At 33.2% G+C, this 50,950-nt stretch overlaps 1 protein-coding gene across 1 annotated transcript; it reads right to left on the bottom strand.

Annotated features, from left to right (window-relative positions):
- Positions 1-13,106: 13,106 nt before the first annotated feature.
- Positions 13,107-46,342, bottom strand: LOC127840031 (transient receptor potential cation channel subfamily M member-like 2). The gene is made up of 17 exons (XM_052368419.1): positions 46,246-46,342; positions 45,037-45,256; positions 43,935-44,111; positions 43,533-43,661; positions 39,456-39,692; positions 36,809-36,983; positions 36,481-36,637; positions 36,090-36,268; positions 26,921-27,452; positions 25,830-25,842; positions 23,552-23,583; positions 22,871-22,916; positions 19,200-19,231; positions 18,518-18,563; positions 14,656-14,687; positions 14,468-14,489; positions 13,107-13,148 (listed from the first exon to the last, which is right to left on the bottom strand). Exons 1-17 carry the CDS (start codon positions 46,332-46,334, stop codon positions 13,107-13,109), a joined length of 2,160 nt encoding a protein of 719 aa, XP_052224379.1. The 5' UTR covers positions 46,335-46,342.
- Positions 46,343-50,950: the final 4,608 nt, after the last annotated feature.

Consider the following 50,950-nt stretch of genomic DNA (forward strand, 5'->3'; position numbering starts at 1 on the left):
GAGTTCATTAGTCCTCCATAAGCTTTGTTGCGCACTATTTTCTTAAATATCTTTTCACTCAATGAACGGAACGTTATTAGCTGTTCAGGCACAACAAGATTCGGTCCTGGACGGCGGATTTCGAAAGTGAACGAAAGACGGACATGACGTCACAAACAGAGGTGCCAGACGTTAAGTTAATGTAGAACAACGAATAAACAAGGTTTGTAGTATTGGGATAATATAACAAAAACATATTTCACCAGCGCCGTCATTTATTTGTGCGAAACTACTTATCAGACTTAATCATTATTTAATAATTTAAATTGCTTAAATTTTACGCACTTTGTTCATACGTTCGATGAATGTTTGCAGAAACGTTCATCACAAGTACTTACATAAGTAATCGAAGGAACCTTTCAGCGCTCTGATTTTGTTGCGAAACACAACAAGAACTACCTTCGCACATTCGATGACGTGTTGACGAGCCTGAAATCGCACCGAGAACAGATGGTTGTTTCCAGGGTGGTCAACCATCCGTCAATAATCGATGGTATTTACGGGTTGCTTCCCTTATAAGGCTGTTATGTTAATATAAATAATCTCTGCTTTACGTCTTCAGTAGTACAGCATCATTACACCACTTAATTAAGATGTCTGCGTATTGAATATAAATATTAGTAACTGCACACAAGCTGTTGCAAATACAGGCGTATAGAGCTTAATTAGAGCAGCTGCACCGTGCATATTTATATTGTCTCCCTTTTACTACTTAATGTCACCATGATTTACCTCCCTTATACTGCTGCAAGGAAGATTCAATTTCCTCCATTATTCACAAGCAATATAGGTATGAAATGTTTCCCTGATACGGCTGCAATTTAGATCCGAATTTCCTCGTTTATGTCTGCAACATAGTTGCGAATTACTTTCCTAATGTCCGAAATAAAAGAACGGATAACATCCTGTTGTCAATATGTAATGAATAACGTATGGTATAGTACATGTATCTAGACTTTCTCTCTGATAACTATTACGACATAGGAGCTAGATACAATTCCTTTTTTAATGTTTTAATTTATGCAGAATTGTTTTCGTTGTTAGGCTACAGTCATAACCCAACCGTCCCCTTTTGAAATTAAATACACATCTTAAAACATTTAATTGATTCACGTGTCTTCATTCAGAAAAAAAAAGCATTAACATATTTCAAACCGGTACCTGTTTCCGAGGTCCTAATGCGGCTCTTATGCTCTCTAACACATAGGGTACCTGGATTGAATACAGACGCAAAGCTCCAGAAATCTCAAGTGCAGACCAGTTCGGGAAAAGGAATGAGTCCCTGTCACATTTTCGCGTTATTTTACCTAGTCAGAACTGAACATTTTTCTGTTATTTATTATGTCTGAATCTAACTGTTTGTCAAAGAGGGATATATAACATTGAACACGTGTATGATCTTTTACACATTTGTGAAGAATGCTGTCTAATTTGTCCTGATGTTTAGTGTTTATGATGTGTTTGGACTATGACGGGGTATGGGCACCACAAGTGGTTTGCCTAGACTGAGACTGAGGCATACATTTTGAATCGTGACAAAAACTATGCAGGTATGATTGCTCTAATCAGCACAGCATAAACAAAAAGGGGATGCTACGTCGGTTTGTCTACAGGGATGTAGGACGTGATATTTTTTAAGCAACAGAGGAACGATCTCGTCATAGAACTACAACGTTGGTGGGCGATGATACAGATTTGCTCATCTGGCTCCTGCATTACTCCGAAACGGAAAAATACGACAATCTACTTCAGCTGTGATGTAAACAACAGTCAAACAAACACAAAGTATATACAAATATTCACCTTTTGACAGACATTTTTGTGCAATGAGTTTGCTCTTTGTTCATGCTTACTATGCTGTAAATCAAATTCCCTTTTTCGATATTTTCGGCATCGGAAAAGTCAGTTGTTCGGAAATTAGTAAACCTCTTCCTACCATGAAGTCACGTGCTAGTGCATTCCTGCTTACCAAACGAGTCTCAAAAAGACATATTAAATCTTGGCAAATGCTTGAGGGTTGATCTGTTTGGTGGCAAGTCCAATGATTCCTTATAATCACTGCGCCATAACATGTTAACAAGAAAGTGGCTACTGCCGAAACATTCGTCACTTCTGAGCGACTTCCCCAACACCAAATGCAACACTATTCCATAGCCAACGTGTATACATCAAATCATTGTATTGATGGGGATGGCAAATAATATAAAAATGGACTGAATTGGGATGGAAACAGGATAACGACAAAATTAACTTTTCTGTAGGATGTAAATCCTCTCGATGCAGCTGCAGACGCTATGGACTCCCCTGCACTCCCTGCACTGCTGTATGTAGCCCTTGCCAAACTGAAAACTCCAAACAATTCACAAAAAGTCGTTATTGAGGAGGAGGAGGACTACAATATGAGGCTCTGAGATAAATGTTATGGACACAGTTGATTGTGTATCAAGTGGTAGTTGGCAGCTGAATATCATCAATTGGATTTAATGTTTATTCAACTGCTTAGTGACACCAACAATTCAATTAAAGTCTTCTACATCAATGCGTCTGACAAAACAATCATTACGTCTGAGTGAAAAAGTTATGGACATGTGATCCTTCGTATTGTGTCAATGGGCTTTTTTCGCGCCATGTTGGATTTCTGTGTAACATAATACATTTATATTATGTGTGATGGTCTAAATGTGTTCTTTGCCTCCGAATCCTAAGTGCAGACACTGAACTTATCAAATTCGAGTGGATATTTGCATATGATCATTAATAGTTTTCGTTGGTCATTTTGGCGGCCATCTTGAAAAAAAAAACACAACCTTTCCGAAGGTCCGATTACGTAAGACTTTTGATATATTATAAAGGACCTTCTTACCCTACCTGGATCAGTTAAAATACCCTTTGTTTCAATTTGTTTGGGGTCAAAGTGTATATATATCTGCCTACTGAAGATTGGATTATACATTTGACTTTCAGAATTATACAAGTTGTTACTTTTTCCAAATAAGGAAAAGACCATCCCCTGGTTGCCATGTCTTTCCAAGTGACCGCAACAATTTTTTAAACTCATCTCAGATACCATTAGAACAAATGTGTCTGCACTGTTAAACAATCTTTGGAGAATCCAGGCAAGGACACTCTTAACCCAGCGAATATTATTGTGATAATTAACGATTACTCTTACATAATTAAAGCACGCTCAGCATATACAGTATACAGCATAAACGTTCGTTCTCTGTTGAGAACCAATGGGAATTTCTCAGAGATGGCAGGTTTCACACCCGTTGTATTGACCAGAAATTAATGAAAGACTGATAACTAGATAACGCAACAGACAGGCGATAGTGTACACAAAATGTAAGAGCCCGATGAACCTGAACATGAGCCCCCATCATCGTTTATTGCACGATAAAGCTGATTAGAGATACAATTCAGCTAAGTGGACAAATTAAATGTATATATATGCTCATTGTGAGGTTGTGTTGCTATGTATCAATGCATCGAATATATATACAACATTTTGACACTAAAATAACTACGGTACTTTTGAGACAGCCCACGAGGATTACCCTGTAGTCCAATTTGTATGACTTACAAACTTTTATTTCCAAAATGTGAATGCCCCCAGATTAAATGATTAGTGGGTATATTGTTTTTCGGCCTGTCTTTCTGTCTTCGTTATCCATTGTTGTCACGTTATTATTCTTCGCATAATAAGTCTGTCTGTCATTGTATGAGTGTGTCTGTCCCAAAACTTTAACCTTGCTCATTAAATGAAAACTCTTGGGTTTATGTTCTTTAGACTTCACATGTGCATGCATCTCATTGAGATCTACAATCAAACATGGTTTGAGGTCACTATGTCAAAGGTCAAGGTCACTGTCACCTTTACATTCAAAATATAATCTTGTTTCTAAAGTAGAAACGGCTTCAAAGCTCAGTAGAGGGCATTGTGTTTCACAAACACAGCTCTTGTTTTTTTCTGTTTCATAATAACGCCCAAATTAATATTTCAGTAGGTTATAACAATTATTTTTTTCATGCGATGCCTTTTCAACAGAAACGCTCAGTCGAGTCGGAGCATTCACTTGCTTCGTGATCCATTGTTGTCACGTTGTTATTCTTCTCGTTATAAACCGGTTATGCAAATTAGCATAGTAATGCGATCAACTTAACAACTGACCATGCATAAAATAGTATTATTGAGACTCATTAACGGAGAAATCCACAAACGATATTTTGGGGAAGAACTTAAATGCAAGTTTTTTTAAATAAAGTCGCTTAACATTGCTAGACATTTTGATTAAACAATTTTGCAAAGTTCTGATGGTTATTATAAGCTTAAGTTATGAAAGAAAAATGTACATTTTATAAAAACAAATACAATATTATTTATTGAATGCTTAAAGTAGGTGAAATAAACGTATTTTTGTATGTCCGTTTTGCTGTCGATACATTCTTTTTTTTTCGAAATAATTAGAATCTTTTGAAAATGTACCGAATTATTTATTTCTGAAACAATCCATTGATTCAGTTGATGTAGAACTTCATATCTAAATGATTACAATTGATACAACTTTTACAAAACTGTTACGAAAGATGTTATTTATATCTGTGTAGTATGACAGATATTCTTAACTTAAATCATGCTTTGCTGTAAAAATATTTCTCTTGTACACCGATTGTATACATTTTAATGCCTATGCATACCATTAGTGTACACTACCCGTTGGAACACAGACGCATGATGCATTCGTCTTTGAACTACGAACCGTATTTATACGAATTGCCCTTATAAAACATTGTTTTCTGAAATATATATAAAGCACTAAGTTCATAACTATCAGATGTTTAAACTTATGTTATATTCGTGCCTTTTCTGTCGACAAAAAGGAAACAATCGCTGTAAAGTCTTCTTTATTTGAACTGTGTCCTCGACCCCCAAATCTAATGTTATACACCCCTTTTAACATAACGACGCTCTTGTCACAATGGATATGCCGATAGCAGCCATTATCTCTATACAGATGGCAAATCGCACCGATGATCATTGATAAGCCAGGAGCTATCAACAGCAAGGTCAACAATGCCGACGACATGAATCATGTAGTACACTTAGAAATATCGGAGTGGCAAAGTTGATATGATGTCTCAAAATTTCCTCTTAAGACGCCAAGAACTGATTCTACACAGGCAACGGATTCGAGAGTATCTATATAAATGATTATCTTTCTGTGTAATAGAGCTTAAATAAATAGATTTGAACTTATCGAGTGTTTTACATATTTCAAGGTATTGCAAATTTCAGGTTTTTCATTTATATTTGCATCAATTACATTTCTCACTTGTTTAAACTACATATTTTTGCTAGTACGTGTTAAAGTTTTTAGTAATGCGTGCATTGTTTTCGTTCGGTCATAGAAAATTAACATCGACCTATTGTGTATATGCAAATGGGTCTTTATATTCAGTGTTCCATTCATGTTTCATGCTGTTAAATACATAACATACTTTAGATAAAATGAAAATTGTATTTGGTATGTTTTCCTCACACCTACACTTATTCATAAATACTTCATCTACACGAACGTTTTTCAAAGCGGTATTGCGTTCGTCTTATTTGATCGGCATTACAAATGTATAAGGGCTGTTAAAATTTAAAACACCTTTTCCATTGCAGTTCGTCAATGTTTTTTTGTTATATGTAAACATTCAAATACGTATTCATCTTAAGGTAAATTTAACCTGAAGGATCTTATCAAGAAGAAACACAAAACCGTTTGAATGAGACATATGCAAGAATCGAAATAAAACAAAACACACACACTTTCTTTTTTTATTGCTATTATGTCCAAGCTATTATACTACACATGCATATATATATGTAAATATATTATATATCATGGTATCTTGAGGCTTTCATTAAAAATAGTATTATTGCGGCAATGTCTTTTAGCTGTATGCGTTTTCAAACGATTTTAAGAGGCATTTAGACGGCTTTCTATTCTATAGATTGACATAATTAAAAATCTCGAAAAATGGCTATTCCCCTAATGATGCTTTTGTAGAAAACTAAGAAAGGTTATTACAAATACTTAAAAAGCTTTTTTTATACTCGGTTCTAGCAGCCAAAATTAAAATCCCGAATTCAATCCGCGACATTTAAAAAAAAACTTTTTTAACTATTGTGGCAAATGCGCTTATAGGTACTTTATGTACATGTCGTTCAAAGAAATTTAACGTTACTACGTTTTTGTCACCGAACCAAAAGTATTGACTGAAGGTAATGAATAATTATACATATATTTTTAATTTAATCTGGGTATTGCCGTTATGTTCTCGTATGACGAATCGAATTTTATGTATCATGATTCGATTAAGTTTTCTAAAGCCTCAAAACACCATTTGTAAAACATCTTATAGTAATATTGTATAACATATTTATGGGACATGCTCACAATTAATTTTATTTTCATCATTTATAGCCTTATCGTGGCAATTCAAAGGACTTTCATTAATTAATTAATACGCAATACGAGAAAAGCATAACGAGGGAGTTCAATAATGCTTCCTCTTTGAGATTACCTTTCGATTACTTTTCGGTTATACGTTCGTTGTTTACACTTTTCTTTATTTTGTAACTTACTCGCATGTTTTCAAAAACTTTAATTAAACAGCAGGAACAATAATAATCTCCATTGTGTCACGTTTGTTTTTTGCAAGTTTATCAAGTTCAACTATTGATAACTAATATGTATACGAAACCTTCTTTGCAGAAGTATAATTCCGTTTCTATTATATCTGTTCTTATATGTTATGAAATATATGAGAACAATTTGAATTGTGCCCTCGTGGAAATCTGTGAACATGTCCCTTAAAAAACTAACAGAAATACGCGACTAAAACTACAATACACTACTAGAAAACAGTTATGTGTTTTGAGTCTTTAGGTATCTATTCTTTAACCATCGGATTATAACACATACCATTTCACATTCAACATGTGGTTAAGCCTTCGTTTGCTCATTACACAAAACACACGCGTATGAGTAATTTGGCAAATTAATCTGGAATATACGCATACGAACATATCTGACGTTCATATCTGCAAATGATGAAGCTCGATTACCGGTCTGACGTTTATTTATACCTGAAGACTCACTTTGTTCCAATACAAAATACATTTAAACACATATTGATCAATTGAAATGCTCTATATATAATCATACAATTACAGCCAAACCAATGTCCATAGTTGTTTGCGTACACGTGAAACAGATTAAAACAAATTGGACGTAATTGTTGTTGAATTTTTGAATTAATAATGTTTTGTTATCATATTTAACATAAATAAGTATCACGTTTAACTGTTTTCCAAAACAGACCTCTTATGTTAATAAATAAAAAATAACTTGCACTATGGTTTGCTGATAAACACTTCAAAAGCAAATATTTTCCATAATAACTACTATACGACAAAAAACACAATATAAAGTATATAATACTACTATTAATAATAATAAGACGAAGAATACAAATCTTTACAGTGTCTGCGTATTTCATTGCAATCACACACGGGACGTTTTAAATCTATTAAGCTAGATGTTTTAAGAGTTTTTATACGGACAGATGGCCTTAAAGAACGTTCAAATGTGCATATGCAATATTTTCGTATGAACTTAATGACCCGCTTGCACATCTTGAACACAAAGAAGAGGTAAATGCTCAATACATATCCTCTGTTTGTAACACGAGAGTGATACGTTTCAAAATTATTAAGCAAACAGTATAATATACAACTTAAACAATACATTTTACAATTCCACTCGCATCAAGTCTGTAAAGCAAATGCCTGTATATAACAACGTCAATCAAATTCTCATTGTCCGTTCATATTTTTGGACGACTATGACAATACTGACATTTGATTTATCCACCTCTTATTACGATGTATAATAAACTACAATGTTATTGCATATAAAGATCTGACGTAAAACACGTGTCATATTATTTCAAGTACAATAAAGTAGGTCCACATATGTGATTGCTAAGTAAAGACACGACAAAAAATATAATATAGTATATCAATAAAATTGTATACATTAGTTATGAAATCAAAATTGCATCATTTTAAATACAATCACAATTCGTTCATTCAACTTACAAGAAGGAGTTATAAACACATAAACATACTACTACACTCAGGTATCTGTAGAATATATTTATACTAAGCTAAGAAAAGAAATACGATGACTCAGTATAATTATTAAATGCAAATATATCTCCTTCAGTAACATTCAGCATGTCCAGCAAAATTAGTAGACAGCAAAATAATCGATAACTTTTAAAGATAGTACAATTTAGATTGCATGAATTATATTTTGTATAATAGCAGTGTTTTCAAATTATACAAACTTTATGTACTTAATTAACGAGTTGATAGACAAGTGTTTGTTTTGTTGCAAGTCAAAGTCAAATAAATTACAAAATACTTACAATATATGTGTGGTGAAATAGCATAAACATATTGACCAATTCAATGTATTGGAAGAAAACATATTGGGTAATAGGGTATTTTGCATTTAGGTTAATGTTATGTGAGCCTTTATATTTGCTATTGTCCTACGTTTCTTATAGTCATTCAAATGATTCGTGAAAAAATCACAGAAGTGTCAAAGTCATATGTGTATAATTACTTATACAATCGTTTACTAGTTATTAGGTCTCTTCATTGTGTTCTTATGTTTGTTACTACTAACACACATACATTTTCAACTTATCTGGAGCATCTCTGTTCTATTGTTCATCAATGCATTATCGTGTACGTATACACATCTACATTGCTTATTGTTAACACAGTTGAATGATCATACAACAATAGTTTGCATATAAATGACACACGTTATCATACAATTGCTCATATCATTATATATTCATAATAATATTTACTACATGAATACATTGGCTTGATAATACAAAAAAACGACATGCAATAAAATACAAAAAAAACACTTAAGCGTGTATGAACTTGTTAATAATTTTGTCAAGTTGTAAGAACAAACTTTACACTTGCAAAATGGTAGTTTATTGTATTCATACCTAAATTACATCTGAAAAGATGCATGTTAAACATAAAACATACATTAGTAATCAATTAAAATATATTAATGTACATAATTAATAAAATCTTACACATTTAAAATACAAATTACGTATGTCGCGTGTGAGTTTGCGGAAATATACAAACGCAAAGAAATGGAGCATTTATCTGTTGATCTGTTTTATTAATGACGTAAGTATTTCACTGTATGTTGGTTGCAATGCGTTGATCAAGGAAAATGATAGACTTGGTCGTGACTGCTTTCGTAATCAGAATGTGTAAACAATCAAATACTACGTATATACTTAATTTTGTATGAACCTATCTAAAATAATACCTGGTTGTGCTTAATTAACTATTCATGTTACATAATATAGAAATAAAATATTATGCAAATGCATAATAATAACACACGTTATAAAAACAAACATTCTTTAAACTTTATTTTTTCATCGGATCTGGAGCATACAATCGAAAGAAAAGCGAAACTAAAAGTCAATGTCATATTGGCACAGTATGAATACAATTATATGAAAGTTAAACAGTCTGTTTTGTAGGTTTGTAGGAAAAACTATATACACTTTATAAATTTTATTCAACGAAACATTGATTCATGAACTGTTAAGTCACACAGAAACTTATTATAGACAACGGTACATACTTTTATTAATTGTTAGTTTCATTATGTGCAATTGTTTTCATTCAGTTGCTAACTAACTGCTTATCACATTACAATTTTTGAAAAAAAAACACCAACAAATAAGCTTCCAAACTAAACATCTTAACAAACAACAATAAGGCATTCAAAAGGATACCTTCTTTAAAAGTCATACAATATGAAAATACAGGTACAAGTTAAAAAAAACACAAAAAAACAATGATTTGCATAAAATATATCTGTTCATTAAAACTGTTATATGAATAACATTTACAGTGTATATGAAGAACATGCACTGCCATATGCAATTCAAGAATGCAAATTTTTAATATACTTTTATTTTCATCTGCTTCAAATGGATATTGTATGGTATAGTGAAAATAATGCTATATGCATTTCAAAGGGAGCACAACGACGGATTCGAGAATTTAAAGTAATGTCAAAATAGTATGGAGAAACACACTTACAGTTATGTGCATCAGGCGGACTTTGATTGTTACAATTTTTGTATGATCCAATCAAGCCCCAGTTTTTAAATGCCCCAAACAGGTTAAAATGTTTATTTTAGTGTTGGGATTATTCGGCCCCTGCTTCTTAATGCCCGAAACAGGTAACAAAGTAGATGTTAGTATTGGTATTATTAGAATAAGTATTTGGGGCATAATAAACGCTGTTGTGCTATTAAAATGATGATTGTGTTTTTAAAACCATCTAATTCTACAGGATGTTGAATAAATGCATATTACTGCAATAATATGTGTGCCTAGATACAACGATCAAAGGACAAATAAACATTTACATGCTTATGAAATATGGAAATTTGTGTAAATAAAGGACTCCTAAACATATCAAAAGACGCACACACGTTATGAAGTAACAATAACTGGCAAACAATATCGACAGCGTTTAAAAAGTGTCAAAAAGGTAGTAAAACAACTGATCACTATCATTGTATGCCATGAACATGAATATTTCTTTTAAGAAAATGTGCATTTGCAATGAAAAATCAGTTCACGTTTTAAATAATTATATTATCAGATAGAATGAATTAGTACCAAACACCTAACACTCACATTCTTCCACTACCAACACTATACAACTTCACTGTGAAATGTACAACAATAATAAGATATACAAAGCATGCGTTAAGTGTGGTCTTTCTTTACATACATAAATTTTATCACGTTATAGTACAAATAAGTACAACATACACCATAAACTAAGATTCAGACAATGATACATGTGCACAGCCAATATCATGTACAATATACGTATACATTGACAAATGTGCCAGTAATAACGTGATTCGTCATATTATCACACACTAGCTAACAATTGTAACGAAGCTGTTGTTGTTAGTTTTTACCATTCTCTCTTGTCATTTGCACTCACACCGAATATGAATGACATGTGCAAACATTGCCTACATTGAAAACAAAATGTATCAATACAACGAGAGGCAAAAGCAAATCCGTAAATACACTGCAAATACGCCACCGTATTATTGAATACATACTTGTTCACGATATGCTCCAGTAGATTCATATTAATTCACTTCAATATTTCGTAGTTGTAGGACGTAATACATAATTCGGCAAAAACACTCACAATGGAATTGTGAATATATTAAAGCTTTTCTATAGAACTAAAATAGACATCGTTCATACAGACCCCTAGTGCTAGAACTCTCTTTTTCCAACTGGTCTAGATACAGTATTGTCAATTATGTATCGTGTTCACATAACGGCTCCTTTCCTTAATTCGCTTTATGTTCGCTGTCAGCCTGAAGACAAACACAATATATTTAACAAATAACATAATAAATGTGTTATATGCGTACTCAATTAAACTTCTAATGCAGCGCTATCTAATATCAAGCTTTTTTCCAATGTATCAATTAATATATTTAAAAACAATCGATTTGTAGTACAAACACATGCAGCGAAACCATTAATCAATTATACTAAGACAGTTTTAATAAGCTTTGCTGCATGGGGAAAATTTTAGGAAACAAATACGCTTCATTTTTCAAATTGTTTGTCACTCTTAAACAATTCTGATCTTCGAGGCTGATCAATCGCAAATAATACAAAATACGAGGAAGATCGTGTACATTTGCAACACATTATTTGAAATCCAGGATTAGTTATTATCGATTGCGAACGTTTTATTTAAATAAAATGATACAAATGTCCACATATTTTTCTCGGATAAATCTAAACCCTTCCTGTTTGTTTTATTTATTATAAATACAGTTTAAGTATGTATGTATTGACACCTCTCTATTTTGCATGCATTTCGTGTGAGCATGAAAGTACAGTTAAAGCACATTATTCTGTCCTTATGTCGGATGGCTCCTAAACCGAAAGTTCAACTGACATGTTGTGTTAAAATTCGTTTTTACATTTCGCTTATATAGTAACTCGTTGTGTATTTTGAAATATGTTATATTCATTAAATACAGAGGTAATAGTATAGCGCTTTTCACAAAAATAATTAATATAACATTCTATACCGCATTTGGTAGCTATGCCTACGATGGCATCGCCAAGTGTATTTTTCGGAACATTTGTTTCGACTTATCGAACCACTTGGATACATTTTAGAAAACCCCAAGGTTTGTTTAAATGCGTCATAAATAGGAACGTATTACATGTCTTGTAGAATATACAACAATACCTTCTTCCTGTACAGGTCCTGCATTTCGTTAAGTTGAGCCAGACTGAAACGTGAAAGATTGTCACATAAGTAAGCGTCTATGACACCACATACAGAATAAATATTATGTCGTTTTTTATGTCCCTATATGTTAAGTCTTAAAAAAACATGTTTAAATACGATTTTCTTCTATGCCATGCCTTTGGACTATTCATTTTTTAAACGATTTTCGCCGTTAACGTTCTGTTCGAAAATAACGATTGTCGACCGCACATGTTACATACACATTCAAATTAATTCTGACAAATATGCAACTTTAAGAGTTTGACAATTGACAATATGCATGTAATATTTAATTAGATGGCATGTGTTAAACGAATATTTTATCATACCCAAACAATGTATACAATTGTAATACAGGTTTATGTTTATGTAGAACATAATTATGTTTTCAATTACTTTTGTAGAATTCTTAAATAAGTAGTAATATATGGCGTTGTATAAACGTTTTATTTTTCGGTAATTGATCTTAATAATGACATTATTGAAAAATGTATGATGTGTTAGAATACGGTGTTTAATGTTTCAATAGTGATGCAATATATAATGGTTAACTGATAGACACAACGAATATATATAACTGCACATAAAGTAACAGAAAATTCATACGTACACCTTGCGTCTAAACTCATCCTCCCTCTCAGCCTGCAATATCATATTACGGTTAAGAAACAAGTTTTCAAAATATAGTAACGTAGAAGTTAAGTCAAACATTCTTTGTGGAAATAGCCCGTTTTAAGATCCTTTTTAGGTTTAGAAAAATATACATTAAACACAAACATAATGCGAACAATTAATGACACTTTTGATGTATTTGTATTCATAAAACTATGACACCCCTTTAATAACGATTGACATTAAATAACACCACAAGCACCATCAGCGGCCTAAGTGCTTGTTTTTATGTTTAGTATTCACTAAAACTTCAATAGTATTGTCACCATACCTATATGAATGTGTAACTTAACAGTACTGATTAAATTGTAATTGCATATATACTGGCTTGTAAAGGGACTGCTATAGCGAACGAACGGTATACCAACAAACACACGAATCAAAACAAAGCCCGTCGGGAATTTTTGCTCAAACAACTAGGAAAAAGTAAAACACATGATGGAATTGACCATAAGGAGCAGGTGTATATTGCCCTTGCCAAGGTGAACATTCGATTTCAAATGACAAATATATTGTATTGACCTTAGCACTTTTTCTGGAGCAAAACGTTGTCCAGTTATGATAATTTTAAATTTCCTTGGAAGAGTAAGATGAAATTTCGAATAAAACAACCAAAACCATAGATTTATGTATAATGTATCAGGTAAAGGTCAAATGTAAAAATGTACGGGAATAAACCCTAGAAGGTTTTACTAAACGTAACTATTTTCAATTATGATGTGTTGACATTAGTTTTGTGATTGAGAATTTTGGACACGTGATATCACGGGCATTACCTCTGGTCCCTATTTTGATGTCATTAGTTCAGGTCAAATGATGAAAAATACTCTTAAAAAATAAGTATGATTTTCACGTGGTAGTCAAGCCTTCTTAGACAATGTTGCATACACAGAAACCAGTTTCCTTGTTCAAGGTCATTAACATATTAAAAGGTAAAAGGTCAATCTAAAAGTAATCAGTTGAGTCTTTTTTTTGCTTTCTTTACCTCATTTTGAATTTATCGACAGGCGTATTTTTTAGCCGATTGAACTCGTTTAGTCAATATATTTAATAACAATTTCTTTATTTATCAATTGTTCTACTTTTAAAGGTTTAAGCGCGTATAAAAATATTTTTATTTGAGTAAAAATCGACTATTTTGCACAATAAAATTAAGTTATGAAAGTTGAATTATGATATACGTTGGCGAATTGTTCTCTCTGCCCTGCTATAAAAGATAATTACCGTCTCGGATTTTCACCTGATTATGCTTTAAAATAATAATATAAGTTTCGAGGAATTCCACTTACCGCTTGTTCAATCTTACTCAGTCTGAAGGGAAAAAAGAAAAAGTAAAACTTTAACAGAAAACACGAAAACACTTCAACAATTATTCTGATGTTCATCTGTAGATATTATCAGTTATTGTAAGCACTCGAAATGACTACGAAGCATAATACATTCATATTGAATTATAGCAGTTAATAATTTTACTTACATCGTAATTTGGAACACCTCGTCTTGTTTTGACTGAAAATACGTACCGTACAAATATAAAATATTTTTCTACGCGTGCGTTTTGAATCGAAAAAAACGACACTTAATCTTGTTCATTATCAAAACTATCAGTTACAACAATTTCAAATAAATTCAGCGCGCAATGTCAATACATAGGGCAGCAATGCGAAATGCCATTTTATAGTTTCAATTAAACAGGCCTCTTCTAAAAGAGTCACTATATCCAATGCAAGATATAAGGAAAGCATATTTCAAATTGAAACGTAACAGGAAGTAATTTATTCAATTCATTTTTTTTCTATTTAGAATACTCATGCACACTAGTAGACAATGTACCATCAACTAAATGCCTAACACAACACAAGTATAATTCGTACACATGGTTAAGATATCAGTTTGTTACTTAATTCTTCGTTGTTGTTTTTCCTCAACCGGATTGAATATTGATAAACGACGATTTCCTTCTTACTAGCTAGTTTAACCTCTTATGTTTTTGTTTAATGTTGTCGTGTATTTTGTGTCCTTTATTCTACAGGCACTTGATCAGTTGCTCTTTATATAGGACTACAGGATGTTAACAATAATTTATCACATGTTTGTTTTTTCTAGAGTGACATTATTCATATGTGCATCATGAGCAAATATAACTCTATGAAGACAATCTAATCAAAACAGAAGAGTGACGTCAACTTTTGATTACGATTTTAATACAATGTTGCGTGCGTAATTAAATGAATGCGGGCCGGGCGGTCTTTGAGTCATCATTGTTTTTGCAGATCATACAACTTATGCTTCACATTGATTTCAGTGCCATACCAAATTAAGTAGACACAGTTATCTCTGTCACAAAAATTACTGGATCGCACGATAAACATTTCCTTTGAATTCGTCACAGACTGTGTGCTCTCGGGCATACGACACATATACTAAGTAGCCAGGATATAATGTGTACGTTGTTAAAGTTCGGCGTTCAATATCGTTTTAAACTGTTGAATGACGTTTTAATTTATTAATATTGTTTAGAGAAACGTCATGCTATTTTGTTATTTCAATATAGTTTAGCAAATTGTACTTCATCGTACAACGGGTACTTTTGAGACGTTTCGTTCACGTACTATGTTTTCATCGATGTGCAGAAATCGGGTAAAGCATTCAATAATCAAGCGGTATGTTAGATTTCAATAAACATTGCGTTGACTTCAAACGTATTTGTGTGCATGCTACTAGACCTGTCAATAGTTATAACAACTATAACAAAAAGTCACGGTCGCAAAATAAACATGCAGTTTTGTGTTTGTAAACATGATACATAAGTATATTTTGTGAATGCTACTAGTCCTTCCTAAAGTCATTACAACTATAACCGTTTTGCATTGGGCCGTCTTGACCCGGTACGAATTACCATAAGCTTTATAATGCGGTAAAGAATTAGCCAAAGTTAACAACAACATTCACACATAGTAACGGTCACAAAATGAAAATGCAGTTGTGCTTTTGTAAATGTAATAAATAAGTATATGTATGCTATCAAATGTATAAGGCTGTCGAAGATGTACAGTGCGGTAGAACAGTGTTCTGAAAAGCATTAATAATTGCAATAAATTGTTTTATCCCATCTTCACCGTGACATTGATGGTATAACACCCCATGGTTTAAACTTTTCTTTATCCCTACTTGTTGAATAAACCTGTCGCGTGCACGGACTACTTTTCAAATGACGCCATTCGATATGCGCTTAAATTAGGTCGATATTGTTTTGTTCATTGATCGAATTTTAAGGTCACACATGCAGCGTTTCTTTAAAATTCGTTTTGCTAAAGAAAAAAAAATGGATCCAACGAGGAATTGAACTAGGCTCTATCGCGTGCTATCCAGACACTCTAACCGCGAAGCTAAAGTGATCACCCGAGTGCGTAACTGTTTGAATTCGATAGACCATATTTTACGAAACAGCTGACGAAATCACTTGTTTGCGTCATTCAGGTCATTGGGTACGCAGTCATTAAAAGAGTTTACGCGTGTGTGTGTGTTTACGATGGTTTATTATAATGTGAATAACATGGTTGAGATATAAAACTGGATTGAAACTGGTGAGATTGCATTTTCGATTTCGTTAAAATGTCGAATGTACTCGAATAACGCGATGTTTTGTTGAACAATTGATGGATTAAATTTAAGAAACGCGTCAGTGAATTGTTATTTAACTTTTCGAAGGACATCGATGTTGAATTAAAATGGTAATTTCTTTGATGAATAGTCGTTCCTTTGTCAGTTGATCAAAGAATGTGTACCCACAAAGAAATGCCTGCTTACATCAAGTGCTTTAACATGGAAAAGATGGATGGCGATGAAGAAATGTGTCCAGAATTTTTACTCATCATGGAAGCAAATAAAACTTTTCGAAAATAAACATGGTTATTACACAACTTCGGTGAGGAGAACAAGAACTAGTTGATTTTTTTCTTTTTTATGTCAGTAAGTAAAATGTGTGTAGAAAGAAGAGTTGTTTATGGACTAAAATTTACAATATCGGCGGGGATAAATGCTGAATCATGCTTCACGTAGGTGTGTACATATTTTGTAAATTTCAAAATGGCAGCCTTTGTTGTTTTTGGTATTTTACAGTGGTGGAACAAGAATCAAAATTTAAACAAGAACGTCTGTGTTCTACTTGAGTGTGTAACATTTGGAACGCTGATTAAATTTAAATCGAGGCGTATAACGATATTTTGCCTCATTACTCTTCTTTTGCGTGGAATTGTTAAGGACTATTTCGAGTTCCGTAAACGGGAAAGATCACAATTAATATTACTACGCAATGTAAGATTCAGATTTGATTAAGATTTAACGTGTTTTTGCTTTTATTTTATCAATTAAAGACTAAATAATTGACGACTAAGAAAATTGATGGAAAAATGTTATACTAAGATTAGCGTTTAATAAAGAGAAGTTTATGTTGCTCGGCTCGAACACCGAAAGCGCTCGCATAGTCTCGCGCTCCCGTCGTTCTAAGCCTCGCAACATAATATTCTCTCTATTTAACGCTAACCTAGTATTATCAATATATTATCTCTTATATCGAAATATCTACGTAATTGATGTAGAAAGACGGCCTGGAAACATGATGGCTGATAATTGAACGCTCAACAAGATATCTGAATGAAAATGTTCTGAATTATAAGTTTACGATCGTACCAAAAGACCAGCTCAAATGTCTGCTGGGGTTGATTTATGAACGCCAGTCATTGTCTCGTAGTCACCTTTTCCAAAAACGACCGAATACAACCAAAATCAACTATATTTGAATATATTACATTAATATTTTTAAATTCAATATTAAGTGTTACTAAGTAGTTATGAATTAATTGTATTTATAGTATTTACTGATGTTTATCCCAAGTACTTTTTTCTGAATTCAAGATTTACTATGATACACAGTGACATGACATGCATTTAAATTATATTTGAATTTAAATTAAAAATAAAGAATTCCCTCCTCATGCTTCTAAAAAGATGCTTCTCAAAAGATCCTTTAAACTATTCACCCATTACTTTTGGATATTTCATCATAAAATCAGATTTAAATAATGATTTTTATTCAATGCATATTTTTTGCCTTTTTTTGCAATTTATATGTGTCATTTATTCATATTAAAATCACATCAAATGTCATAGGCTGTCATATATTCGTTTAAAGCGTCACTTTAACGTATACCGCACAGTTTATGGGAAAACATTGAAGGTCCGGAATTATGTTGGTTTCAGTATACCCTATGTTTCATTTCTTTTCTTCTTTAACTCCAACTTACAAGCCAAATATCTTGTTAAATTTAAAAACATACCTTTGACTCCATAATTTCTGCTTTCATGTCTTTTAACTGAGTCGAGCTGAAACGAGCCAAGAACGACATAACACAAGAGATACGATCCTTCATACCCACATACAAATATATGATTATATAAGTTTCTCATATCAAATATAATGATTTGGAAAAGTTAAAAAAACATATTAAATACGGTGTTGAACTGAAAATAAATATTGCTTCTTATGAAATAGTTTATGGTTATACATCAAAAAAACATATCATTATATTTGATATTGGGCGTTTATAGTCAGTTTTAAAATCAGATTTGTCGATTGTTATTGCTGTATATTTAGTTTTACAGGCCACATCAGTAACTGGTCGTTTTTCACTGATCATGTATATGCTTCATAGTGAACGGTGTAGAACGTGTATTGTGTTAAAGGAGCGTGTCATTTGAGAAGGATTAAGCAAGACCTTTGTCTAAATAAACACCAGCTATTGTATTATCGTTTACGAAAAAAGCACATTAGGCAATATGGGTGTAGTGGTTATATTTGATAAATGAGTAAACCTACAAGAATTTTATTAATCCTTATTTGGTAGAGATTTTACATGTATTACATAAAACATAAATAATTGACCGAATATTAAAGCAAACTTCGTTTTAATTGCAAATAAAAGCAATACTCATAACTAAATGACATATGCGTGTACTTACATCGCATTTCGAAATTCCTCTTCCTGTTTTGTCTGCAAATAAGTACAGTAATTTTTAGAAATATGTGTCAGTGAAAGCAGTACACAGATGAAGAATACCTCTTAAAATTACCTCGTAAACTCATGGACCATAAAGATTAGAATACTATCGTTATAAAAAAAAAAATATAAATCCATGCAAACAATTTTTATGAACTGATTGTTTTTCTTGATGGCACTTCACTCACACAGAATATGAATTCAATGAGAAATTCCATATATTATTATCCGGTATACAACTTATTTTACGGCGAACTATATTGAATGAAGAAATATAGATAAACAAATCTTTTAAAAATGCAGCAGGAAGCCATTGAGCAGGATCCAGCAAGACGAGAGGAAGCTATTGATTCCATTGACTTTTTTGTATTTAGTAAATTGTTAAATATAAGTAATACACCTTAAATTATTCGCATAAATGAACCATTATATTTTTTGTTTCACAAAAACAGTCTTGTTGCGTGCGTAATTAAATGAATGCGGGCCGGGCGGTCTTTGAGTCATCATTGTTTTTGCAGATCATACAACTTATGCTTCACATTGATTTCAGTGCCATACCAAATTAAGCAGACACAGTTATCTCTGTCACAAAAATTACTGGATCGCAAAAGACCAGCAATTTTGCTAGCATACTTTCGCATATTATGTACACGATAAACATTTCCTTTGAATTCGTCACAGACTGTGTGCTCTCGGGCATACGACACATATACTAAGTAGCCAGGATATAATGTTTACGTTGTTAAAGTTCGGCGTTCAATATCGTTTTAAACTGTTGAATGACGTTTTAATTTATTAATATTGTTTAGAGAAACGTCATGCTATTTTGTTATTTCAACATAGTTTAGCAAATTGTACTTCATCGTACAACGGGTACTTTTGAGACGTTTCGTTCACGTACTATGTTTTCATCGATGTGCAGAAATCGGGTAAAGCATTCAATAATCAAGCGGTATGTTAGATTTCAATAAACATTTGCGTTGACTTCAAACGTATTTGTGTGCATGCTACTAGACCTGTCAATAGTTATAACAACTATAACAAAAAGTCACGGTCGCAAAATAAACATGCAGTTTTGTGTTTGTAAACATGATACATAAGTATATTTTGTGAATGCTACTAGTCCTTCCTAAAGTCATTACAACTATAACCGTTTTGCATTGGGCCGTCTTGACCCGGTACGAATTACCATAAGCTTTATAATGCGGTAAAGAATTAGCCAAAGTAAACAACAACATTCACACATAGTAACGGTCACAAAATGAAAATGCTGTTGTGCTTTTGTAAATGTAATAAATAAGTATATGTATGCTATCAAATGTATAAGGCTGTCAAAGATGTACAGTGCGGTAGAACAGTGTTCTGAAAAGCATTAATAATTGCAATAAATTGTTTTATCCCATCTTCACCGTGACATTGATGGTATAACACCCCATGGTTTAAACTTTTCTTCATCACTACTTGTTGAATAAACCTGTCGCGTGCACGGACTACTTTTCAAATGACGCCATTCGATATGCGCTTAAATTAGGTCGATATTGTTTTGTTCATTGATCGAATTTTAAGGTCACACATGCAGCGTTTCTTTTAAATTCGTTTTGCTAAAGAAAAAAAAATGGATCCAACGAGGAATTGAACTAGGCTCTATCGCGTGCTATCCAGACACTCTTACCGCGAAGCTAAAGTGATCACCCGAGTGCGTAACTGTTTGAATTCGATAGACCATATTTTACGAAACAGCTGACGAAATCACTTGTTTGCGTCATTCAGGTCATTGGGTACGCAGTCATTAAAAGAGTTTACGCGTGTGTGTGTGTTTACGATGGTTTATTATAATGTGAATAACATGGTTGAGATATAAAACTGGATTGAAACTGGTGAGACTGCATTTTCGATTTCGTTAAAATGTCGAATGTACTCGAATAACGCGATGTTTTGTTGAACAATTGATGGATTAAATTTAAGAAACGCGTCAGTGAATTGTTATTTAACTTTTCGAAGGACATCGATGTTGAATTAAAATGGTAATTTCTTTGATGAATAGTCGTTCCTTTGTCAGTCGATCAAAGAATGTCTACCCACAAAGAAATGCCTGCTTACATCAAGTGCTTTAACATGGAAAAGATGGATGGCGATGAAGAAATGTGTCCAGAATTTTTACTCATCATGGAAGCAAATAAAACTTTTTGAAAATAAACATGGTTATTACACAACTTCGGTGAGGAGAACAAGAAATAGTTGATTTTTTTCTTTTTTATGTCAGTAAGTAAAATGTGCGTAGAAAGAAGAGTTGTTTATGGACTAAAATTTACAATATCGGCGGGGATAAATGCTGAATCATGCTTCACGTAGGTGTGTACATATTTTGTAAATTTCAAAATGGCAGCCTTTCTTGTTTTTGGTATTTTACAGTGGTGGAACAAGAATCAAAATTTAAACAAAAACGTCTGTGTTCTACTTGAGTGTGTAACATTTGGAACGCTGATTAAATTTAAATCGAGGCGTATAACGATATTTTGCCTCATTACTCTTCTTTTGCGTGGAATTGTTAAGGACTATTTCGAGTTCCGTAAACGGGAAAGATCACAATTAATATTACTACGCAATGTAAGATTCAGATTTTATTAAGATTTAACGTGTTTTTGCTTTTATTTTATCAATTAAAGACTAAATAATTGACGACTAAGAAAATTGATGGAAAAAATGTTATACTAAGATTAGCGTTTAATAAAGAGAAGTTTATGTTGCTCGGCTCGAACACCGAAAGCGCTCGCATAGTCTCGCGCTCCCGTCGTTCTAAGCCTCGCAACATAATATTCTCTCTATTTAACGCTAACCTAGTATTATCAATATCTTATCTCTTATATCGAAATATCTACGTAATTGATGTAGAAAGACGGCCTGGAAACATGATGGCTGATAATTGAACGCTCAACAAGATATCTGAATGAAAATGTTCTGAATTATAAGTTTACGATCGTACCAAAAGACCAGCTCAAATGTCTGCTGGGGTTGATTTATGAACGCCAGTCATTGTCTCGTAGTCACCTTTTCCAAAAACGACCGAATACAACCAAAATCAACTATATTTGAATATATTACATTAATATTTTTAAATTCAATATTAAGTGTTACTAAGTAGTTATGAATTAATTGTATTTATAGTATTTACTGATGTTTATCCCAAGTACTTTTTTCTGAATTCAAGATTTACTATGATACACAGTGACATGACATGCATTTAAATTATATTTGAATTTAAATTAAAAATAAAGAATTCCCTCCTCATGCTTCCAAAAAAGATGCTTCTCAAAAGATCCTTTAAACTATTCACCAATTACTTTTGGATATTTCATCATAAAATCAGATTTAAATAATGATTTTTATTCAATGCATATTTTTTTGCATTTTTTTTGCAATTTATATGTGTCATTTATTCATATTAAAATCACATCAAATGTCATAGGCTGTCATATATTCGTTTAAAGCGTCACTTTAACGTATACCGCACAGTTTATGGGAAAACATTGAAGGTCCGGAATTATGTTGGTTTCAGTATACCCTATGTTTCATTTCATTTCTTCTTTAACTCCAACTTACAAGCCAAATATCTTGTTAAATTTAAAAACATACCTTTGACTCCATAATTTCTGCTTTCATGTCTTTTAACTGAGTCGAGCTGAAACGAGCCAAGAACGACATAACACAAGAGATACGATCCTTCATACCCACATACAAATATATGATTATATAAGTTTCTCATATCAAATATAATGATTTGGAAAGGTTAAAAAAACATATTAAATACGGTGTTGAACTGAAAATAAAAACTGCTTCTTATGAAATAGTTTATGGTTATACATCAAAAAACATATCATTATATTTGATATTGGGCGTTTATAGTCAGTTTTAAAATCAGATTTGTCGATTGTTATTGCTGTATATTTAGTTTTACAGGCCACATCAGTAACTGGTCGTTTTTCACTGATCATGTATATGCTTCATAGTGAACGGTGTAGAACGTGTATTGTGTTAAAGGAGCGGGTCATTTGAGAAGGTTTAAGCAAGACCTTTGTCTAAATAAACACCAGCTATTGTTTTATCGTTTACGAAAAAAGCACATTAGGCAATATGGGTGTAGTGGTTCTATTTGATAAATGAGTAAACCTACAAGAATTTGATTAATCCTTATTTGGTAGAGATTTTACATGTATTACATAAAACATAAATAATTGACCGAATATTAAAGCAAACTTCGTTTTAATTGCAAATAAAAGCAATACTCATAACTAAATAACATATGCGTGTACTTACATCGCATTTCGAAATTCCTCTTCCTGTTTTGTCTGCAAATAAGTACAGTAATTTTTAGAAATATGTGTCAGTGAAAGCAGTACACAGATGAAGAATACCTCTTAAAATCACCTCGTAAACTCATGGACCATAAAGATTAGAATACTATCGTTATAAAAAAAAATATAAATCCATGCAAACAATTTTTATGAACTGATTGTTTTTCTTGATGGCACTTCACTCACACAGATTATGAATTCAATGAGAAATTCCATATATTATTATCCGGTTTACAACTTATTTTACGGCGAACTATATTGAATGAAGAAATATAGATAAACAAATCTTTTTAAAATGCAGCAGGAAGCCATTGAGCAGGATTCAGCAAGACGAGAGGAAGCTATTGATTCCATTGACTTTTTTGTATTTAGTAAATTGTTAAATATAAGTAATACACCTTAAATTATTCGCATAAATGAACCATTATATTTTTTGTTTCACAAAAACAGTCTTAAATCAATTAAGCATTTCATTATGCATGTTGGGAAAATTATGCACATATGTGCAATTCAATCATAATCCATTAGCTTTCTGAACCGGATAAGATATCGATTTTACCAGAATTAAAGTTAAATAATTGACATTCTTTTGGACAAACTATTAATCTCCTTCCAACCGTCAACATAAAGACACAAAAGAATTGTTACCTTGTAATGATTCCCGCAAGTTTTAAAAACAAGAATCACAACAATATGGCTGTACGCAATCAATTTAATGCTGAAATGGTAAAAACATGTACCATGTTTTGGATTGCTTTTATGTATCCGAACATTTTGCTTGCGAATTTGAAAGAATGCGGGCTGGGCAATCTTTTAGTCAGCATTTTTTTGTGCTTGCTCATCAGATCATACAATGCATGCATCACTTTTATTTCAGTGTCATTACAGTTTACGGAGACACAATTATCTCTGTCACTAAAATAACTGGATCGCAAAAGACCAGCAATTCTGGGGAGCATACTTGTGCGTATTTTGTAAGCAATAAACATTCCCTGGGAAGGGAACTCATACGGACTATGTGCTCTCGGGCATACGACACACACAATATTGAGTAACCAGGATCGATGGTTACGTCGTTTAGTTTTAATTCTCAATATGGTTTAAAACTGTTAAATGACGTTTTACTTAATTGATTGTGTTTATAGTCACATCTTGGTATTTGGTTATTTCAATATAGCTTAGTACACTGTACTGCATCTTTCAGCGGTATTCGAGACATTCATTTTGGAATATGCATCATTATCATAGTTCATATTTACGAAATTTTTACAACAAACCTTGAACCGGGAACGGTGATTGAACACGGACCACCTACGTGAGAGTCAATGAGCTAATAATGTGTGAGTATTTTGAAGTGTTTGAGGTCCCGCAGCGCATTAGAATGCATTATGTGTGGACTCGGAGATTGTTTCAGTATGCCTACCTAATTAAATTTCTAGACTCATGAATGTTGGGACGAATTTTGAATAATAGCTGTAATTTCTAGCTATCTGTTTGTAACTGAGAGATTTTCAATTTTGGTGCGGTCTACTATTGTGGGGGTAGCAGGATATCCCGGAGTCTCCGGTTTGTCCGGAATGGTGACCACCAATCAAACTCACTTGCTGGAAGGACATTGAACCCGGGTCGCCTAGGTGAGGAGCTTTTTTTGATGATAAGCCCTGTGTAGGATATTGCATACCACTTAAGCTAGATAGACACTTGACAATCGTCAAAATCCAATAATATTTCTATCTGCACCTTCCAAAACTATGGTAAATTTTAATTGGTTTAGGAAACATTTTCAGGGTGAGTCTTACTTTTGACGGACATTTACGACTGTGAGGCGATTATGATGATATCGATGATAAAGGTGATGATGCTCATTATGATGATGATAATGATGTTTTTGAAGTTTACTACGATGACCAAGAGGATGAAAACGACCAATCCAGTATTGGTTTATGATCATTTGACGAAAACTATCCGATGATGGTGCTGGTGTTGATAACGGTAGTGGTAACACTAATGACGACGGTGATGATTGTAAATATGATGAGAGTGATGTAAGTGATGATATAAAGAAAAAGATGATGTAAAAAAAATATCCTGAAATGATCGTAAATTGATGATGATCGGACTAACAAGATCCCATGAAGAGATGACGATGATGGCACTGCTGGTTAGTATGATGTTTGTAATTGTTATGCTAAAACAATAACATATATGCAATTTTTAAGTAGAACGATCGTACAACTTACCAGACAATTGAGTCTGAAATAATAAAAAGAACATATTTATAGTTTGACTATTGATAACACACGTTATATTATTCAAATGCACTTGGTAATTTAAAATTAATTTAAATGTTATTCAATAACACCGATGAACTATATATATATATAACACAATTATAAAGTTTCAGAAGAACTTCTATCAGAAAAAACACACAACAACATCGTAAGAAGAGTTTTAAAGGAACCTCTTCACAGATAGACGAACCGACAAAGATCCAACTTTTCTAAATTTTGTCTACGACTAATATATATATATATTTATAAATATAAATAAATAAATAAATAAATATATATATATATTTATTTATCTGCACCAGGAAGCACCAGAATACAAACGACGTAGATACTATCTGATAACACGTTTATATGCTCTTATAATCCAAATCTCAAATTAAAATAGTTATAAACTACTTGGTAACGCGAACCGTTTTAATTAGCTCGTTTAATTTAACAACACATTGGATTGCATAGGTAAAGTGCATATTGCATTAGTCAGTACGAAATCCCTTCAGGCCGAAAGGTTAATGCTATTTCCTCATTATTCAAATGACAGTTTTTTGAATCCGGTGTTTTACTCATTTTAATTAATAATTAATAACGTGGTCTTACGCCCCTAATGTTAATCTATTAATGAAAAGCATGTAATGCCAAATTTCAAAATTGCCACAACCTTTCAACAAGTCCTCTTTAAACATTAAACTGAGTTTCGGTTGTATGGTAAAAATCATGTAATTAAAAATGTGTACACGGATAGTGAATTGCCACTTTTTTTTACAGATGCATGTATACGACACATCGATTGTGTGCTGCGTTTTTTTGTATACGTGTCACTTAAGGCCTAGTGATACAAATAACTGTGTTATCACGAAAGTTTATTACACATTAGAATCGTCGCATATTTTAATCTTTATTTTCGTTCATTTTACATTAACCTTTTATATTTGTCATCTATGTCGTGTTTTTTAGGAAGACGCAAATGGAATTTTGAAAGTACATTCGTATACTATTCATATTTCATTACATTAATATTCAGTTTTTAACTAAATTCCCCTTACCTGCGTTTTATTGTCTTTATCATCGTTTCGGTTCGTTCAGATTGGGTTTTATTTTCAGACTCAATGTATTTATCGAATGAATTTCTTTGTAACAAGTGAAGAGGTAAATTATACAAAACATCTATTCTTGTTTCAAGGTCACATATCTGTTGTTGAATTGTATTCATTGTCTCCTTTGTATGACTATCTGCGAGGTGCTTCCAGTAAAAGCTTATTTCGCTTTTTTCTTCCAAGTATTTTACTAGGCGAAAGGTGGAAGATGTATTGCTAAATGGAAATACCACTTTCCATAGCGATTGCAACGTGTTAGCCATTTGTATTATCCGAAGTCCAAAATGAGGATCGTCGTCATCGCTATAAGTCTTCTCAACGATCGTGTCCACATCACCATACACCTTGCATACAAGAGTTCTGACCCTCTTTTGCAGATCAGGTAAATGAGCTTGAAGCATGCCGTAATTTATCTCAATAATTGTTGACTCTTTAGCATCTGTTCTAGCACTGTTTGAGCGTTTTTCGTCGTTATCAAATCCTGAAAATAATCAACATATATGTTTAATTATTAAATAATTATAAATGCATTTATCGAATGACCAGATCACGTTTAAAAAATAACGAGCACCTAATATAATTAAAGGAAATGTGACATCGAAAATGGTCTAACGTGGGCAACTCTGTATAAGATTTACAAAGGCAATTTTAGCACATGATATAATATGCAAGTTATCTTGGTATTAAACCAACCTCTTTAGTATGTTTGTTGATACCGTTTGTCGGCTCACCTATTACGTATACATCGATATGTAGTAAAGAAAGAATACACCATGGCACAAACGGTATTGTTTAGTGTGTAATTCAAACGACATTGTAGATAAATATCACTACATTTGTGTTTGTACAAGTTAATCAGATAAACGAAAAAAATAATTCAAGTAAAGACGTCCTGCGGTATATACAAACGCAGTTCGTGTAAATTCAAATAATAAAATCGAACTCTCTTAAAACGTAATTCAATTTTAAATGAGAATATAGTGGCGCAGTTTGTTCGACTTATAATAAATGATGTAATTTGAAGTATATTTAAGCAAAAAGAAACGCATTTACTAAACCACTCTTACCAAATTATGTGACTAGACTAACAGTACACGATCTAGATGGCATATATATTTTCTTACACAGCTGGACATCTAATGGTTGACTGGGAAACATAGTTCCCGTGAGTCTAAATGCGGGCTAGAGATAGTACGGGCGTCCACATGCATAATTTCTTTGCATATAGCCATTTGAACACGCATTAATATTTCGTTATAATAATGATCATATGTCGGTCAAAATTGCAATAAACAAGAAATAAACCATATTTGCTAGTCACGCCTCTGAACAGCGTGGTAGTGTAACGGGAACGTCCCGATATACCAATTATCTTTACATGTACTACGTGAAAAGATGTTATTTGCGAATTTTTCTTTTTTGTATTTTTACTGTTCAAATATCGCTATTTAAAAATATCGCCTGTCGACTCTCGCGTTTTCAAAAAATCAGGGGAGACAAATTGAGAATAAATGGTTAAAAAGTACTGTAACAGCGTTTAAAAAACGCGAGAGTCGACAGGCGATATGATTACATCGATATTTGAACAGTACAAATATCGCGTGTCGCTTCGTGTATCGCGCGAAATATCGTGTGACGCTTCGTGTGTCGCGCTAAATATCGTGTATCGCTTCAAGTGTCGCGTGTCGTGGTCTACAATTAGGATAATATGAGCGATATTTGAATTATAAAATATCGTGTATCGCTTCGTGTCGTGCAAAATATCGTGTGTCGCTTCGTGTTTCGTGTGTCGCCCTTTGAATGCGAAACACGATACTTTGCGCGATACTCAAAGCGACACACGATAATTTGCGCGATACACGAAGCGGCACACAATATTTTGCGCGATACACGAAGTGACACGCAAAATTTACCATGATATATCGCCTTTTGGGCTACCTACACAAGGAAGATATTTCGTGGTACATTCTCGCGCGTCGCTTGACGTATCGCGCAAAATATCGTTTGTCGCTTCCTGTGTCGCGCAAAATATCATATATTGCGTCGTGTGTCGTGTGTCGCCTTTGATGAAAGAAGTTCGAAATTATAGATTGCACTATCCGGATTCCGTAAGTCACTGTAGGCTTAGTTTGATTAACGTAGTTTCACACTTTGCTATTGTACACGCTCGATTGTTTGTTTTGCGGTTAACATAGACATGTAAACTACTGAAATGTGTTAAATAATACACGTTTAAGCTATAAACTGTTTTGTGTGCAATTAAACCTAATTTGCTCAGCATTTCTTTAATACCAAAAATGCGTTATTTTACATGCTTTAAACAGTTAATAAATAATAGTGTATACTTGACCAGAAGGTGATTTTATTATCTAAGACTTATCGTTGTGAATTTAAATAACCGTTGCTGGTTTCCAGAGTGTTCGTGCCTGGAGCCTAACATGTCCGTCAATATCTTGGAAGTGGTTTTGAAATTTTGTCTTTGTTGCGCTTTTGTTAAGCTCTCAAAGTTTTAAATGCCTACTTAATAAACTGAAGGGCAATCGCACGGGTGAAATCAATTTATAGTATAGTGTACACAAGTTTTTGTTCTTTTTCACAACTGAGAATTAGTATAATATTACACATGCATTTAACAATATTAACTCTATAGACAAATCCAAGAGAGTGAAACATGGATCAAGATGTTGTACCACTGTAGCCCACATCTATGTTATAATCGCTTATACAAAACATCAAACGCACTGTAGTGAAGTTTCAGTAAGAGTCAGGTATAACACCAAAGAGCGCTCATTGGGTAAAACGTCATTAAAATCAAAATCAAAAGTGGAGTTTAACAGCACTGTCTCTATAACTATCTTATTCGTGAGTTCAATCTTGCTCGCTGTTTTTTTCTCAAAAAATGTCATAGATCATTCTTGTGTGTAATATAATATGTTCCGGTGATATGAATTGTTTTGTAAATCGAATTTCCTTCACGAAATTAAATTCGTAGTGTAATAGGAATCTATATTACGACGACATATTAATTTATTTGCGATTGCAAATAATAAATATTTGCTGTAGTTTAAGCACGTCTAAAAATGGAGCTGTTTGTGTTATTTATAGAAAGTTATCTCTATAGCACCCATAGGGTGCTAAACAGTGAATTATTGTGTTTTGCAATTTAATACCATTTTGTGGATGGTTTAAACTGACAGGATGTACGTTTTAAGATATTGATCTGCCGAGTGTTGGGGATGAAAATGCATTAATCTTGAAGCATCGGTTGTGTCCATTTCAAAAAGGACTTTAAAGCCAGATCAGTTAAATTTAATTTAAACAATTTGTGTGATGTTTAGTGGCACACCACTCCTAGAATTCATCTGTGAATATACCGTGCACTGCGGTTAGTGGAAGTTCTGAACAAGTCTAGAATTCATGTGGATGACAATTCCAATTCAATTAGTTTTAACAAAGCACATGCTGCTCCTCATTAAAGCATTAATAAAGTACCGGTGTATGCTTGTTTGCTATGCCGGCCTCAATTTTTATAACAAGTAGTTCTTGATGAATAGGTATCTTTGCATATGTTTAGACTGTAGTTATTGTTTGTTTTGTTACGATATCGTTCATTATTGTAATTTTCTATGGTATAACGTATGTTCAAATTTAAACTCAGACTTCACACTTCAACCCACAAACAAGAAAACGTGGATTATTGTACATATACGAAATATTTTACCAGGACTGCGCTCAGTGTGTAGAACTGTATTTTTCTCAAAACTTAAATCTGTGATGAGCAGGGTTAGGTAAGTTTTCAATAATCAATTTGTATGATGTAGCCTTATAAAACAACTCACATTTAGATGTTTTAAATATATTTATGCGCACGGATTTATGTGTGTGTGTGTTTACATATTTAGAACTATCTCATAATTTCACCATGTTCATGAATGTTTATGCATGTATACACGCAGTCGACAGAAAATAAAACAATCTGGAAAATAACTTAATTGTATGCATAAAAGCCGATATAATTTATCACGACAATTAATACATCGATGCACTGCAAGGCGGAATTTAATTTGTTTACTCCAGAGGGCGAGAATGCGAGAACGCGAGAGTACGATGGCGAGAGTGCGATAATACGATGACGAGAGTGCGATAATACGATGACGAGAATGCGAGGGTGTGAATATACGATGACGATAGCGCAAGAATACGATGTCGAGAGTGCGAGAATACGATGACGTGATTGCGAGAATACGATGACGAGAGTGCGACAATACGATGGCGACAGTACAATATGACTATCGGTTGTCGCCATCGTACTATCGCGTTGTCGCACTGTCGTCATCGTATTCTCGCCTTCTGAATTTTAATGTGTAACCACGATGGCCCTAACTATATTCCGTATTTTTTTTTAAATACTTAGAGTCGTGTCGACCTGCCCTCGTTTAAAAGTGTGTTTGCCTAAGAATTAAATTACAATTTAGACGCATTCTTTATAATACTATTCATTTTCAATCCGTATAGCAGTGGATGAAACATGGTTACAAGAAAAGGTAAAAAAAAAATAGTTTTATTTTTATTTTTGATTTGAAACCATTTACGAGAAATTAAATTTTGTTTTTGTATTGATTGTGAGTGTTTAAGTACTTGTATGTTGCTGTACTATTTCCCAGATTTACTAAGAGTATTTTAAACGATAATGTTGCACCGATAATTATTGCAGAATAATCCAAAATATAATATTATGTCGTAACTTAAAACATTTTTCGGCATTGCTGACTTCTTTTTCTGTTAAAGTTGCGGTTTATAGTCTACTTCGATATACATCTTCAGCCGACTTCGACATTAACCCCCCGATCACTGGGATTTAAGTCGTCCGTTTACATATGGCGCACCAGGCAGCCACGGCAGATGGACTTATTTCCCTCATAGGTACCCATTAATACACCTGGGTGAAGAGGAGCAAGCGTGGAATTAATTTTTTGCTCAGAAAAATCCAGTGCCCGAGTGGGATTCGAACTAGGGACGTCTCGATCCCAAGACCAGCATGCCACCACTAGACCGCTGTCCCCACTTTTCTTTTATTGCTAGCATACGTATATGTAACCATTATAGTAAACCGTTGTACGCATAACACTTTTAACAGATTTCGTTGCAATACAAAAAGAAATAACCAAACTCGATAATAGTATCAGGGCATAAATTAGTGTTACCGCGCATAGTCTTGTATTCAAGACAAATACACAATACAGGGGGACACATCAAACGAATTGCGACAAATAAAGATAGATTATAGCTTGGGTAATACGTTTAGAATGTAAAGCATCGTGGGTTCAACCTGTTTAAAGGGTTGTTGACCAACGACCTTTACCTATGACAATTAAACGGCTGTTAGTATTATGCAAGTTTTCTGAATGCGTGATAAAGTAGGAGCACGTAACATTAAAATTAACAGTTATTCTAAAGAACAGTTCCCAAATCCACAGGTTGGTTCCGTCCATAATTATTGCAGACTATTAACCTTAGTTAGACTCTGTTCATACGTATTGCAGACTATTTATCTTTGTTAAGCTCCGTCCATAAGTATTGCAGACTGTTAAGTTTAGTAAGTCTCCTTCTGTATTTATTGCATACTAATAAACTTGTAACGTAACAGCGTATGCATATTTTTTATTCTTATACAATGCATATTATGTTATATAGCAATTTAATTACAGATAATATTAATAATACAGATAATATAAATGATATGATAGAAATTTACAAGTACAAACTGGTCCAGAATGTTTGAAGGTTTATTGTTAGCAAGTAGGAACACGAAATATCCGTGCATGAGAAATCAAAATTTGGAGACTGAATATTTAACAAGCCATTCAAGTGATATTATCTTATATAACTATTGAAATAGGCCGACTTTATTAACATTAATCGAACAAACATGCATCATCTTGTTTGCCTGGTTGCATTGATCATATAAAATGTGCGATGGGAAACATGATTTTTTTGAATTATAAGAGTACATTACAAATTCATATCACATCTAGAATGATTGTTCGATAAGTGTGTAAATACCTGAATAATTTTGTTAATCCAGGGTGTCAGTAATTCAATACATTTAGAACTCAACCAATCGACAACAAGCACGTGAAGAAATGGACACTGATGATCAATCGAAATTGTAAGGGAATTTTATGTAAATTAATCTGTAGACAAAATGTAGATGTTTGGTCAGAATAAGATATTCTGCGGGTTGATTTGAGAGAATTTTGACTTGACACCTAGAATTGTAATTAAAGAATATTTGAATAGAAAATAAAATAAATAGTTAGAAACCATTCAGAGACTTATTGTGTGTTTATCATTCAGAGACTTGTGTGTTCCTATAAGACATATTAGGTGCATTGACAATCCGCTACGTCACAAACTTAGTAACGTTCCGTCCTATTATTATTGCAGACAATTAACCTAAGTAAGGCTCTGTAATTAACTATTGTTAACTTATTACCCTAGTAAGGCTCCTTAAATAATAATTTAGGACTTTAAACCTTAGTTAGGCTCCGCCCAAACTTAGCGCAGACTATTCACCTTAGTTAGGCTCCCACAATAATTATTGAGGACTTTAAATTTTTGTTTTGCTCCGCCCATACTTATTGCAGACTAGTATTGATTTCTGTGTAAGTGGGGATGTTATTAACGGCTTATCCATTGAACATATTTCTTGTCAATAGTGAAGCTTCCAGGGTGTCAATATAAACGGTTGTTATTACTCTGCCAGCTATTGAGCCCCGATAAGTCAAAAATATATATTATAATACATTAATAGAAAAAAACTTAAAAAACCCCATCAGATAAACACTTGATCAACAAGTATTTTTGACCATATTTACCTATATAATATAGTGTCAAAACAACAATTCTTGGTGCACAGTATTAAGAGATCTATAAGGTAATCTGGGGTTTTAATATTATTGGCTCTTTCAATATGTTAGTAATTAGAATATGTTGTATACTATTTTTGCAGATTTTGAGGAACACATGTATCCAGAATATTAAAAAGGTGATTCAACACTCTATTAAGGCATTTTTAAGAAAAAACGTCGCGTTTTTATAGTTTCAACCATACCTTAATAAAGGTCATACAAACATATTTTGATTTAGCTGATCACAATTACGTACGTCTTTACACAGGTTGAATATTAATACTTGCTGTTGTACTAGACGCATTTAAATTCAATTAGATTAAAGACATTGCAATGTCTTTATTTAAACATGAGTTTCGTATTATTAATAAATGTTAATTTTAAACGGCATTTCGGTGGTTGCATTACAATCTAATGTACGACAAACAGAAAACATACGTACATTCATCGAGCGAAAGACACCAGAAAAAAACATGGTAATAAAACTAGTTTGTTACATTTATCTGTTTTTGGTTTGATCACATGATGCTTATATATCGTCAATTAAGTTCGATTTGTGTTTGTTAGATACTGCACACATTAATTCGTTGCTTTACGATAGATACCTTATTTTTGTCGAACATTCAGGATTTCGATACATTGAAAAAGGTTGTCTGTGATGACCTCTGTAGGTATGTAAAATGAATATATTGTTGCTAAATTAACAAATTGTAATATATATTTGTCCACTGTTTTCTAAATTTATTGGCGTGTTATAGTGGGTTATTTATTACACGCTTTTGTCTATCAATATATATTTATATATTAAAAACCATAGTTTGTGGTTGTTTTTAAATTTTATTTTATGATTCGTAATTTAGTGTGAGTCTTAAGACTGTTTATTGTTTTGTTTCGAATAAGCAGTCTGAAATATACTGTTACGATTACACTATTACACATTGTACGCTGTCATTTCTTAAAATACTTTCAATTATTGTGTTATTTTATTGTAAAATATCTCATAGTTTTGCCTTCAGACACCAAATTGATCCGAATAGGTATTCTATGAAAAGATGTATTAATAAGTTGATGAAAATATTATTGTTAGAATAGATTAACATACAACAAGATATGTATCATAAATGGCCCTTCTTAATGTGACTTTCTGCCACAAAAAAACAACTAATATCTTAGGTACAATTTACTATTATGTTCATTTCTTCATTTTTTATTTTCGTACATAATATTTTAAACAGTAAAACATTTAACATGTTTATATTAAAACGTCTTTAATTTACAATTGTTTTTTATTGTATTGCCTGTTAACATCGCAAGTCCGCTATCAATGTGTCCACTTTTGGCCTTCTGGGTATTATTTGAAATAAACTAAAACTAAAATAATGTCGATGGGAAACAAGCGGCGTAACGTGGTATAATATTCTTCATTAAGTTTCATTCACGTTTGACTGTAAAGAAACGTGTAATATGTGGAAGTAAGATATGCAGTGGCATTTTAAAGGACAACAGTTACCAATTTGATGTTATGTTTAGCGTTCACGGGCGTGTAATGTTTTTTTAACAAACTTAACATATGTTTCACCATATAGAGAATGAAGATGGATAGTGTAAACGTAATGCCTTAAACAACGCATTTACAAACTCCGCAAAAGCGACTCAATTAAAACACAAATTGTTTTAAACTCTGGGCTCTAAAATTTGTGTTTTATTTGTTTGTTTTTTTTAGTTATTGACATTCTTATTTTTTATAAGAATATGGACTTTTACCAGTGCCAACAACTTACTAGATCTTATCATTGTGAATTGTATATTTTGCCTTATAATTAATATTGTATTGCTCTTTTAAAATGCGTATCAGATCATTGTTTAATTAAACGATTATACATAATAATATAATATTATAACATGTATATTGTATGATTTATCAACACCCATTACGATAAAAACATTGCGCTTCAGTTTATATTTCATTTTAATATTTCTTTAAGAAACTAAAATATGATAATTAGTATTTATATTTGTGAATGTTCACATACTTCTACGGTCATTTTAAGATTGGTGATGAAGGTTTATCTGACTAAATTTGTCCTGACTTATTTGCAAGTTCCAAGATTTAAACGGGACGCTAAACATATAATACAATGTATATGACCTTATTATTCAACATCAACGTTTAGTTTTACGATCAAATAATGTGACATGCTACTTACGAAGAGGATCTTCTACAGTCGAGTGTCGACAGCACACGCGTTGGACAAGATCGTATATGTGCCAACATATGTTTAGAGGAGGACATATAACAGGTCTCATTCCGTACTCCTTTAGTATGAAGTATCGCTGATAACACCACAGCGATTCCGATCGCTTATGAATAGCCTCGAATGTGTGACTAAAAATTTGAAAAGGCATTTAAAATTAACGTCCTTGCTCTTGAACACAAACAAACACGTATACCACATAAAAGCATTTCGAAAACTGTAAAATTGTATGTATGTATTATTAAATAAAGAGGTATTTTATTCTTTGTAAAGGCATAATTGAAGAACATGAATATAATATTAATTTCAACAACTATCAAGTGTTTCGACATATGCTATATACCTGAACATAGCAATCAGAAGGTTGAGAAGCAGTATATTGGTAAAAAGCATATAGATCGCCATCATGATTGGAACCACAATCTGTCCAGTTTTGCTTGGACAACGCGGATATATTCCGTTTGTCCAAAGCCTAACATCCGTTGTGCAATCCGCAGAACCTGTTTGGAAAATGATAATTACTAAATCGATTCTACTGGTCAATTTCCATGATAAAAATTCATACCTGTAGGCTGTAGGTGCTTGGAAGTTCATGATATGATTAGTTATAATATACATTGTACAATCAAATTATACACAAATTAAGATTTGTTTTGGTGACACATACATACCTTCCGTATCTTCTAGAAACAGTTCTCCATAAAGATGCCAGTAAGGCTTTCTTATTATTTGTAGAAATGTTTCCCTAGTAAATGGAGAATCAGGGAAGAGGATGGAGTGCGACGCAATCGCGTACGATAATACAAACACCACCAAAATAACAAGGAAATACACCAGGTCCTTTAACTGGAACAGAATACACACACAAGTTAAGTGATCCAACATATCTCTTGCTAGTGTGAAGATAACGTAGAGATGCGTATATAAATCTCATATAAACCCTCGCAAACATTGGTTGACGTTAACGAAAAAGCAATGGAAAAAACTTGCGATTAACAACAATTGAATGTTTTTACTGTTTGTTATGAAAGATTGGTAATATGCGAGAGTCAACAAGCTGTTAATGCTGTTCGCCGATGTTCGATAATATCGTGAACACTTTTACGATATTTATTATAGTTATATATGCTCCAGGGAATGCTGAGACTTAACTTTTAAAATGGCATACACATAATTTTGACAAGCACTGTGATTGCTCAGATATCATTGAAGTGATATAAATCGAACGTCACGGATAAGAAGAAAATTTTTGTAATTGTTTGAATGTGTGTTTTTCGAAGTTTATGAGGTTCGTCCGCGCCTTAAGCTGCTTTATGTGTGGAACCGACATGTGCACCACCTAATTAAATTTCAAGACTCCCAAACAATGGAAAGTATATATGCAATGTCAAGCTATTTAGTTGTTAATGAACGATTTGAAATGCTAGCGTGATCTTCTGAGGGGGTGGGAGCCGGAGTACCCTGTCCGGTATGATGACAAACAAGCTCACATGCTTCCAGAAAGGGGATTGAACCACAACGATAGCAGAACCGCCCTATGTAATTATATATTTCTATTTCCAAATTAACTCAACATGCATAACATACATATTATATTTATTGAATATTGTAAATGTCATATCTATTTTTTTTTCTAATGATAATTTATTAGCTGTATTATTTTGTCCAGTTAACTGCAATCATACAACAATACAAGAAGAACAATAATCATTCTCATGAATTGACCCTTTCAGTTGAGTTGCACTCGCAGTATCTGTATTCTAATCGACAAAATAATGCATTTTGCTTGCTGACTTTAAACTTATTTTCCATAAAAAAATATGAACCACTTTTTAAAAGGATTTTCTAATATGAGCATTAAAAATATATTGGCAGGTTTTAGACATGAACTACACAACGAAAATATTAGTGGCTTTGCGCTATTACCATGTCGCTACTGATTGAAGATCTTTTTATATTAACAAGGCATGGTATTTATTATGAAACATTTAAACACGCTAACGAATCTCACTGGATAGACTATTTATTTGGACTAACTAAAACATCTCGCATGCTATGTAGATTATTTTTTTTAACGAACTTATCCGTTGATGTTCATTAATATGTTAAACGTTTGGTTGTTCGATTTTCGCTGTATAATGCCATAGAACGTCTCTCACAATTTTCCTGACTTAGTTTACATTCACCGACATATAACCAAGCCATATAACGTGATGAATTCATGTAAAGATACTGTAAACAAGGGCTGTTTGAAAAATATGCATGCCCCCCATATGGGCTGTCCGTTGTAGTGGAAGCCATTGTGTGAATACGTTTTTTTAATACTGTGACCTTGACCTTTGACCTAGTGACCTGAAAATCAATAGGGGTCATCTGCGAGTCACGATCAATGTACCTATGAAGTGTCATGATCCTAGGCAAAAGCGTTCTTAAGTTATCATCCGAAAATCAATTTACTATTTCCGGTCACCGTGACCTTGACCTTTGACCTTGTGACCTCAAAATCCATAGGGGTCATCTGCGAGTTATGATCAATCTACCTATGAAGTTTCATGATCCTTGGCATATGCGTTCTTGAGTCATCATCCGGAAACCATTTTACTATTTCGGGTCACCGTGACCTTGACCTTTGACTTAGTGACTTCAAAATCAATAGGGGTCATCTGCAAGTCATGATCAATCTACCCATGAAGTTTCATGATCCTTGGCGTATGCGTTCTTGAGTTATCATCCGGAAACCATTTTACTATTTCGGGTCACCGTGAGCTTGACCTTTGACTTAGTGACCTCAAAATCAATAGGGGTCATCTGCAAGTCATGCTCAATCTACCCATGAAGTTTCATGATCCTAGGCGTATGCGTTCTTGACTTATCATCCGGAAACCATTTTACGATTTCGGGTCACCGTGACCTTGACCTTTGACCTAGTGACCTCACAATCAATAGGGGTCATCTGCAAGTCATGATCAATGTACCTATGAAGTTTCATGATCATAGCCCTAAGCGTTTTTGAGTTATCATCCGGAAACCACCTGGTGGACGGACCGACCGACAGACCGACCGACCGACCGACATGTGCAAAGCAATATACCCCCTCTTCTTCGAAGGGGGGCATAATAATGTATCATAAACGAAGCTGGGATGAGCTGCTTCGAACTCGGTTATAAGAAGAAATTCGGATTTACTGTCCAGCGCTCGTGTTACTGAGGCAGCCGTTACCTTGTTACAGTAACATTATGGATGTAATAATATCTGGCGTACAGGGCTTAATTTAAAACATTATACAATAATATAATTAATACATATAACATCACGTACCATTTGTTGAATCATAATAAGTTTGGGACCAAGGACATTTTGAACAGAGAAGATGTGGATCAGTCTGAAGAAGAATGCTACAAAATCGACAGCAAGCACGACTCTGGGCCAATCCAACGCGTCTTGAAAGTGTTTGAATCGCAGTCCAAATCCGATAAAAAACATGGCGATTGTACACATATCAATGATATTCCATCCATTCGAGAAGTACTCTTTTTTCTCATTCGACGTAGCCATCTGGAAACATATCACACATGAATACGTGTATATGGTGAATAAGCACTTGTATAAGGTCTCTGATAGAAAATATGGTTGTACTTTTGATATAGTTGTAATATTGTCTCACGAGCCCTACGGATTAAGAATCAAATCAATATCGGGAATGGATCTACCAATGCCTAATACGTAGAGTTAAGATTTTGAGAGCTACATTTACGCGCCGAATAAGCAGCTAAGCATTATTTTACAGAACAATATATTAAAAATAATAAAACATAGTTTCATGGAAACTCCATTTCTACATAATTTTCCATAACAATTTTAATGACAACACGTAGATTTTGGATGCATTCCCAACTTAAACCAATACATATATGCATGATCTGTCCAATCTCGCTAGACGCTCGATTTAAACCTTAATTGGGAAACTGCCCCACACGGTAGGTTTTCAGAAAAAAATGTGTCATTTCAATTGGCAATTCATTCAGTTAAAATTATAGGTGATGAAAAGAAGAAATATTGGACGTATGTACGCAAACGTAGTAGATTATGCTGAATTTAACATCGATATTAAATGGACGAAATCCTTATATTTTGGCACATGTAAGAGACTAAATAATTAAGTATAATACGTTGATATATCATGGTCGAAATTGTAAACTTTCTGGTTAACGCACATAAATGGTCCCCTGCCGATTAGAGATTCCTGCGAATTAGAAAATACTTATCAAAAGTCTATTGGATATTAATATAATTTAAACTAGGTAAAGCACAAGTCTATGATACGATTTACCTGCAAAACCATTCCGATGGATTTCATTTCACACATAATAGTAGTTTATATTAAAAAAATCAATTCTTTGTTTGAGATAAACGTTGTTAAACATATATTTATTTAAAAACGGATAGATATTTATAAAGCAAAGTCGTTGATTATATTAAAGTTCAATAGTATTAGACCTCAAATAAATTCAACTTATACTTGCCCTATTGCATCGAAGTTTATTTATTATTATGGTTTGTGCTTTGTAAGTCATGTTTTATCTTCAATAAAATAAAATAATTAATATAAAGCAGCCATTAAACTGTTATCATTTGTTGTTTACTCTACAGCGTGCGTTTTGATCACAACGGAAAACACGATTTGTATAATTTTAGCTGTGGGCCTTCCCCAGCTTATGACATCATATTTTACTTAATACTTTGCTACCCCAATGCGATTTAGATCTTCAGCAAGTGTGCATGCTTTTGACTGTAATGGCTTTTTTAAATCTGTAACCGCTATATAAAACCAAACTTAAGCATAACAGACCATGTGTTACGAGCAGAACAGGGCATGTATAACACACCTTGGATTCGTAGCAGCCGAGAAGTGTAGGATACTAACCTACGCACTTGGAAAAAACATAACTCGGCGTAACACCATAAGCTTTCAGCGGATCAAAACTTTGAAACAAATACTTTGTTATCGAGTACAAATTATATCTTCAACACGCGTGCATGCAATGACATAGCCTTTATGGGATCTTTAACCTTTGTAGGAAACCAAACTTAAGCATAACAGACAATATGTAACGAGCAGAACAGGGCATGTATAACAAACCGTGCATTCGTAGCAGCCGAGAAGAATAGGCTACGCATTTGGAAATCAAAGTACTGAAAGAACTGGTGTGACGATGTTTTGAAGAGGATTGATATAAAAGCATCAATTTAAGTTTATCTACATCACAACAATTGTGTATGTGGGAAAGAAAATTTTTAGTACGAAAAAAATTTTAAAACGAAAATTTTGGGTACGAAAATTTTTTGCCAAAAACAAAATTTTGGTAGGAAAAAAAAATTAGGTACGAAAAAACAATTGGGTACGAAAACAAATTGGGGCTGAAGCAGCATCGCAAAAGTAGGTTTTAAAAAAATCCGGGAAGACAGTTGACGCACAATTACGCCTAACCCTCATGTTTAAGTTAAAAAAATACAAAAAATAAGAAAAATAGCCTGTGCAGTCAGCCTGTGCGGACTGCAAAGGCTAATCCAGGACGACAATTGACGCACAATTATGCCTAACCCTCATGTTTTAGTCAAACACTAAAATAAAAAAATAGCCTGTGCATTCAGCCTGTGCGGACAGCAAGGCTAATCCGGAACGATTTTTTACGCACAATTATGCCTTACCCTGAATGTTTTAGTAAAATAAAAATAAAACAAATAGAATGAACAGTCAGCCTTGGCGGACTGCACAGGCTAATCCGGGACAATATCTTACGTACAATTATGCCTAACCCTCATGTTTTATTTACAAAAATAGCCTGTGCAGTCAGCACAGGCTAATCCGGGACGATACTTTACGCATAATTATGCCTCACCATTATGTTTTATTCCAAAAAAAATCTAAAAAAATAGCCTGTTCAGTCAGCCTGTGCGAACTGCACAGGTTAATTCGGGACAAAAATTTACACACAAGCATTATGCCCAGTTTTCTCAGAACAAGGCTCATAACATATGACATATATGGCAATCTGGTAATATGTTTTATTATGATGTATCATAGAGATCAACACTTGTGATAAGAATATTTATTTGTCAATTGTTACATATTTTAATAAACATTTTCTTCTGCATTTGCCAATTGTTGTTGTTGTTTCCTATATTTCAATGATAATAAGTTAGGTATGACGAATGGAAAAATTGCGCTAACTCAATCGGACCCTTTCGGTCTTCTAGGTAAATCGCCATTGTGAATTTTTGTTTCATGGTATGATTACTTAGACGAGATGCTGAAGCAGCATCTTCAAAAACATAACTCGGCGTAACACCATAAGCCAATGTAGCAAACCATGCTCGGATCAAAACCCGAGCGGTGTCGTAACTAGAGTTTGCATTACACAACATACATTTAATACTTTGTTATCGAGTACGTGTTATATCTTCAACAAGTCTGTATGCCAAGCCTTTTTGGGATCTGTATCCGTTGAAGGAAACCAAACTCTGTCATAACAGACCAAATGTAACGAGCACAACTGGGCATATAAACCAAACCTTGCATTCTTAGCATTCGAGCAGTGTAAGATCCTAAACTTAGCTATTGAAGAAACAAAACTCGGCGTTACACCACATGCCTATGTAGTCACGACCCAAGCGGTATAGTCTCTGCTGCAGCCTTATTCTAGGCAGAAGCCTAAGCGGATAAGCAATGCTTGCAAATCACCCACAGTTTATGATAAAAAAAGCAGTTTACTTTGCCTTAAACTATTAACAAGTTATATGCGTACGTGTTTGAATGTTGTGTCCCATGAGTAGTCATAATGTTTTAAAAGCACTAATGCGATGTGAGATAATTAACCATTCATTAAAAACTTGTTTCCAGTATTCTATTATCGTGTTTTACTGAAACGTTCTTTTGTATTCGGTACATAATTCCCCAAGATCAAGGCTAAATTTTTCAAATATAACGTATACTATAAAATATAGACTATTTTGAAATAAATCATAACGTCGGTTTTTTCTTATGCTTTGAAAACAACGTTTAGGCATTTGGCGATTGTTTTCTATTATGCAGCTTCTGGAGTTTCACTCCTTCATATTGTATATTTCTCGTGTATTGACGTGCGAAAAAACAATTGTGAAATGAAAATAATGTAAGTATAATATAGAGCAGCAAAACAACATATTCTTCGCAGATTTGTAGTGAAACAAATCGGGTTATCGCTCTGGTGGTTTATGTTATGTATCGAAACTATCATGTTGGAAATTACCTCACACAACACAAATTACCGAGTAATGGGGTTGTCAAATATTCTACTTGTATTTTCTTTTTTTACACATACCCATTGTATTTGTGTTTTCTATTCTATTATTTACCTGTCTTATTTCTTCTCCCAGTATAGCCAATACCCATGTCATCAATACATATTCCAAGTTCGAGATCGTTGATGCGAGATCAAACAGCAGTACGTACGCGAAAAGGCTCAGAAACATCACATACGATATCTGTTGATCAACAAGGTATTAGATACAATTGATAATAGACACAAGGTCTATTGCCATTACAAATTATTGTCTTTATAAATTTATGTTCATGTATAGTTTATAATGGAAAATGAAAGAGGGTCATATGTTTGTAATAAGTTATCGTTGCAAAAAAAATCGCCTTATCCATAACCAGCACTAAACAATTCTTAATAATTGAAAGCAGGTTTAGATAATGTGAGTCCACAATAGTGCATGAAGTATAACTACTTGTAATAGTGTAAATATGCATACCAAATTATACGCAAGTTTTGTTTTTGAAGCTTGTAAGAAGTCCTTGATCTTGCCAAGGTTTGCACAGATCTTTTTCGGTGCTGGTTGTTCGCCTGGGTTGTCGTGGGTCGTACTTTTGTCCGTTTTGTAATTCAATAGTTTTAGCGATAACGCTGGACACATTAAACAAGAGAAAAACTGAAATAGCAAAGCATAAACAGATTTAATTATCATAATAAATTCAGAATCAGATGCAACAATATCGGATGCTAATAAAGCAATGGTTGTTCTTATAAACATATACAATAAGCGAATACATTAACATAGTTTACACAAGAAATTCATACATACTCACATATCTGTCGTGGCTAATTATGTTACTACATTTAATTTCTTAAATGTTTTGTTCATGTGTATGTATATATTATATGTGTATTGATCTCATCGAAAACATCACGCCATCGTTTTTCTTTGTATTTCCAAACAGGTTTAGGAGCATAATTATTGAACTTCTTTTATATTGCGTCTAGTAAGGATGATACACGTAGAGGATCTTTTCCAGGCAGATAAGTGTAAAAATATCGCTAGAAATCTTACTTGGACATATGTGAAGCGTCTTTAATTGGTATTACACTTAAACGCATCGCCCGAGGCCAATTTAAATACATATTTACCGAAAATTTGGTTTGTTTGTAGTATGCGATGTGATGTTTGAAAACTTACTTTTTTTTTTTATTGTGATTCTGTTAACAAGGTATGTTTACATGCACGACAATATCAATGTCACATGATGATTAAATATTTTAACAAATGTAGTTTTAACCACAATCGCAAACATAAACGCGCTTAGCATTAGTTGAACTACTTTTCATATTACATGATTTCTTAAGCAACATGTATGTGAATACTATGCACTAATAATCTTTGGGAAAGAATTTTAAAAATCAGAACGTAAAAACTCTATTTTTCTTATGCACTCGATTGGTGTAAGTGCATTTTTTAGATGGCAATAGGAAATTACCTTAACTATATACGGGCTATTTAAAAATGTGCTTTATGGTTTAAGAACAAATACATTAACTTCGTTAATAATTAAAAACAAGTTTTTTATAAAATGGATTACCTTCAACGTAGTTGTATCCTCGAGTTTTCCATTCCAAACAGTTCCAAACAGATTGCGGACTGCTAGCTGGTCAAGGAATTCCATGTGTTTCGATTTTATAGCCAATTCTATGCATGTCATCTGCCAAAATTGTATCTCTAGCGTTAATATCTGATTCGTGTATGTGTCATCACTCTGGGCACATTCGTTTAGAATACCCGTCGCCATAGCAGATGATTTTCTAAATGAAAATGCACATCAATTAACATAAATTCCGTTTGGTATTAAATAAGAGATAGTATCACTAACGTGCCATGTATACGCAAGTTAATAACAGAACGAACCTTCCTTTAACTGGAAGTCTTGGCTGTGACAACATAATGTATTTTGAAATTATAACGTACATAAACACTTGCGAACATTATAATTAAACAAGCTGGAGTAACAACAATGTTAAACAAGCATTAAAACATATATATGCTTAATTATTGCATTATAAACAAATGTCATAAAACATATTGCTTATCCCACAATTTATGGGTTTTATTTATTGTGACCACATGTTACACTGTTGATTGCAAAAACGAAAACCAAGTACATTAAATGCATAGAGCCAATTTGTTTTTAAATTTTGCTACGCATGAAACATCCAAAAACAAATGTGTTATTGGATTCAAACACACACACGCACGCACGCACGCACGCACGCACTCACGCACGCACGCACACACACACACACACACACACACACACACACACACACACACACACACCACACACACACACACACACACACACACACACACACACTCACTCACTCACGCACGCACGCACGCACGCACACACACACACACACACGCACGCACGCACGCACGCACGCACGCACGCACGCACGCACTCACACAAACACACACACACACGCACGCACGCACGCACGCACGCACACACACACACACACGCACGCACACACACACACACACACATATATATATATATATATATATATATATATATATATATATATATATATATATATATATATCTGCCTCTCTCCCTCCCTCTCTCCCTTCCCCCTTCCCCCAGCCCCTCCCCTGCCCCTCCCCTCCCTCTCCCCCTCCCCTTCCCCTCCTCTTCTCCCACTCCCTTTCACTCAGAAATGCTATTATCTTTTTATAGATACTTTATATACAAAGAAGCGCTGTATATGTCTTCAGAAGTATATATTCATACTTAATGTATTTCTGAATTTCAGTCTTTAGCACTTTGTCGTCTGTTTGTCGTTCCACAGCCTTCAACAAATTATATGTTATCAGAGCCATGGCGATCGGATTCTGAAAACAATAAAACTGAAATGTGAGGTCAAATCCTTCCAACACAATATGCATAAGCAGTTAATATCCATTTACTTTAATATGTAAAATGTTAATATAGCGGGGGAAGTTAATCTAATCGACATGCTAACTTCAAGTTGATTCAGTTTTCGATACCAATACGAAACGAAAATTACCCTTGTAGAAATTGCTAACCAAACAACCCCTTGGTAATATGAATTTCGTGTAATTTGCAAAGATATACACAATATATATATATATATATATTTAAATTTACCACACAGAAAAAAAACGACATACTTATATTTGTGAATAACACAACTTTTGTCCAGCTGAGTAAATGATTGTATGTTAAGTCCAAAAAGAATAACAGCGTGATAAAAATACCGAGTGGTATACATGTTAACGATAGTTTTTATATTTGTTGCTTTAAGTTGCTGATATAACACTTGACACACGGAAAAGTAAACAAATGTTTGTCAAATCTCAGTGGAATTAAGGTCCCATAGTGGTTGCATTTAATTGAACTGAATTATTACACAGTGTATAACGATTTATTAAAGGTCGAAATCACAGATGGATTGACGATCATATTGAAGAAGACACCTACGAAAATGCTTTTAATCGCAATTGATGTATAGTTCTAAATCAACGATTGGTATGTTTTCGCATATAAGCACAATTCCTAAATCCACTTAACTTGATAATATAATGAACAAATTGACCTGTTTTCTTACAATTAAGTTTATCACAAAAGTAAGCTAATACCAAACATAAAATGGGTATTGAAAGTCTATCCAAAGTCAAGCCAGTACTCACCAACTATCGTTTATATGTATGCAAAGCTTAATCTATGTATTTTATTACGAACTCTTGTTTAGAAATAAAGTTCTTTACGGTGTGTTTACATTCTGCCTAGCCCGTGTGTAAACCTCTAAAAAAAACGTTGATCCTGCACCTTGCATACGGTAAAACAAAACGTTATTAGAGCAACCAAAACAAATTCAAACGACTCGCAACGATATAATCCTCCTTCGGTTACACTTTCAATCAACAGTGCAATCTTATCAGATATATACACCTTATGAGTTTATAACTTAATGGCAATCAATGCAATTGCCTACATTATCATTATTCACTATGTATACCGTAGACAGACAAACATGAACGAAAAATGGACACAAAAGATGAAACATAAACCTAACTTTAAATCGATCGTCATTACGTAGTTTGTAACTACATACAATGATAAATCTCGGAACATGCAAAATGCATGCGTGGCATTTTTTGCAGGGTGAAACCAAAGCAGTCTGTTCGTTCCCGACCCTCACACGCACCCACATGCAATAAGTGTTTTTCTTAAATCAGACACAGAACTTCAGATATTTGTGAAAGTTTCAAATTTGAGAAGAATTTCAAAGATTTCAAGCCATTGATCATGTGCCTTAAAACATTTGCTGTAATTATAACTAAAGTTGTAAGTGAATCCAGATGTAGCTTTGATCATAGCAAGACTGATGGGTGATGGTTGCACTTGTGCAATTGTAAAAAAATACTTTAATTTAATATTACATTTTAAAGAACGTACTACTGAAACAGAAGTCCCATTATGTTACTTTAAGGATGTTAAATCGAAAGGTATCTAAGAATGCGCTGAACGTCTCTTATATAATAAAAAAATGGTTTCTTGTAATGAAAATATAAAGAATCTTTTTGGTTGTTTAAACAATTATTAATGAAATATCATTTACCAATAAGGCCAAAGGCTTAGGGTCATTTACCTGAGACCAGAATTCACTGTTTTGATCAGCTCTCACGCTCGATGTTTCACGAAGTATTTGAACTCGACCAATTATCATTAGAACAAATATTATCAGCAGTTTCATTATGGTAAAAACTCACCTAGTATTTGATAACACGTGGACCAGTTCAACTCCCACTGAGATATTTATGAACAAATATTCTGACAAAGTTCGTGAAGATTTGACATAAATGTGACGTTTAGAGTGTTATTTTTAATGGGAGGTGATTTTAATACATTACAATCCAAACCCAGACAAAAAAACTGCAAAACAGGGTAGACACATAAAAGCAGAAATAACATTAACTCCATATTTGACTAATGGAATTTGATTGACATATGGTGACTGGTGAGAACTTCACGCAGAGCAAATAATTTCAACTTGGTATTCAAGTGGACAATTTGTAATTTTTATAGACTGGATTTCTACTTCATCACCCATAATATGTATTATCATTAATAAATGTGGCCAAAATAAAACCATGATTCAAGCCCCGTTTTTAGAATAAAATTGTAAAGCTAGCAAAAGCGTCTGCAATCAACGGTAGCTAAATCACACTGACACGTTATCGATCTTCTCATTCGCGCACGGAGGTTGTATGATGTGATAGAAATAGTTTTATGATTTTATTAATTTTCATAGATTGACTGATTTCTATATAACGCTAAATAAACTGGAAAATATCTAGCAAATATTCTTTTATTGAGCATATAAGTATATTGAATGATTGATTATTGATGCAAATTTGGACCAAGAAAACCATTACATATTTCTTCAAGATATTGTAAATTATCAACGATGATGGAGACAAATACCCGACCATTTGTCCGAATATGAATGCTCTCAAGCATTAAAGACATAACAAAATAACAAAAACCCAGGCTCAGATGGATTATCAACAGATTGTATAAACTTGTTTGGACCGACATAAAACAATACTTAATCAGTTCAATAAATAATTCAATTGAAACAGAAATTTTAACCGAACTTCAAACACAAGGTCTTATTTCACTAAAGATATTTCATTTTTAATAATTGGCGACCAGTCTCTTTGTTAAATGTTGACTTTGAAATAGCAAATAATCTGTGGCTAATAGAAATAAACCATTTCATAAAAAACGTAACTACGAACAACGGGATTCATAAAGGGAGATTATTGATGAATGAAGTCATTGATAAAATAAACGTGCCGATGAAACAGAATGATCTTTGTCTCTGATTTTCAAAAGCCTTTGAAAGTTTAGACCATAGTTGTATATATAAATGTTAGATCGCATGGGGTTCAGTCATCTCTATAAAATGGGTGAAACTGTTTTATAGTAATGCAAAATCTTGTGTAATTAATAATGGGTATTTCTCTCATTCTTCGACATCGAAAAGGGAGTGAGGCACGCCTGCCACTTTCGCGCCCTATCTGTTTTTTATATGTAGTGAATTACTAGCGATTGTATAAGACATGATAAAAAAGGAATTTACATAGACAATATCGAACTCAAACATTATTTCTGATGATGCCTGTTTTCTCCTTGACGGCAGTCAAAAGTCATTTGAATATGTAATTTATAACCCTTGACAAATTCACAACTAAATCAGGTTTAAAATTGAATAACATAAATGCTCTGTAACGAAACTACGTGCATTTATAAAGGAAAATAAAAATGGCCACATTAAAAAAATCATTGACACTGTAAAAGCGCGACACACTTGAGATAATAATATACAACAATACAAATGTAACGGCGGAACACAATACTTGTACAAAGAATCAGGAACACTGTTAACATAAATGGAAAAATGCAATCGTTCACTTATAGGAAAAATCACAGTTATCAAAACTTTTGCATTGACAAACGAATATACCCATATACAGTTTTAGAAGGCCCAGATGACAGTTAAATTTACACTTAAACACAACTATGTTCACATTGTATGAACGACAGGATTTAATGTGATCAAATTATACAAGAATATAACAAATGGCGGTTTGAAAATTGATATAAAAGCTCTATGGATGGTTTCAAAGCTTCTGGGTTAAACGATTTATACACCAACTGAATAAAAATAACAAAATTATACAGTATTCTTCTGAAAGCTATGAAATTATTTATTTAGACAATAACATTAACCTGACGATATAAACACACTAAAATTCGATCAGTGTTCTTAAAAGAAATTTTAAGGTCTTGAATAAGGTCTACGCACAAAATTACATCAAAGCTATCGGAAAAGAAATAATTTGGAACAACTCGTTTATAAAAAAAATCATGTAGATAACACCCTGACAAAAGACGAGGCAATTTTATATTTTGATCAATTACAAACGTGTACGGGTTAAATAACAGTTATTTTCTGAAATACTATTGTCTTATACAAAGTTGCCACAAGATTGAAAGAAAAGCTGAAAACTGAAGACATAAGTTATCAACCACCTGCAAATTTACTTTCATCGGATACAGAGTCAACTAAAATCTGCAAATTAGTAATACCAAAAGTCGTACTGACGAAGCAATCAACCTAATCATGGCAATCAAAAATGGTAATTATGTTTTGATAACGAATTTGAAACGAATAAACTGTTTTACTCACCCGTTTATTCTGACCCATGACACAAAAATAAGAATTTTTCAGTAATAAAATATTAGCAAATTATTCCTAACAAAATTATTTAACTGCAGGTGGTTCCCACACATTCCAATTTGTGCGTTTTTTCCAGCATCATTAGATTCAAATATGCATATGTTTTAGGGATATCCTATAATTCAACAGGTTTTGAACAATTTAAAAGTGTATATCGAATTTGCC

This window comes from Dreissena polymorpha, chromosome 7, assembly GCF_020536995.1.
Source record: "Dreissena polymorpha isolate Duluth1 chromosome 7, UMN_Dpol_1.0, whole genome shotgun sequence".
In the NCBI taxonomy this organism is placed as follows: domain Eukaryota; kingdom Metazoa; phylum Mollusca; class Bivalvia; order Myida; family Dreissenidae; genus Dreissena; species Dreissena polymorpha.

Excerpts from the sequence above, each read along its gene's own strand:
- LOC127840031 (XM_052368419.1), bottom strand. The coding sequence starts at position 46,334 with ATGGCTCTGATAACATATAATTTGTTGAAGGCTGTGGAACGACAAACA. Across the intron at positions 44,112-45,036 it reads AGGATACAACTACGTTGAAG|TTTTTCTCTTGTTTAATGTG; the intron begins GTAATCCATTTT and ends TTGCTATTTCAG. Across the intron at positions 13,149-14,467 it reads TGAGTAAGATTGAACAAGCG|GCTGAGAGGGAGGATGAGTT; the intron begins GTAAGTGGAATT and ends ATGATATTGCAG.